Genomic DNA, 64,148 nt, shown 5'->3' with positions numbered 1-64,148 from the left:
GCTGTCAATCAGAGATAATTGACTATTGGAATTATAGAGATACACTTTCGGTTGTAGATGGGTTAATTTTGAAAGGTCAAAAAATAGTCATACCACAAGTCCTCAGGCAGAAAATGCTAGAAACTGTACATTCGGGACATTTAGGTATTGAGAAGTGTCTGAAAAGAGCCAGAGATGTCTTGTTCTGGCCAAGAATCTCAGTTGACATTTCCGATGTAGTGTCAGAATGCTCTATCTGCTTGGAACGCAGAAGTTCTAACCAAAAGGAACCTCTCATCCCCCATGACGTCCCTGAATATCCATGGCAAAAAGTCGCCACAGACCTATTTACATGGGATAATAAAGATTACATTGTTGTAGTAGATTATTTCAGTCGCTACTTTGAAGTTAAGGCACTCGCAAGCTCAAAAAGTTGCACTGTTATTAATCACATGAAAAGCATATTCGCGCGCTTCGGAATACCGGAAGTCGTTGTCAGCGACAATCAAACATGCTATTCTTCCCGAGAGTTCGCAAGCTTCGCGAAAGAATGGGACTTTAAACATGTTACATCGAGTCCCACATACCCTCAGTCGAACGGCCTAGCGGAGAAAACAGTTCAAACTGTAAAGAGAATTCTCTCAAAAGCAAAAGCCGATGGCAGAGAACCGCTTATAGGCATATTAGAATATCGAGCCACTGCTCTTGATATCGGGTTCTCACCAGCACAATTGTTGATGGGGAGACAACTCAGATCAATTCTCCCAACAACCCACGAAAAGCTAATTCCCAAAACACCCATCACCGCTGGGGTCAAAAAGAAAATTACACTTCGCAAGAAGAAAACAAAGAATTATTATGATAAAAGTGCAAAACCACTAAAACCACTTAGGGAAGGGGAATCAGTCAGAGTTCAATTCAAAGGTCAAAACTGGGAACCTGCCGTTATATTAAGAAAACTCGACGAAAGGTCATACTAAGTTCGCACCAAAGATGGTACCATTTATCGTCGCAATAGACGTCAGCTCATGAAAACTAATGAAACACACCCCCTACAATGTAATATAAATGCGCCCTTCTCTCAGATTGAAAACACACTGTGTACAGCAGTAACACTTCCCGCAAATGCCAGTAAACCAATTTCACAATCAGTGGAATCTCAATGTTTCAGCCGAAGTACGCCTGAGCCTGCCGCAAGAAACCCACAAGATTGTCAGCAAAGCGGATACTACACACGTTCTGGTAGGCTAGTAAAACCAAAGATAATAGAGTCAGTGTAATATCAGTTCCTAAAACCTGTACATATCCTGGATAAGAAACAGTTAGGAAATCCTGTACTCACAGATAAGAGAGACTCAGCTAACAGAACAGTCATTAGTGTAGCACAGTGTATGGTTTTGTTGATAAACACAGACGGTGATTCAAGATAAGGACCAGCTGTGTACATTAAATAGCAATCAAACAAGCAGCAGGATATTTAAAAAAAAAATATACAATGCATTCTCAGTCTGTCACAGACTTTTATTCATTAATCATTGTAAGCATTGCTATCAAAGACGAACTTGATTTTGATATATTAGTTATAATGGTTCATGATTCATTTAGACAGTTTATTAAAAGTTAATCAAACCTTTTCTTTTTAAGAAGAGAGATGTAACATTATACATGTGTAACTGACCAATCAGAACCCTCTGTGCATGAGTCATAGCTCCACTGGTACTATCTACAGGCGTCTGCCTCTTTGATAGCACTCTGTATTAAGACCTCACAGTAGTCACTTGTATATATTAAAGTATTGATAGTTAGAACACGACGTCTCATCTTATGTTTTAACACAATAACACAACAATAGAGAATACCAGAACATTTTGTTTAACGTCGGTATGCATTTTATAATTTACGTCGGTATGTATTTTATAAGATATGGCAACGTGAATTCTTAAGAACTGTCGAAAAAACTAAACGAGCACATACAAAACACAAAAGCATTTGCAAGCACAATATTATTACATCGCAAAAAGATTGATTTTCTCCTAAATCTATGATAATAGTAACATAAACGAATATAAAGAAATACAAAGTATTGTGCGTGTTTGTGTGAACGAGATGAAGAATATAACAAAGGAAGAACATGCTGCAAACAAGTGATTGCATCAATTTAAGTCAATGCATGAGAGATCATCCAATGTGTAAGCAGTGGACCAAGGATTTTACTTACCTTTAATAGCCGGAGGCAATACAATAAAGTAAACAGGTGGGTAAAGGTGATATGAGCTTCAGGAAATGTAATGACCATTGGGGTTTTGAATATCGTTTTGTATTCTTGTTTAAATCTTGGCTACCAACTCAGGGTTTTCAATGGATGGCTCAGTTCTCTGGACATTTGCAATACCACAAGCGTTGTTCGAACCGTTATTAAGCGCAGTAAAAAAGGTCCACTCTATTACCTATCTATATACATAGACGTCATTTATGCACCAGAAAATGTTAGTGTAATGGTACAACATGTATATCCATCTTGCTCCCGCCCACGCTCCCTCCCCCGCGTATATTGCATTAATAACATGAGTTTAACGAAAACAGATTTCAATAAACTATTTTTGAAGATTAATCTAGTACAACCATTGTTTTCTTTTTACTTATTAGTGTGTTTTAAAGGCCTTGTATTTCTGTACCTTGATGCGCATATAATGGGTGTGTCAATATGAGGAAAAAACAAAATTAGCTCCAAATTTTCCCAAAAATAATTTTCTATTTTGATACTCGGTAAGGTCGTTTTTCCAAGGAAATTAGAACCGGTCTGTCAATCAGAACAAATGTACACTACCCTCAAGGGAAATATCACTAGTGAAACGTGTGACTAACTTAACGTCTAAGAAATACAAATAAAATTTAAATATAATGAATATTAAATTCCAACATACTCGGTTGCTGCGGATGAAAATAAAATTAATACCCTCTTGGTTAATCTCCAGTAGACATATGCTTGTTGCACATACTCTGTATTTTTACATCCCATTACACAAAGAGAAACATGTAATGGATTACATACAGTATTCCATTCATGCCAGGGAGGAGGGTTATCGCATTGCCCAATTATATCTGAACAAAAACTTTTTCCTGACCGTTTGCGAAAACGGCCAAGCAAAACTAAGAAACTGCTGTTAAATAGATAGCCTTTACGTGTATGCCATCTTGCTACTGGCGATAAACCTCGGTTAAACTCTAATCGGATCAGTGACGGTACTAGACAAAAAGGAAGGTCGAATAAAGGTTGAAAAAATGAGCAAAGCCAAATGTGATTCTGATCAAAACACCGCCGAAGCATTAGCTAGATTTATCTGCCTCTCTCCCATTAAAAGGTTGAATAAAGACGTTAAAAACTAAATGTTCAGCTACCGTTCAAACATCGGTTTAAGCTATATTATTACTCGATTAACCGGAGGCATATCTCAGATACGATCTTAGACGTACCTTTAGAATCCACGCTTCTTCCGAATGGAGGTAGTAAATTTATACATGTAACACACACACACACACACATATATATATATATATATATATATATATATATATATATATATATATATATATATATATATATATATATATATATATATATATATATATATATATATATAAATGACTCAAAAATAGCGAGGTCAAAAATGTTGCCTCTACATTATGTTTAAGGACCATCCAATAATTAAAGTCATGAACTTCTTTCAATTACTTCACAAAATTCGATCAAACTGCAAATGGCTTCTTTAAGCAATCTGTTTTATGACTACACATGTCATATTTATCACGAAGATGAAGCAAAGGAACTTTACAAAATGCTTTCTCAGCCGTAACGGACTCTTCTACTTGCTGAGAAATGATAGTTTACCTCTAAATTTTAAATAAAGTTGCTAGATTTGGTGACAGTTAAGGAAACGGTATGAATGTACATACAAAATGTCTTTCAAATTGCATAACTTTATTTCATTTTGATTTCTTTATTAAGATAAAATTGTATTCATTTTATGTAAGATGAAAGTACGCACTTGTCACAACCTTTAATGAAATAGACTATTCCAAAACCGTCCAAATGAATATGTCTTTTCTTCGATTTCATCAATAGTGTGAGAGTTCAATCTCCGGGTAAACTTTATTTGTCTTACAGGCTCGAACTGGATGTGTGACCTTCTAGTAGTTAATACATTGCATGGACTGGTCCACGTGTAAGTGTGTGTGTGTGTGATTTAGATTTTTAACGTACCTTTAACAATTGTTCAGTCATATCGCTACGATGTCTGCAGCGTGGCAGTTTATAGTGATGTCTAGCACTAGGGCATCGTGCCGCAGACATCTAACATCATGTCAGATTATCCTGACACCAGGCCTACAAGTCCTAACACTAAACTCTTAATTCTGAACACCAAGCGAGGCAACTGCAAGTACCTTTTTAGAAGTCTATAGTATGACTCGACTGGGGTTCGAACCCGCGACCTCCCGCATCTTTAGGAACACATTTTTATGCGGAAGACAAGGTGCTATTCATTTCGTCTAATCTACCAATTACTTAGCTGACATCATTATTTTCTTTTCTAGTCCATTAGTTAAATTGTAAGTTATGATTGACTAAAAATTATTAAATAATAGCATTCCTCCAGTATCCTGTACTGGTTGCCTTTATATGCCATTTTTTCTAGTTGGTATCTATACTGTGTCTCCTAAGTTAGATTTCTCCAGGATGATGCTCTCTCGTTTATTTTCTATATCTGTGTAATTTATTTAATTGAACACGAACATCGCTGATTACGGTAGAAGTCATAACCGCTTTTCTGTAGTTAATTTCTTAATGAAATAGTATCCGCAAATATTGACAGTGGCAATTTACAGAATGTATTTGAAAGAATTCACAATAATCCCAGAACCATATTTTAATCCAAAGTCGATGGGCACTTTGTAATTTCAGTGAATAATCCAGACAAATGATCCATCTGAAATTATAGCTAAACCCACCATTAAATACATATACTGACCGATGTAAAAACAAGACGACGGGAAATAGGAATGAATTAGTTGTCCACTTCTTTCACATTATACACGCCCTACGGCACTACGGTGCAATTTTCCTACTAGATCTATGTCACAATACCTTCCACGTGATATATTTCACTATACATCCCCGAATCTCAATAGAACCCATTTTACGTAGTCATCCAATGGGAAATTACCCCAAACTTGCAAATGGGTTCGTTATTAAGATTGCTTTTAAAACTTAACAACAGCTTATTTATAGCTCATTGCTGTAAACTGCCATGTACCGAAAGTCTAGATAGAATATAAAATAATAAAATAATAATAGATAGAATATAGACATATATGACACTTCTAAAAGTATGAGTATTAAGTTCTTATCAACTAAAATGATACTTTAGGCGATCAGGTTGAATATGCGGCATAATCGTCAGCAAACAAATTTAATTTATTGTCCAAACTTGAATGAAGGTTTTTTTTTCAGTCGATACATGTTTTTCAGACAGCTTTGTCATAAATAACAATAAAAGTTTTCTTAAAATAAATAGTCGGAGGAAACCTTATTAGCACATTTGATGGTAAATCTGTCCAAGCGTTTTCTTGTAATTCCCATAGGAAGTCTGTTTGCTTTTAAAATTAAGGTTCTGCTTTTCTTGAAAGTCGTATGGCTATTATAAAGCTATTACACAAGGCTATTATAAAGCTATTACACAAGGCTATTATAAAGCTATTACACAAGGCTATTATAAAGCTATTACACAAGGCTATTATAAAGCTGTTACACAAGATGAATATCTCGCAATAAAATATGCAAATTCCTTCTTCAATGTATGTACAATACTATCGAGCTCACTTAAAAAATTATGACGGAATACTCATTGCCATCTCAGATTTAGAAGTGTACTCTTTTACGTGCTATTTTGACAGTATATTTTGCATTTACTGTGTGAGAAGTAGTAAGAATATTTCATTAAGTGGTGAGTGTTGCCATTGCAACCGTTAATGATAAACTCAAAACATACATTCTATTCCTTGCGTTATTCGCCATATTCAACCGACAAACTTTGTTAAGCATAATTATGTACGAAAGCTTCGAGAAATTAGATGCATACTATTGATGAAAATTACGTATGACACATCAGTCAGTGACGATAATTAATAAATGCTACAAGCACAAGTGAAAGTCTATTTTCGAGGTACCTTTTCGGTCCAGGATAGTCCAAAACCTGGTTTCTTGAAGATACGTGTAGGGATGAACTTGTATTTCCTTTCTGAAGCATTGTTCTACACGAAACATAATAGGCTCTTCCTGCATATTTAGCGTTTGGGGCAGCATTTGTGACAAAATGTAGGATTCTGACGGCCAATTTCGTTTCCTCGATTTAAAAATGTTTTGGTATACGTTTTGGTTCACTTGATGGTTTTCCTGATCTGAATTGTATTTGTGTCAATTGGCATTACACCAAATTGTGGGTAAGACAACAAACATTACGTGGGCGATGCACAAACAGAGACAAGATACACGTCCACACACCGAGAGAGCATTGATTGACAATAGTGCTAATCCATCATTACCTTTTTTAACCAGAGATGTAATTGGAGAACAAATAAAAATAGAAAAACATACTTTATTACTCTATTTTATCAAAGTAAGTCAATCGTTTTAGCGACGTAACGAACGCAAATATCGCTAAATGATATCGATTCAAACTTAGATCTGTTTATAAAATCAAATATTGTAAATTGTGTTTGCCTAAACAGTACGCAGTCATTTTTTACGTAAATATTTAGACCTACAGTTAGCCTCAGATGGAAGTGTTGACAGACTGGATAGAACTTGTTAGTATGTATGGTTTACGTGAATAGAACAAAAACAATTCTCTGAAACCTTAATGTCTTAAAATGGATATGCAAATAACAAAGCAAATTGTGAGCATGTGAGTGTGTGTATGTCTGTGTGTGTGTGTGCGCGTGCGCACGCGTGTGTGTGTGTGTGTGTGTGTGTGTGTGTGTGTGTGTGACTTAGCTTTGTAATGTACGTTTGACAAATTTTCATTCATATTGCTACGATGTCTGGAGTGTGACCGTTTATAGTGATGTCAAGCACTGAGGCATCACGATGTCCCACCCAGTCACATTATCCTGACACCAGACTGACCAGTCCTAACACTAACATCTTAATGCTGAGCATCTAGCGAAGTAGCTGTTAGTACCATTTGTATAAGTCCTTGGGATGACTCGACCGGGGTACGAATCCGTGACCTCCCGCATCCGAGGCGGAAACTCTAACCATTAGTACACCAGAGCGTTACATGGAGTAATATAAAGCGCAATACTAAAGTGTAAATATCATAACAATTTTCCTTACCACTTTTAGAATATTTATAAATAAGTTTATCCCCCCCCCCTTCATTGCCAACAGCTCAAACATCATCGAAAGCGTCAGCCTCCTTCGCAATAAAAGAAGCAAACATAATAATTGCAATCAGTCGTTTGAACACATTTTCCTTTCTTCGTCACTTATAGATCACACACTCCTCCTCATCAACATAATCCTCATCTTTATTGAATATCGTTTAAAGGAGACTTCAGATCTGCAGATTCACATCTGACCTCAAATTGAATATCGTTTAAAGGAGTATTTAGATATGCACATTCACATCTGACTTCAAATTGAATATCGATTAAGTGAGTATTTAGATCTGCAAAGTCAAATCTGACTTCAAATTGAATATCGTTTAAGGGAGGATTTAGATATGCAAAGTCAAATCTGACTTCAAACTGAATATCGTTTAAGGGAGTATTTAGATCTGCAAAGTCAAATCTGACTTCGAATTGAATATCGTTCAAGGTAGTCTTTAGTTTGTTGCGTGATATGTCTGGAATATATCCCCAACTTCATTCTACACAAACTTTAATGAAACAAAACTTATCATATTTTATTGAACTTTTGATGGCTCCAATATATTTTGACGTTGTTGCGTTGTGAAAATATATGTATTTCTTCGCTGATAATGTTCCCTCTTAAATACATTGTATCAACTCAAAAAAAAACAGAATCGAGAAGTTTAAAAATTATACAATTTCCAAAGCCAGATTCATAACCTTACTTCCTGATAAGCATCTTAACCGTTCCTTTGTGAAATCTGGTAAACTCCTTTACAGTGACAACTTCGCTCGCTAATAAATGTGTCAATTACAATGACTAAATATACAAGCTGAAAGCATTTCGTTTAGTTCGTCCGGAACTAGAATTTTAGAAAACAAAGTTTGAATTTAATCAATAACTGATATGAAGATGACGAATTTAATCAATAACTGATATGAAGATGACGAATTTAATCAATAACTGATATGAAGATGACGAATTTAATCAATAACTGATATGAAGATGACGAATTTAATCAATAACTGATATGAAGATGACGAATCGCAGCAACAAATTCCGATGTTATCACACTTTAGTAGGAACAAACAATCCATCAGAGATGTGTGTATCTCACACAGGAAAACATATTCAGAGAGTTTCAAATCTCGGTTCGTGTGAAATCTACAATCATTTATAAATTTCAAAAATTATTGGCAGAGCGTCTTCATAAAAACAAAGGTTTATGTCTTCTACGCCGACTTATTATTCACGCTAATAGTACTCTCTTCTTCATACTTCTTTTGACACGTTAATTATATTTTCATTGGCTCTTTCTCCTTAGCAGATATAAAGGGTCATATTGCAAAGTAGAACAAATTAAATCACAGAGAAACAAAGGTGAATAGCTTGAGAAGCTGGTAACTCTGTCATCACTAATCTCAGTTACATACATATAACTATATTATTACACTGGCTTTATTTTATTTTTCCCTTTGTTATAGGTATTCTGAAGAAATAAAATCAAGTTCTCACTCGCTACTCTGCCACAGCATTTATTCCTACCCGTCTCACGCCTTTCTCATTTTAGGGTTACATTATAGTGACTGTCTTGTTGTACGCTTAATAAATAATGAGACGGAGAGTTAATCTATTATAACGTATATTTGATTAGTTATACACATTAAATCATTTTGTTTGACCTTGCTATATATTTATAAAACAAGGCAGCATGAATTCTTATGAGTTACTGAAACAATGAAATGTTGAACAAAACTCAACACAAAAGTATTAGCAGCACTATATTAGAAATGTTTTGTCAACACACGATTGTGTGACTATTGTTCCAAACATTGCTATCAGTAACATAAACGAACTTAAGCAACTACAAGTACTACTTAAGTAAATATCAACAAGCAATTTTTCCGTACAATTAAAATTGAAAATACAAAAGAAACTTACGTTATTGTGACTTAAATTCCACTTAACCCTAAGTGTTCTATCACCAATCTAAACTTACTCAATGATCCGAATGAATTTCAATAGTTTTGAATTACTGATATGCCACAATGATGCAACCCAGAATGCCATTTAATGAGTTCATAGGATTCAAATTAATGTGGCATTACAAACTTAAATTAGTACTCTAGTTATTCCAATCAGTAATATAAATAAATAATTCCTTATGCAATATTTTGATGATTTAAGCATCACATCTGTAAATTCTGATTACAATTCTGGCCAGAATTAGACCAAAAACAGGAATGATTTTGTGTATTGATCAACGTCCAATTTATACATCTTTTTATTTCACATACGATGTAAAAGAAAGTGGAACATTCCCACGGAATAGACCAACCTAATTGTAAACACGACTGGCCTCGAACACATGTGCTAGCAAACATCTTGTCTGCAACTTACATTCAGGGACAAAAATGTTACGCATATATATGAATACATACATACATACATACATACATATATATATATATATATATATATATATATATATATATATATATATATATATATATATATATATATATATATATATATATATTACGACTCTGTGGTCTTAAATTAAGCAACAGAAAAGATTTGTAAAATTCAGCAAATACTTTATTTGCCTAGAGTACGTGTAAAATCCAAAATAATATTACAATTTCACGCACGAGTCCTAACGATGAAAATATGTGAATAAACTTTAGTGGTGTCGCAAACTAATCCAAACGCTGGAAGTGTTGATTTGCCTGTGATGGCCTGGGTCGTAATAATGTGACAACATTCTTTTGATGAATAACAGTAATACAATCCAATACTACATCTATATTTGAATTTAAATGTAAATCCAAGTCTATATTTCCAAGAATATTGTTCTGAACACTTTGTATTTCCAGAAACGATAATCTTGAATTAAATAATTTGAAGAAATAATCTCCAGCCCAATGAAATACTGGACACAACAATAATAGAAATGATTCTGCTCCGATCTTACAGCACGAATTAATAATTTCAGGGTAAACAAGATTATATAGTCTTCAACCTGACCACAGGTCACAATTAGCATTTTCTAAACAAAACTATTACGAAATAGCAAATTTCATTCTGGAAGGTTCCACATGTTTACAAGATAAAATCTTAGTTCTAATTAGAAGCTTTGTTACTAAAGTTATAATTTCAAAAATGTGGTAAATAACACGTAGATCCGATATTTCATGCGGAATTTCCAATGTTCGGGACTCAGATTGATATAAATATTGTTTACAAAATCAAAATGATTTATGTCATGTAGAAAATGAACTTGATTTTGGAAATATAATAATAATAATAATGATATGATTGCAAAAACAAACAACATGAAATTAGAAAACATTAAAAAAAAAAACATGCTGAGAATATTTAAGGTAGGAAACATTATTAGGTCTTTAAGTTTGTTCTTGCAGTCAGAATAAGTGAGTTTTACAGAGACCTCTTGAATGTGATCACTGTGTCTTTGTGTCTAAGTTCAGTGGGCAATTCATTCCACGTTGCTGCGCCCTGGTATGCAAAAGAACGCTGTCCATATGACTTTGTTTGCATAGTGGGAATAATGAGTATACGATTGTCAGAAGAGGAGCGTAAGTATCTTGCTGGTCTGTACACATGGGTGAGGTCTAATACGTATGTTGGACTAGAGTCCGACAGTGAAACGTAGCACAGAGAACAAATTTTGTGTTTGATTCTGGATCGAATGGATAGCCAGTGTAAGGTACAGAGCAGCGAGGAGGTGTGCTCTGATCGTGGTACTCTAAGTATGATCCGAGCAGCTGTGTTTTGAACTTTTTGAAGTTGCATGAGAGGTATTAATAACATCAGTTAGTGAAGGCAATACTGGATCTAAGCACTCACGCAGCAGTGATGTTGGAATTAGATCAAGTTCACATGACTTTGGTGCACTCTTCATCACGATTGTACGTACGAAATCCATAGAGACAGGTTAAAATGCTGCTAATGGTTTCCGCTCAAATTCTGTATCCCAACTGTATGGTGACGACAAGTCAATTGAAATTGTGGTACCAAGCTTATCTCTAATGGTTTGTACTTTGTCACGGAAGAAATTTGCAAACATGTCCGGAAGGGCGACTGGATAGAAGGCAGTTGGAAGTGGTGTACACTTGTTCCTTGACATTAGCTTGTTAGTAATCTTGAAGAGCTCTTTGCAGCTGAAACTTTCCATGATCTTAGTAGTGTAGTGGGCTGATTTCGCTGCATGGACTATATCTGTGACATTCTTCTTAGAGGCTTCATAGATTTGCTTATGAATAGTGAGTCTGGTGGAAATCCAAAGCCTCTCAGCTTTACGGCGGTCTCTTTTAGCAGGAGGTAAGCAAATTGTTAAGTTAGCTTGGATGTCGTGCATTAGTTTGGTTCTATTTATCATACGAAGGTTTCTCTTAGTAGCAGATACAGGTGGAGGGTTAGGGACTGATACGTCAAGATGGCATATAATGCAGAGGTTATTTGATGCAAGGTCCAGGGATACCACGGAGAACCGTAGAATGTTATCATCAAGTCTATGACGAATCCAGTCTAAAATGTGACCGTGTTTATTGGTGGGTTGGTTAACTGACTGTTTCAGGTTGAAAACATTAATGGAATCTATGAGTTTTGATGTATTTGGGTTTCCGGGACAGTCAAAGTGAAAGTTGAAATCTCCAAGAATAACCAGGCTACCACCTATCAAATTTCCATAGTCCAGGAGATTCGGAAACTGCTCCAAAAAGAGAGAGTCAGCCAGCTTTATTTATACAAGGAGGAGGGCGGTATAGGAAGAAAAATGGACTGACCTTTCCTCCAGTGTGAGTGTGGTCTGGACTAGTTCAAACGATGTTTGGTCGAAATTGAATGTTGTGGTATGGTTAAGACGTTTTATCATGGTGTTCTTTGTGATGACTAAAGATAGGCTCTTGGAAGCACTTCTGGCACGCTGGATGAACCAGGCAGAAATTAGTAATGTGAATGTAGGTCTCTTGCATGCATTCGAAGTAGAAAAAGATGAAATTGCCTTTCTTCTTCTGGTCATTTTCCTCCTCTTGTTTGGAATGGTATTTTTGAATGAAGCATTCGTGTTACAAGTCCCGGATTTGGTGACAAATATGTCATCGTTTCTTTCCTGGACATAGGTGTGCCTTGGCATTGTTGGTACTTATGACTTATCCACCAGTAGAACCTTTCCGGAGTTGACAAGCAATTTTGCGCTGTGAAGCTTGCTTCTTTAGATGTTGTTGGAAACATGTAGGGCTGACAAACATCCGCTGACAAGCAGGGCTATGCACTCGTTGTCCTTCAACAAGACCAGGTTTATAGGCTAAACGTTTCTCACATTTCGATCCACAACGCTTGTGTTGCTCTCAATTGTTATACCCATAGTCACATTTCTCACAATAATAACCGTTTCAGAGGAATGCGCTGATACTGGTAATGGCATTGAAATGGTCATCGTGATGATAGACGTAAATGTATTTTCCGTCTTTGAAATTTTTGCCTCGAAACAATAGAAGTTCGCGCAGTTCTTGAGGGTGTACTTTCAAGTTTTAGCTTGGAGCGAAGGCGTCTTGCCGGTGTTGCATTTCAGGAATGCAACAGAGCGTGTCTTTGGATAACCCTGCTTGCTGTTCTGTTTTTCTTTGTTGTTTGGCCCGGTTAGAGTTTTGAATAGTTTGGAAGGTCTAAGTTCTGCTGAGCCGCTAAACTCAATCCAAAACGGGAGACTTCAGGATGTCATGATAAATTAAAAGTTTCAAGCAATCGTCTTTTTTTTGGCTTCGCATTGCTGTTTCAGTCTGGTTTACAAAGAATCCTCACACATCGGTGATAAACTCTTCTGATTCTCCAGCGGTACATTGGACTTGAAATCTTTATACTTCACCTGGTATGCGTAGACTGTGGTTCTAAATTTTCTATGTGGTAGTACTTTTTAGGGTTTATTAGTGTGGTGGACTTTTGGTTTGGTGTAGTCTCACTGGGTCTGGATTCTGGCTCACTCAAATCATCTTCAAAATTGCTGACATGGATTTGGGCCAAGACTTCACTTACTGCGCCAGGCGATATGTCATGTTTCTGCCTCTTATTTTCTTCTCCTTTTTCCATGAAATAATGTGATCGTTTTGTCTTATTGCAAGAAGTCAAATGACTACATTTTGAAAGCCATGGACCCTTTCAGGTCTATGTCAGACGCGTGTCTTCCCTCCAAGTATTCACTTCACTCTCAATCCGACCAGAAAGATGGGAGAGCCTACACATATCGAACTTCTGATCAGAGCTTTGCGAGGTGTCACACAAAGGTTTTCTTCAGATAAGTCGACGGACTACTCATCATCCTTTCGTGATAAAAGTCATGCTATATCTGTCAGAAGAAAGGGCATTAGTCTTCAGAGTGTCCAGACCGTCAAAGCAAGACAGGTGTCAGAAAAGACAAAAATCAAGATATCTGTTACCAGTGTCAAGAGAAAGGACAATGGTCTTCAGACTTCAGAAACAACGGGTGCTAGAGGGAGAAAGTGGTTCCGAACAGGAAGAAAAAGAAGAACTCCGACAGGTCCAGAAAGAGAAGGAAGAGAAGAAAAGAAGACGAGACGAAAGCGAGGAAGAAGAGAAAAAACCTGTGACAGTGAAGAAATTCAAAATAGGAGAGATTGCAAAAACACAGAAGAAGCTAATGTATTTTTTAAAGTGTTGTTTTGTGACATTGGTTTGTAAACTTTATACCAGAATATAACAGAAAGTAAACGTAAATGTTTCTTGGTTTTTATTTTTATAATAGTGACATACAGTCACGCACTCATACATTTTCATCATAGGGCAAAAAGGGATTTTGAGTTTTAATTGATTTATGCAAATGAAAACTATCTCTTTTTGAGAGAGGTGAGTGGACCTGAAAAGAACGGTTTTTTTTTTCTTCAATAAAAATAACTCAGAAAGGGAGGCAATGAGTTTTAACTGCCTTTGCCACCGCCAAAGCCTACTTCCGGACCTGCTTCTGTCAATGGTTTGGTAGAAATCACTGGGGGTGGTATCTCAGGCATAGTAGCCTAGTAGGTGTGTGGACAGGGTTTGACTGTTTGTCTCGGAAAGGTCTTTTTCTCTAGGTTCGTAATAAAGAAGTCTGATACATTTCTTTAAGACCCCTTAACTCTGCCAAAATGTCTAAGACGTTTGACTTTCACTGTCCTCCTTCTCTCCTAAACCTTGCTTTTCCTCTGCTCCTTCTTCTTCTTGTGGTTTCCTTCTTGCCTCTTTTTATTCTCGCTGTTGCTGTTGAAGGAAATAAGCATGGTCTGCTTCTTTCTGCTGTTGCAAAGATTTCTCCAGTTCTTCTTTCTATCTCTGCTTAAAATCATCGACGTGTGATAAGGAATGAGAAGGCGGCAAAGGTACTGGTACCGGAACATATTCTTGTGAAGAAAAGAGAAAATACACTAAATCCCAAATAAAATAGGTCTCTTCTGGAAGTAGGATTGTGTTGGTTTTTGTAGCCGCTGCTGTGCCCTTACTTCTCGTCTCCACGGCCGGTGCACCCCAATTCATCGTTTTCTAAGTTTCTGCCATGTTCTAACTCTGTCGCATTGATTCAATGCGCAGAGACGCTAGCGCATCTGTATAGGAAATATGACGTCACAAGCAGTTCTCTCCTGATTGGAAGACAGACTCCGCACTGTGACTGAATTTTGTAACCGTATTAGGATTGGTGAGAAAAAAAAACTCAATCCGTTTCGATCCGCTCTTCCACTATAAATAACTGCGGTTCACTTCATTCCCTTCACTTGTTCTCGTTACAAGATGTGGACTAGCGTATAATCGTCTACCCTTCTATCGTCGATGCAGTTCAACCCCAACTATCCCATGTATGACATATCATAATGTACTATCACCCAGATCTCAGAGATAGCCCTTTGGAAACAAAGAATCTATGTGGCGAGACAAGGTTGTCTGAAGATCCGTGAGACGCCCTCTATTTAACTGAATGATGTTAATAAAAAAGGCCCTTTTACACTCTATTGCCTCGAAAAGATATATATTCTTTTTGCCATATATGTGTATATTTGTTTGGTGTTTGTATTTGTGCTACGTTTGTGTCTGTGTCTTTGTCTATATCTATGTCTATCAAGTTATATGTTCCGCCACGCCAAGCGTTATTATTCGCATAGTTTCACTGCTGAATTAGCTGAACTTACCAGCCACCCGCTACCTGCTACCCAACACCCGCTACCAGCCAATGCCCTGTGCCGTGTCATCACCCACCTGTTCTATTCATATTGTCCCTATACAAATTCAACCGATGTTCAACTTTCCCTTGTCCTTACATAATGCCACCCATGTTAAATTGCCCTTGTCCATATATAGTCCCACCCATGTTAAATTTCCCCTTGTCCGTATGTCGTCCCAAAGGGTCTTGTAATGGTAATCCCAATTGTCCGTATAAATCTTCTCGGTGAATAGTCCCAGGGTGTTTTGTAATGGTAATTCCCATTGTAAGTGAATCGTCCCCATTCACTACTCTCCAGTATGGCCAAATTGGATTCATAGAACTAGCTGATACCTTGAGTGTAACCTGCAGCCACATAAAACTGTAACGCTTTTGCTCACAATTATGGTAGAATTTGAAACTTTAAAAATGACAAAGGCTTCATGTATTTTCTGTATAGTTTCAGACAATGTGTTGGAAGTCACAGTTACATCGACAAGAGTCCAGGCTTCATACGAAATGAGCCGGATTTCAACTGAACGTGAACCACGCCTGGGAGTAAAACCTCTCATTCTATCTCAAGTTCTTCTGTAATGTCACATGTCATTCATTTAATCAAATCATTTGATTTTTCGGCACATGTCTTTCATTTGAGAAACTCATCTAATTTCAGCTCTTCACAATGATCATATATATATATATATATATATATATATATATATATATATATATATATATATATATATATATATATATATATATATATAAATCCAAATACATTGTTACACTGCTCGCTACCTTCTGCAACGCAAGAACATATATCAGTATTTAATCGTTCTGAACTGTTTAAAGTCTTAAGACAACGTTCTCTTAGAATGCTGTATTAATTTTAATTGCTTTCATGGGTGGATGTAGTATCTAGCGATAGCTAAGTATTAGAACTATTTTATTTTGCTTTGAAATGTAAAAGATGAATATGAAAACATATATAAACGTAACAGATTTTTATGATGCTCATATGAACACTGGAACATCAATGATTTACTTCAAGAACTTTTTACCTGTTGCAAATCTGATCTCTTGTCTCTAATAATGTTGCTCTCTTTCTAAAATGTACTACATCTAAACCTAAAAGATGTAAAGAGGGATATAATGTACCTAAGTAAAATTGAAACTTTATCAACAGTTATATAATACATGCACATATTTTAATGTATATACCTGTATATAAGAAAATAAATAAGTCAATAATTAATAAATCAGCTTCTTATGTATATATTGTATATAAGCAACTACTGTCATTTTTCTCAGCATTGTATACACTGTTGACACTCAAGTGCAACACTGCAATATATAGATCCGTATTCAAGCAATCAAATCTCTTCAGGCCATACACGTGAAATCAGATTGCAATACACACACACACACACACACACACACACACACACACACACACATATATATATATATATATATATATATATATATATATATATATATATATATATATATATATATATATATATATATATATATATATATATATATATATAAGTTTTATAAATTGACAGCGTTTTCTACGTTTTGATTGAAAGTAAACGGTCACGTGATACTGATCTGGAATTTTTACACATCGATAAATTCTGCGGACTACTTTTGGTTCCCTGTCTCGAGATCATTTGGTGTGAAGTTTTATCTATATCAACGCCTTACACCCTAATAATAATAACAACAAATGACTTCTTAAATACATGTCTTCTGAAACCAGATGTATGGCCAAGATTTCTAGGTGACACTGTCATTGTATGTAGTCAGTTGCTTGAAGACATCTGCTATTTAATGGACTGATTAAATAAATTGCACACTGCAACTAAATTTACGTTGAATGTGCCTAAAACTAGATAATCAATTTTGGACTTAGATATGGCATCAAATAAAACTAATTATATCACTTCTACGGTACATGTTAAAACCAGAAGTGTTTTTGTTGTTGATGTTGATGTTGTGGTGGTGTTTAACGCCATTTTTCAGCACCGGATAGGCTATATATGGCGACCAGTATTAACGGTGGATGAAGAACTCTGGACAACCCCGGAAAGAACCACCGACCCACGAGAAACTATTGCCAAGCTTTCTCACATACCCACATTGGCTGAATCCGAGACTCGAACCCACGCAGACAGAGGTGGGATGGCAGTGACCCGTACGCCCCCCCCCCCAGAAGTGTTCATAAACATGTTGAATATTCTTCGTTTCATCCCAAATCTTGCAAAGACGGAATACCATACAGTCAAGGGAAATTATACAGAAGAACTATTTTTGATTGTAATGTCTTGAGAATATCTTTGACATAATTATGTCAAAATTGTTTTAAACAGAAATTATCTAACTAATATTGTTACTGGAGCTTCTGAAACGGTGTCTTTCTTTTCAGAACTTGATTCACTAAAATGTAAAATGAGGCACAAAGATAATAATATCATTTCTTTTCTTAACGAGTACAACCCATGTTTACATGATAAAAGTAAGATTATCAACAAATAATAGGACCTTTTGCCAATTATCTTGTAATATAAGAACCAAATCACTTAAGAACAACAGGTGCGCACTTACTTATTAAAGAATTAAGAACTCAAAGATTGTATTGTTAGTTCTGAATTAATAAAGAATTCACGTATGACGGATACATTAGCTAAATGTAACAGAACTGTTTTATCATTACTGAAAACACACAATTCAACAGCAGCAATACTAAAAGAAAAATATAGAATGTGCTAAGTTACTAACTGAGAAACATCCAATGTTGTTTATTTGAAAACCTGTATAAAGTCTGGCATAACATATGTCGAACAAAGCAACCAGCAAGAATCGATACACATTAGCAAAACATAGAGTTTACATAAACAAGCTTTTTAGATCTTTCTCATCTCATGTCGCCACTCACTTTAATGGCGGCTTCAATGCAAGGTTTATTTCATCTAAGCCAGTTGTTATTGTTAATTCGGATATGAAACATTTGATAAAAGAAACATATGGGTGTCACCGTCTAGATATCATCTATCGCATATATTCTGTTACGGATAGATGTATCATATATTAATTTATAATATAGTTTTTTATTTAAATCACTGTGTTATTGAAATTTACATTCTACTTCTTTATTTCTTTAACCGGTTTGTGCAATAAAAATAGTATATGTATGTAATTTCCCAGTTCATAAATCAAGGTCGATTTGCCAAGTTCATATCAGCAACTAATAAGCATTAGTTAAATGTAGGTCATGTCAACACAGAGTGATCTATGTAGTACATTTATACTACAGAGATGTCATGCATACCCTAGTAGTTGATTGACTCAATAATTAAGAAAGATAAAACCACGATTGTTAAGATATGACACAATAAAATAATTTCAGTGTTTGAGAATCTTTTATTGTGATTCAGAATTGTTGATTCGATGCGTATATATTGCCTATATAAATGAATTAAGTACGCAGCTTTTCATTCGTCAAAACATATTCAAGGATATGGATTAATTTCGTTTGATTACATGAAACATTTAAGGACTTAAGTGACATTCAAATTTCACTGGATTACCTTGAAGTAAAGCTTTTATATATTAGAATAGTGATTCTTTAGTGGTGCTAGCAATGGTACATAAACAATTTAGAACCTTCTTTCAGAATACAAGTGGAATATGGTGAAAGTGATGGCACATTTAGGATAATATTCAAGGAATTCGTATAATAATGTAGTGATTGTTCAGACGTTTAATTCGTTTCCGGAATACTTTGAAATTGATAGTAGATTTAAATTAATATCCGAGGAATTCATACAATCCTGCAACTTATTTTTATTTCTTTCATTTTGTTTGATTTTATATTTTAGGCAAATAAATTTATATTTTGGAAAATGTAATGCTTATTGGGTTTAACCTGTCTTGTTAGATAGTTAAAGCCTCTATGACGTAATATCTTCATTAATTTATATATTCATAAATCTGCATAAATTGTACCTATTTAAAGAGACATCTATCTATCTATCTATCTATCTATCTATATATATATATATATATATATATATATATATATATATATATATATATATATATATATATATATATATATATCAACAAGCCAAATATAAACGTCAATGCTTCTAATTTCATTTAATGGTGTATTTATGAAACACAATATATACTGTATACATGTTTACTTTCATAAAGTGAAAAACAAATCTTTTTTGATACTGGTTCAACCGAAAACTAGTACATACGTACTCAAAAAAATTAACTGAATACTTTTTGTTCAAAAAATTGGTATGTGGGAGAGAGGTACTTATCAAGGAAATATTCTTTTTCAGAATGCAATTTATAGCATGACTGTTGTGTTATTTACGTTCAAATACCCGTGTCACAATTTTCCGTTTTGTAATACGTGTGATAACACCTCATGACGTTACAAATGAAACTATACTGCCAAGTAACAGAAAGGCATAATGACCTACGCATCTGAATGGATTTCAAAGGAATTTCAGTAATATGTGTTTTCGGTCAAATTAAATCAAATACGTTTCGTCATATAAAATCTTACATCTGTGCTCATTTCTAATAAAACTTTCATTGAAATTAGCTTAATGTCCTGTATATAGTAACCCTTTAACATCAAATGCAACGCTTGCTGTTTACTACTTGGCTACCTTCTTCAGTGCTAGATTTTTGTTAACAAAATCATGTTTAATGATTCTCCATATCCGAAACCTTAAACCCACCAATGTAAATATATGCAATAGTAATATTTTTAAACATTGTCTATGTGTTCTGTGTTTATATTTTTATATTAGGCGAGTAGGTATAGAAGCGTACAATAGCTAAATTATCTGGAGCTTTAACTTAGGCAAAATTTCTTGAAATGACACTGCTAATTATGCTTTCCGTCGTAGCACATTCTGTGTATTCATTTTATCTGCAAGAGGAAAAAATATCAATTTATGTCGACTCTTTCAATATCACTGCAAATATGCTTGGCAAACGACACCTTTAAATAGATCTTTTCTAGGCAGAGAGTACAACCCAGATCTTTCTAAACTGATTTGGATTATAGAATGTCAAGACCAGGAAAAGTACCATTTTACTATTGAAGTTACATTTGAACATAATTATTTGTACACAACTACCCCAGAAACACAGAGGACTGTCACGCGCCATGTTGTCGGCAGAAATATTATCAAGCACTGTATGGTGGTGGTGGTTCTGCCTTGCTGCCATCTTTGCTGGGAGTGTATGGAGGGGGTGTTGTAGCGAGAACGACCGGTTGCGCGTAAGTGTAAGTTCCGGTCTGTGGAACATTGGAATTGTACACTGGAGCAACGCCTGAAAAAATATATAAATAGAAATTATATATGTAACATAAAAACGAAAGAAACAAACATAACTTCCAAACGATTTATATTTCCACTGTACACTTGAATCAAAGCGGTAAACAGCTCTAATGGTGGTATTTCCTGCTGGTGTATTTTGGGATCATGTTTTATTACTAGCAGTGGGTGCTGTTTTTGTTCTGGTTGTTGTTGCATCGAATGTTGTTACACTATTTCTTATCGATTTTTATTATTTAATATAAAAATGAAAGTCACTTTCAAAACAAATGAGGTACAATTACCTGAACTGCTTGTATGCAGAAAATCGTAGTTATGCTCCTTTCTTATTCCCGACAATTAGTTCTGGATCATAAACATCTGATATATTTTAGGATGGAAACATTTTTGTATCGTATCAATGAAATGTACCAATTCGGTGAAATATGTGTAAATGTATGATATAATGTTGAACATATAATTCAAATTATTAAGATACTCAGAGTAAAGTTATTTTAAACAGAGTACAAAATTACAGGAACATAACTCTTAAATGTGCATCGAAGGTTTTGCTGAGGGAGATTAATCTAGAAAGAGGGGGAAATTACTCAATATGGCAAACAATATTCATTAGTATACATCTCTCAAAACAATGCAGTTCATACTCTTAAATAAAGTGGAGTGTGGTTGTTAGGGCCCAAGTTAAGAAATGGCCACTGGAACAAGTCTGCCATCCGTGTCATAATAGACATTCTAAATGGCTTGATGACGCAAATAGGGTATACTGTGATGTTTGTGACCAGGAATATGTTGTTCGGCCTCAATCACCACAGATGTTTTACTGACCTCGTTGACTCGATTTTCAAAGTGAATCCATTTCTTTGCATTCCAATCAAGTTCATCAACATACTTTAACAAATAATTAAGGTCAAAGAGTTTCCTATTCACATCGCCAAAATACAAACACGTCCTAATCACCAAGTAACGTCCCTCCTTCAATCATAAAATCCTCACCACATAGTTAAAAATCCTTTGTTAGTCAGGGTCATTATTTTTTCAAGGAGAAAAACATTCATTTTAAAGAAAGATCTATCATAATATGTCATGTTTCCCTATCCCGATAGGTCACATGCTCTCAAGGACGAGCGCCGCATCTGTCAATCTACTACCATATAATACACGTTCTAGGAGACCGCATCTGTCAATCAACTACCATATAATACACGTTCTAGGAGACTGCATCTGTCAATCAACTACCATATAATACACGTTCTAGGAGACCGCCGCTGTCAATCAACTACCATATAAGACTCTTTCTATGTAACTGCATTTGTCAATCAACTACCATATAATACACGTTCTAGGAGACCGCATGTGTCATTCAACTACCATATAATACACGTTCTAGGAGACCGCATCTGTCAATCAACTACCATATAAGACTCGTTCTATGTGACTGCATTTGTCAATCAACTACCATATGATACACGTTCTAGGAGACCGCATCTGTCATTCAAATACCATATAATAAACGTTCTAGGAGACCGCATCTGTCAATCAGCTACCATATAATACATGTTCGTGGAGACAGCATCTGTCAATCAACAACCATAGAATACACATTCGTGGAGACCGCTGACAATATACAACTGCAAGCATCAGCTTAAGATATAAATAACTAAACAATCGCATCTGACGGGATGTTTACCTCATTTAAGCAAACAATGAATTGCACACGTGTGTTCTTTAAAAACTATGGCATAATCACTATACAGTAAAATAATTAGACATTCCTACTCTTTCGATACTTAACAACAACAATAATAATAATAATAATAACAACAACAATGATGATGATGATGATGATGATGATAATAGTAATAATAATAATAATAATAATATCCTTTATTTATCCAGAGTTGTATAAAAAGCTAATAACAAGTTTCATTAAAACAAATATTAATAATGCCTTGTGATGAATTCTGCACTTTTACAACAACAATAAAAGATCATAAAGACTGTGTAACGCTAATATGTATTCTTTTTATCTTGTTCGAAACACGTAAGCAAGGAACGAACTCTTTGATCATTATGTTGAAAGGCGTTCACAATGAAAGGTATAGCAAACAAGTTCCTTGTTCAATGAACTTCACAAAATAACGTGTACGCGAAAGTATTTGGTACAAGCAGAGGGTAACATTTTTTTTTTTAAGAAGACAACGGAAGCAACTCCTCAGTACTACAGCATTATAAGCAATCGTCAATCGAAAACTGGGACTGCATTACTATAAAACGGGATTTGTGTAGATACTAATATTACTGAGTACCTGGTGCTGATCTGGCTGTACAAATGGTCCTATTGACGACTACGACTCTGTTTGGCTGCTGTGCAAGTGCCTGGCCTCTAATGATCACACGCCTGCGCCGAATGCAACAGCCAATAAGTAAGGCAACGAAAATCACTGACCCGGTTATACCACAACCAATGTACACGGAGGATCTGTTAAGATAATACAATGAAAACGTAAGAATTGTATAAATATATTTGTTCTGTAGTTAACCTTTTTCTATATGATTTTTCCATTAATTGGTGTTTGGGAATTGTGTCTAACTGGGTATATTTTTTGTGTGTTTTCTTTAGTGTGATTTCTTGTTAGTAGTAATGTGATGTTTTGTTTTTACTTTCATATATACATGCAGCAATAATGTACTCATTTTCAAATTGACAGGCGGGAATTACGGAGCATTTCACAGAGATATTTTTTATTTAAATCCATGACCATTTATTTTTCTTAATTGTTTAATATTATGGTAATAAAATTTCATCTAATTACAAGAAGTAGAATGCAGAAATAATTCGTTCCTGCGTGGGTAAAACTTAACAGCAAAGAAAAATAATAAAGCTGAAATAATCCGTTCTTACCTGTGTAAAAGTTGATAGCTAAGAAAAATATTAACCTCTCGTTCAAAGACATACTATTTGGGTGGGTAGCACACGCTACAATTCACTCTGCACGACATATTCATTATACACGTATAGAGTGTGGGTTTTTAACTTCTGTTGTCCTAATACAACCACAAAAATGTTAAAAATAATCGTTAAAGATGTCTTCCTAATTGATACCAACCTCTTCCTCAAACTGGTGAAAGGGGATAATTAATTTTGGGCACTGTTTTGAAAATTTTATATGTTATGCCTAACAGATCGTAGAAATGATCTTCAAATTATTCCTCTTGTGTTACGCAAATGACAGAATTCAAAATCTACTTTTGTCAGCTCTTGCCTTTAAAAAATGTTATACTCACGTTCCAGTGGAAGTTTCACAGCAGCTGTACTCACAACACGATTCACAATAAAGTGTGCGGCCATCTGTATAAAAACATTCATAATCCGCAGAGACGATTGCTAAAAAAAGACAAACGATGAATTGAATAATAATAATAATAATAATAATAATATGTACAATCGAAGCACAAAACCCCTTCCCAGCCGTGTTTTTTTCTTTGTAAATTTGACTAAGATTAGCATACATGTCAGTAGGGGGAATACTTATAGGTTACGCGGTCACTGTTCACTCTGGATAGTTTAATTTATGAGTTAAGGTGTATATTAGCTGATAAGTATTAATATAGTTATACTTCAGTTTTCATTTTGGTCACATTGATCCACATTGATTCACATTCGATATTACAATCATCACAGAAACGCAGCAATAGATAAAGCGCATCATTATATAAAGTTTCGTGAGTGTAAACCTGACGGTGTTACAAGATATCAAGTAAAATCCATTTTGGCGATGATGCAAAGTAAGCATGCAAGACAGACTACAGTGACCTAGTTGTAGATTCTAGCAGTACAGTAGAATATGCATATAAATGTCATTGAGACCTTGGAAATACGGTCTTAGAAATGTAACTTGAAAATTCATTTTTAGAGACATAGTCATGAAAGATAGAAAAATATATCACAGTGACCTACTTTATATAGCAGGGTGTAATGCTCCAAGCATGAGTCAATGTATAAAGTTTTATATATATCGAGAACTTCGAGTTTCAAATTCTTTTTGGTGCCAAAAATTAATATCAAGTACATAAATATGCCACGCCTAGTTACTTTTACTACGGTTCTGTCTACAAGATAAAGGTGAAATAGGGCATAAGAGTTTGATAGGGTTTCGATAAAATATCATCTGAAAATACAAAAATCGTTCAAGCACAAAAATCGGTCATAGTGGAACAATAAACTGTGATATGCCTTGGATGCATGCAAATGTAAGCATTCGTGAGTGTACGTTAAATAAGGTCCAGGGTATGGAGTGTGCAGTGAATGAAACTGAAATTAAAAAATCTAATTCATGCATGAAATATATCACAATCACCTGTTGTTTTTGTCAATAACGTTCGAGTTATTTTACCTGAGATATGTACACATAACAATTTTGATGTGTAGATATAATAGGATAACAGTTAAGGTGGATGTTACTAAAGAAAGGAACCTTTGAAAATTTAACGACACTGAAGCCTGACTAATAACCCGTGATTCGATTACTTTTGTCTTTTAATTTGCATCAACATATACAATTTTACGAGGCTGAATGAAATAGGATTTAAGATAATGAGGGTGTTATAAAGAACCTTTGAAGTTAAAAAGTAACTAAAACGTGAAATATACATTATAGTGACCACCTTCGGACATGGTTGACTTACTTTTCTAAGATGCATACATGGGAGTTTTAATGAATGTTGGTTAATAGGGTGAACAATATAAAGGGTGTTACAAACAATCCTCTACAAGTACAAAAGTCATTCAAGCATACTTTTGGCATCACTAACTTGAAGTTTCGGTAATGCATATACAGTAATATGTCAAATTTCGATGAGTATTAATACAAGGGCGTTCCAGATATTTAAGTGGTACGAACATGCCACAGTGGAAAGAACGCACGCAGAAAAACGAACAAATGGATAAACGAATAACTGGAAAAGACATTATATCATGCCTTAACTATGTTGGCGTGAAAAATATCATCTCTTAACTCTCTTGGCGTGGGAAATAAGAAGAAAAGAAGTAAATGACACTCATGAGATAAATAGCGTGGTTGTTCCAATCCTTAAAATATATGTGGTACATACATTAAAGTGTCTGTGAGCAATGACAAGTCATGCATCGACGAGAAATTAAAGCAGTACGCAGTGCATACAGTAACCCAGTACTGTCCAACCTTTTTGACACCATGGGCCACTGAAAAATGTTTTTCTTGAAGCCGAGGGCCGCAGCAGAAAACTGAAAAGCAACGAGTATATAGCTGCTAGAGCTCTGGCGGGCCATTTAAAATCAGCCCGCGGGCCGCGGGTTGGCAAGCATTGCATTAACCGGTACACATGGCATAATGCCACAGGCGTCTTTATACAAGATATATATAGATTTGCAGTTCATCGTCAAATCGTTTACAAAGAAAATTGGTTAGTCATAACTGCAGAGTTGGAATAGTGGTTGAAAATATCACTGTGATGGAGAGAATAAAGAACCTCCTGGGTCAGGTGAAGGAGAGGAAGCGTTATCCCCACATGCGGAAATTAAATAATTAGACGACCTCCTTAAGAATAGCTAGCGATAAGTTATACCAGAAGAAGTGGGGAAGATCAATACAACCTTGGCATTAGAGAGGAAAGCAAAGGATCGGAGAGGAGAGAGAGATGGAATTCCAACACCTCAATGCCCACTGCATGGGATCCAGAAGAAAATGAGGAAGAAGGAAGGATAATGACTGGATCCTTGATGAGGAGGTGAAAGACGATTGGAAGAAGGTAGCTCAAAAAAATACTTCCACAAGATATATCCATGCTGTCAAGTCTGATTCGGGATGTGCAGTTATCCTGGATATTGGTAAAGACCCATGATACAGGACAAACCCCAAAAGCTCTTTCTGGTCGACCCAAATCTCTAGAAAAGCGAGATACTGCTAATTGCCAGTCGCTGTGTTTGCATATGTCTATGTTCACAATCCGACTAAAACATCAACTCTCTTGTGTATGTGTGTGATATCAGGTATGCATAGATATATTGTTTATATAAACTCTACTTAGCCTACCTTTGACTGTGTGTGATAGTATGTATGTAAGTAGAGACTGTGTATAAACACTCCTCACCTTATAGTTGGATAATCAGGTGTGGTTGTTGTTGTAGGGTTTAACGCCATTTTACAGCACAGGATAAGCTATACACGGCGGCCAGTATAACTGGTGGAGGAAGAACCCTGGAAAACCCAGCGAAGAACCACCGACCCACGAGATGCTACTGGCAGACTTTCCCACATACTCACGCCAGCCGAGCCTTGGACTCAACCCACGCAGACAGAGGTGAGATGGCAGTGATCCGTAACGGTGAGCGCTTTAGACCACTCGGCCACTCGGGGCCGATAATCGGCTGTCAGTTTGACATTACATTAAAAACTGTCGTTTATAATATATCAAAATTATGTGTTGAATAGTATATCAAAAAGTGGGGATATTTTATTGACATCAAAAGATAGTGTGTTGGATAGTATGTGAAAAATTGGTTTTTGCATATTATCTAACCATTTTAATATTATATTTCCCATAAATGGCCAAACTGCGGTTTAATGTAAATGCCACTCTCGCCTCAACATATTAAGCCTATGAGAATTGCTAAAATTACCATGCCCATTGCCGCTCAGTGTTTCACACACACACACACACACACACACATACACACATATATATATATATATATATATATATATATATATATATATATATATATATATATATATATATATATATATATATATTTCATTGACATTAAGACAGATGATACAGATTTGCAATGAATTAAGTTGATACAGTGTTTCAACCATAAGACAAAATGAATATATTTTTGTCACTTAAATTGAAAGGAAGAAGTTAAGAAAGATGGAGAAAATGTAGAATAGAAAAAGAAATATTGTTTGCATATATATTTTCTAATAATATTTCATTGTATATGGCAAAATTTGTATTTTTACTAAACAAATATGAGAGTATACAAATATCGACATACTCATTCACACAAACATACATATACATACATATATTCACATACACACATCACGTTATATATCAACTGTTTGTACAATGACCATCAATTATCAAACTTGTCCCCATGTACAGTTTATATTAGCTCTATATTTGTTCTACAATGAAGTTAACATCAACAATCATTCTAGCTGAGACAAACCTGGCTTATCTCTGTTAAATATACATTTATAAATACATTGTTCTGCATATATAATTATCCGATTAATTATATCATCAGCCTGAGTATTTAATTTAATTCCAAAGATATTATTTATGTTTGTGAATTCTAAAATTATTTGCCTGACTACCTTCATCCATTACATACTATCGTTGATAAAAAAATCTTACTTGTGAGACAACAGTCAAAGATATGAGAAACTGTCTCTGCATATACCATACAAAGAGAGCAGAGGTCATTTCGGATAATTCAGATTCCTTTTATAAATGTATTCAGCAGCCATCTAAGATTGGGGCATTTGAAGTTTTGTATGGTACAAGAAACATTACTACCAGCCGTCATCTTCTAAACTGTTAATTCAAACTACCTTTTCTCCTAGTAGGTGGTACCTCATTGTTTCCAATCAGTTCTTCATATATACTTTTACATTGTTTATATTTCTTACATTGGTATATACTACAATATTTATGAAAGGTTGTGGCAGATTTGAATCATAACTGACACCAAATTTATTTTTATATGATTTATAGCTTTAAGATTGCCTTGAAAATCTATACAATTTTGATGCTAATAGAAAATCTGGTTTTAAACACAACTTATTCAGAAAACTCATTTAACAAATCATTCATGAATGTAATACCATGTTTGGTAATACATGTACACACTTTTTCCATTTGTCGTAATACAAGGATTAAACCATACTTGTGTCTCTAAAAATGTTCAGAGGTCACTAATTATACCTCAAAAGACGTCTAGCACAAAAGGAATAAGATCGTTTTTCAATGAAGTAAGATCATATGTTCCAGATGAAAGAAATTTGGTATAAAAATTGTATCTAACTTTTCCGTATGAAGTTAAATGAAATGTTCCTAATGAAAAGAAATTTGGTACAAAAATTGTTATGTAACTTTTCCATATGAAGTAAGATGAAATTTTGCAAATGAAATTAAATATGGTATAAAAATTGTATCTAACTTATCCATTTAGAACCATTAGATACAATTCTTCTAATACATGTAATTTTGAACGCTTTTACAATCTTAAATATACCATTAATGACAGTACTTCACGTAAATATTCCTGCTGACTTTGTCATTTGACCTATGCCATACAGACGTGTAAAAGAATGTATTTGGTTCACTAAGAACCCGCTTGGAGGATTTAGTAACGATAATAAAAGATGAATAATTTGTCAAGATAGCTAAACACTGTATCAGAGTTGACCCCCCCCCCCCCGATTAAAAATCTATCAAACCATTAAATTAGCAGGTTCATAATTTTGATGCATAGTTAAGAGTTGTAAATTTTTTCCAAATTAGTTGAAACCATTATGCATGAAATAAAAAATTCAGTACAGCCCTAATTAAATTTAGATTCTAGACATTATTTCTTGTTGCTACGTATTCTACTTCCTATCCAAACTACATTGGTTTTTGTCAATATCTATACTACGACAAGAAAATTTGGAATATTGATATAAAATATGTAAAACAGATATCTAACATTTCTCTGAACCATCAGAAGTGATGTATGATCAGCATATTAAGAGAAAACAAGGGTTGTATTACCCATGTTAATTCCCCTAATACTATCATTTTTCCTCACCCTATGGGCTAATATCTATGTATGCAGGATAAAAATGTATTACCTATGTTAATTCCCCTAATACTGTCATTTTTCCTCACCCTATGGGCTAATATCTATGTATGCAGGATAAAAATGTACTACCTATGTTAATTCCCCTAATACTGTCATTTTTCCTCACCCTATGGGCTAATATCTATACATGCAGGATAAAAATGTATGGGGAGGGTGAATTCCCCTGTCTACATCCTCTTTCTATAGCAAATCACCAGAAAACTGCCCATTAATAATGACACAAGATTTGCTTTTTCGATGAAATTAGTTTATCCCATTTATCGCCGGTACATCCAAATTTAAAAAAAAAATACAAATATCAAGAAATGACAGTATAACTGAGTCGAATGCTTTTTCAAAGTCAATCAAACGAAGCAGTCCAGGAATAGTGTGCTTTTAACAAGTTTCTAATGTTCTTTCCAATGAATCGTCCCATTAGAATTCCTGTTTCATCCATAGGTATAACTGTGGGAAGCACGGTTTTAATCCTAAATGCAAAACGTGCAAAACCAATAATATACCGCTTGGATTATCACCCTTTGTTGTGCATATAATAACCCCTTCTTTCTGAAAGGTAAATAATTAATCAGGTTCATTCATACACACAATTTTTAACAGTATCATTCACAGAAGGGACTAGTATACCGCCTAAAGTAAATATACAACGTAATGTTAAATCCAGTAAGGGGCCCGAGTGCTCCATATCATGACATGTAAAAAAATAAAAAGCAGTGTCTCGCCATTGTAAATCCCAACGATTTTGATTACCAGTTTAGTTTTCTTCAATTGCAATACTCCCTCTATAACGGCTGTTCCCGTTACTTACCTATTACATCGACCCAGACATTAACACACGGGAGGTTGATTTTTATTGTATATATACGTATGTATGTATGTATGTATGTATGTATGTATGTACAGTTTGTTCAGACAATATTTTAATATGTCATTGTATTACACACTTATGTATATTTGGTCTTTGAACCTCTTAGATGGACAGAGCATTTCATGTATATGTATTCTATAGTAAAAACAATACACATTTGTGACCATGTGAATTATGCTTTAAGTCGTTAAAAAGGCTCGGTACAGCATATGTTTTATTGTTTCATATATGAACCGACTTTAAGATGCACCCGACTTTTCCTTGATTGTACCGTTGATTTAATAACGTTTTCTGTTTACAATTCAAGGTTCGAAACTAAAATTTCAAAATTCAAAATTACCAGTTTAGTTTTCTTCAAACTCATTGCCCCCGACTCCTTCAAAGTCTCGAATTCTCCGAAGTGTTACAAAAATGAGATTTTTTTTTGTACAACACGCCCCCTACACAAAAGGATGGTACATCGTCTCAGTCTTTTAGCATTTGTATTTTATAATTACTTACCAAAGCTCCACGCGAAAATAAGAAACAATATCCCCTTAATCATTTTCTTTTTTCAAGGAAAGACTTTCAACTAGTTGTTTTCAACACTCTTTGAAACAAGTGATTTTAACGTCTGCTTATATGACTTGGTTTCGCTTTGAATTGAACATTTCCTGATATAGAGTGACGACAGCGATTACAGTAAATATTGTACAATTCAAATCAATGAATTGTCTCGTTCATCATCATGTAGATCCGGTTCGAATTAAGACGGTAACACGGTGTGGTTGGCTTACCTGGCACGCACATTACGTTTGTGTATGTGTGTGTGTATTGGTGTGTATTGTTGTATGAGAGAAAACATGAATAGTATTCAAACAGCGAGTCTACATCAGACATGTTGGATTGTGATATATTGATATTCAGGCTATGGTATTTGCCTCCGAACATTTATACACCTATAACTTATATAGCAGTAATAATAATAATAATAATAATTGCACAACAGCATTCGCGCCAGCCTTGCCTGAACAGGACTCAAACGCGCACCCTTCTGGTCTCTTGTCAAGCGTGCTAACCACTGAGACACTAATCGATTTCAAAAGCAAAAGAAGTTAAATTTCAACTTCACTTGCTGGACTGACTGTAAATGTATTTTTAGAACATTTACTGTACGCCGCTAAAAATACACCTTTGCACCATAAATGCGATAATGACTCACCGAGTACGATCCTTATTTACTGGAAGAGAGCAGTCTAACTTCTTAGAAGTATTTCAACTTCGTCTTTAATTTATGTTCCTTTGGATTTGTGATTTTTATTGTCTACAACAAATATATTCCAGGACACGTGTTTCCACATCGGTTTCTATTTATAACGGACATTACTGCTTCTGGTGGTGGTAGTGGTGGTCATGGTGACAACAACGACGATGTTGATAATGATGTCCTTATTAAGGGGTTATGCTGTTCATGCTTTAATTCGTTCCTATATTCTTTCTTTCAAAGGTGTTATGTAAGCATATTCTAATACCTCCACTCCCTTCTTAACACGACTGGGATGATCGTATGGTTGCTAGGTATGCAAACATCAAAGTCCACTCCTACCTGATATGACTGATAATACCCTCCTGTCCTATTGTGTACTATCAAATAATAAGGGCGATTTCACAACAACGCTAATATGTAAATGTAAAGCGAGTCCCTCTCAGGTACACGCGTGCCATGATGAGAGAATATATTCTCTTTAAAACAATATTTTCGAAATGGACCAAATTTATTCATTTGAAAGAATCATTTCAGAAAGTTGTGGAATTGTTCAAAACCTGAACACAAAGTCAATACATAATGTGTACCTTAAAATATTTTATAAACAATTTACATGTCATCTTTAACATAACTGTACTAATCTTCTTGATAATGTAGATATTGCGAACCGCTACCTAGATATAGTATATAGTCTATATTTAGTAAAATTCCCTTGGATATATTTGACAGTTAGGTGTGATAAGGAAAATAAAACAACACATCAACACTTTTCCACTAAACACTTGGGAATATTTTCAGGATTCATCCTAAGATTCATTTGTTACCTGTTTGTTGGTCCGTCGATCCCTATTTTCAATTTTTAAAGGAATATTAAGCTTAAAAATTAACTTATGACAATTATCTGATCAAACCCATGAAGATGTGGCATTTAACGTATCTAAAAGTAAATTTTGTCTGGCTTGTGTTTTGAGGACATATAGTGGGACATGGACAAGTTAAACTTATAAATGTTAAGGTCAAGGCTATCTCCGAATTTCCCTGCGCCTATCAGTAAGAGCAACTGATGCTATTTTTAGGTATGACTCGATACTATCGGAACTTATGTTCCATTTGTTCCATGATTGCTGAATCTCTGACAAATTTGTTGAGTAAGAAAACGATGTTTAATTGGTCCGAAAAATGTCAGGTGTCTTTTGATAAGTTAAAGGCCTTACTTACGACAGCACCATTTCTAACAACTCCAAATTTCAAGTAATCATTTAAAATGTCTATTGATGCAAGTGATGCTGGGATTGGTGCAGTATTGATTCAAGAAGACTAAAATGGTGTAGATCATCCAGTGTGTTATTTTTTAACAAGAAATTAATTAAGCACCAGAGAAATTATCCCACTATCGAGAAGAAATGTTTGTTTTTTATATTGGCATTGCAACATTTTGAAGTCTATATTAGTTCAGCTCCTTCTCTGTGGTTATTATGTTGAAACAGTACAACCCTTATTTTCATTGGCAAGATGAATAAAAAAAATCAGCGAATAATAAGCTTGAGTTTGACGTTGCAGTTATACAAATTTAACATAAGGTTCCTTAAAGGGACAATACAATTTATAAGCACTTCACATGTGTGTAAATATTGTATTTTTTCATATATACTTTGTGCAATTCATAAGATTTCATCTTAATTAATTTTTATCACATGTATATTCGAATTACAGTTAAAAAGCTTTATTGCGTAAATCTTTCTTTTTCTTTATGAGCGGAAGTGTTATGTATATTTAATTTGCATTGTTTATCAGGTTTTTTAAAGAACATTTATTTATTTTAATATATGCTATTTTAATGTTGCATATATGTTGGACTTAACCTTGTTCAGAAATGAAGTTTATTTTCTACTTGACCTGACTTATTGATTTCTTTATTTATTTTATTATGCAAACAACTTATACATAGCTAAAATGTTCTCTATTTATATAGGTTTATTATCAGGATTATTATTAATAGAAGTAAACATGGTTATTTGGGTCTGGGTCTAAGTTATTGGGATTCGCCTAAAATTTACCTGGTGTAACTGACATTGGCTAGGTTATATATTACAATCTTAGTAACAGACTTTCTAATAAAAAGTAACGTTTTATTTTGCACACATTAAGAACTTTCTTGATAGGTTTTCCATTACGTAATGGATTTAAAATAAAAAGAAAATGTTACTTGTGACCTGAGGTCAAGTAGAGAACTATATAATCTTGTCACTTGAAAAATTATTCATACGTGCTTAAGATCTAGCAGAATCAATTTTCATTTAATTTTGTTTACTTTTGTCTCTCTATTGCACACAAGTTGCTTAGTTTATGCAGTAGATTTGACAATTTGCAGTAATGTATTACCAGTTATTATCACAACTATTAAACAATAGCTCAGGTTGCAAACATAAACACACAATCTTTCGGGTATCTGTTAATTACGGAATGGACGGAGAAACTGACCAATGGATGGACTGTCTATGCATATATGTATTTATGGATATAATGATCAATATATACGTATTTGAATCAATAAAATAATGGATGGATGAATGAATGGATGGCTTGGCGAGATGATAGATAGTGCTATATTCGTGAATAAAACGGAGTGGGGTTGGACAATATTGTATGATATCAATAGAAAAATATTGTGTGATGTGTATACCTCTAAAAGAAATTATACGCAGGAAATTTTATATGTATTTTATTTCTTCTTACTACTTATTATTATTTCTTTCCCTCATTCTTTGTGGATCTGTAAAAATGAAATTTCAAAAACATTCCTATTTTGTATTCCATGTTATTATATGCTCATTTTTGTCTCCGTTAACTTTACCTTTAAGAATTTTGCATAATTTTACGATACTGAACACATTAATAGCGCACGCACGTGCATCACACGTGTGCCTAATAATAGAATAGTGTATTAGGAACTACATTGTAAACAAACCATGAACACTTATGTAGACGCTTTAGGTTTTGATTGATGAATGAACTATGCAAGCTGTTTTTGTCCATTTGAAAGTATAGATGATACAATTAACGATGTGGGCGAATCCACTGATTCAGAAACGAAATCTTCAAAAAACAAGCCCACGAATGAACGAGATATTCGCAAAGTCAACAACAAACGTCAGAGACGTAGTAATCGGAAAATACCGTTCTGATGATTGAAACAGTTATTTTGAGAAATATTCTTATGTTTTCACAAAAAAGATTATTTCAGACTATGACTTGTGCTCCCTGGAGTCTATAAAAGTATAACATAGAAAAGCATATTGAGGCCATGGGCGATCACATATCTATCAGAGACCTACCATTTTACAAGTCCGTCAAAATACTAAGCAGCAGGGCGGGTGAATTACTTTAGAGGGGATATTTCGCGAGATTAAAGCGTCCTACGAAAGTGAAATCACAAGCGTCAATAACGCCAAACCGAAGCCTCCCACTGACCAAGATCTCTAATTGGGTTAGTACATTTTGTCTTTCTTTTCTTTTGACGTTTGTATTTTGCGTCCTCGTTTACCTACCGGTACACTCACTGTTTGTCGTCACCTTGTCTGCTGCTGTGTGTGTACCGCGAGCGAAATGAAACGGTCCCTTACCTGTACACATAGTATAAATATTTTCCCACGCCAAGTGTGTCTATTGGCTGACACCCTGTGAATCAGGCTAAGTGCGGTCGTGTGTTTGTCAAGCGGCAACAACTCATGCGGCCTTAACAAGTTTTGATTGTTGTTGTGTTGAGGGGAAAGAGATAACAAATGATGACTGTTTCAACTAAAACTTTTATCGAGACCAATGTGATACCTCGACCCGGGGTCGTGTAAATTTATCGTGATAAATCCGTGTGGGGTAGCTTGCGCGGTTGATAAGAAGTTTTTAAACTTAATCATATCCATGTTTCATGACAACAAATCTGATAGCTGTTTCATTGTGTGTGGGTATCAACTCCACTAAATACAACCAGAAGATTGCATTTATCTCTGATCACTTTAGGTATTTGTGTATACCGCTGAGTAACATACACAATATCGGTGTTTTGTGTCTGCCTCGGGAAAATATCCGAGCTAGATTTGATTGTTTGTCGATCATCAAATCATCGTATACTACGAGATTAGTAATACATCCATCGATATCATCTACAGATGGTGGAATAAAAATATTACTTAAATTAGATCGGATCACAGCTGATCCAAATAAATCTTTGACAGAACGTCAACTCAGGCACTTCAGTGACGCCAAATGATACAAGGCCGGCCTAAGACTTAATCTTTCTGCGGGCGCCATTAAAGACATCGCCAAGACGTGTGGTACATTTCCGCTCCTTGCAGCTATGCCAGCGTTGATAGCCGCTGAAGTTCCAGCTGTTACAAAAGCAGCTGCACTTGGTGCTGTTGAAATTGCCACTGGGATGAAATTATAAAAAAGCAACAGGCCAAGGACTAAATACTGAAAAACAATTGAAAAGTCTAAGACTGCCAGGTACCCCTCACTCATGATACAGTCAATCCACAGAAAGTGGTCTAAGACTTCCCAGGACACATCGTTAGACCCAAAGCCTCTCCTTCCCATGTCCAATTTTGATTTACCTGACGCTGCTAAAAAATACCACATCAAAAACTTTAGAGGTGTTTTCATGTGTGATCAGTTACTAAAACAACCAAACCGTATTGAAATGGGTATCATTAGTCTCGATGGAAGTTTTGGTGCAGGTACTCATTGGGTAGCATACGCGATATATCCACGTGGAGTTGTATTTTTCTATTCTTACGAACTGGAACCACTAAATAATTTTTTAAAATATATTGGCGGACTTCAAATTCCAATCTGGTATTCAACATTACCAACACAGACAATAACTGATCCGTCAATATGTGCCCATGAACTAATTGCTGTACTCGACGCTGTGTCATCGTCAACAACACCACCTCATAAAGTCGTGCACGAGTATACCACCAGATGGTATAACCGTGCACCAGACGACACAGTCGTCCACGTTTTAAATAGGTCTTAGTGAATATACGATGGTAGATATTTTCGGAAAATCAGACGATGATGTGGCAGCAAAAGGGTATGTAGACAGCAACAACAAAATGATCAGAACTGAGATCAATGATCGTTTACTATCCGCCGGTGATACAATGACTGCTTCTCTCAATATGACTAATAATAAAGCTACTGGTCTTAGAGAACTAGAATCAAACGATGACGTTGCAACGGATAAATACGTCGACAATAGCAACATCCCGATGATGACATCGCTGATGACAATGAATGATGGATGGGCCACATTTAGATCTGAAAATGCTACTCACGTACAAGTGTTTGTAAATTTTCGTAGAAATATAAACAGAGTTATTAATGAAATGTTTGGAATCCAGCAGCCGTAGACATTAAGCTGCATGATACAAAAAAAGATTACCGATAGTGTAGTAAATACAGTAGCGTCTGGATTAGCATTAGGGGAACCAATCAATGCTAAATACATCAAACATCGCGCTTAGGTTACCGGAATATACAGATTCTCAATAGTCGGTGCTATAGCATTTACAACATTAACCCATATTTTACGGAGTTTTCCAATTGGTGTATCTTCTGGATCTATGTTATTGATATTTGATCAAAACGAAGAGGTAAGGTTTTCGGTGACATCCGAAAAACAAGACTTCGGCTTGATTTACTAATGGTGTCTTGAATTAGTCGCTAAACTTCCACACAGTTCAATTATATAATAAAACCAATCGATTGGCATTCAAGGCGATGTTGCAGCGTAATATTACAGATATAGGCAAGTTTATTTGTTACAGACCCAACTGAAAAATATCATTGATGAGTACACAGTAAAACTAAACAAATATCGTAGACGTGGCTTTGATACTGACACAGTTGTATACTCTGCATCCGAGATAGTCGCTGAGACAGCAACTATAATCGGATCATTATCAGTCACATCCTAATAGCACCAGTAATAGGAATTCGTGTTACAGTTATAACTGGTGTTGTTGGTATTCTTAATATCATCGCAAAAGAGATATATACGTGAGCAGCTGATAAAGTACATGAATATCAAACGTCGCTATAAGCGGCAACACACGTACACGCCAAAGTATCATCGCTGATATCATCAGGGCATAACATCAGATCAGGAATTCGCAGAAATTATTAAGATTTTACCATGAATCTACTGGAAACCAACCCCGTTGACAGAGTCAAGGAAGAAAGATCCCTAATTTAAATCAGGAAGCAAATAATAATATCGCAGTGACTACGTCATCAAAATTACTAGAACAAATCGTCGTTAGTACAACAACACTTACAACCACGATAATATCAGTGAGGTCAACTAATCGTGAATTCGACGTTAACTTTCCTACGGCAATTTAAGCCAAAGAAATAGCGTTAACGCAATCGCACCTGGCCAAATATTAGACCAAAGTCATTCCGTGGGCAGGGCCCTGAGTGGCCGAGTGGTCCAAAGCGCTCTCCATTACGTATCACTGCCATCTCACCTCTGTCTGCGTGAGTTCGAGTCTAGGATTCAGTTAACGTGGGTATGTGAGAAAGCTTGCCAGTAGCTCCTCGTGGGTCGGTGGTTCTTCCCGGGGTTTCTGGGTTCTTCCTCCACCATTAATACGGGTCGCCATTCATAGCCTACCGTGTGCTGAATATGGCGTAAAACCCCACAACAACAACAACAACAACATTCGGTGGGTTGCCCGCAAACAACTCATTAGTGTTTTTGTATAAAAATAAACCCGATGAAACTCTAGACTGGAATGCTGTTATTATTCCTACAGGCATTTATCGAATAGAACAGATCAAAAGTGAATTCCAAAGAAGAATTAAATCAGTTACTGTAAAAGAATCCATAATCTCTATTACAATTCACGACCCCACATTATCACCGCGATAGAAATACCGGTACCAGATTATGCCGTAGATATTTATCAATCGTCGATCCCAACTGTGTTAGGATGGCCAGAAGTACAACCACCAACACCATTAGCGATACCAGAACCTCAAAAATCCGATTACTTTTAAGACAACTAATTGTATTGGAAAAGCATTCCAGATTATAATATTTCTCGTCAGTGGGGGTAAATTAAAGGTAACCCCGACAGTGGTATATTCACTGTCTCTGGGATTGTAATAACTCCGAGTGGCAAAGCTATCCCCACTGAAATAATATGGGAATATGGCGCCTGAGGAAGGTTGTTTTCCGAAGAAGATATCATAGTCATAGTATTATTCAATGAATTTAATCGAGACCACAAAAGAATGAGTAACAAACTACTCCAGTCATTAGCTTGTTATATTAACGAGTATCTTCACATTAGCGATTATTTGAGGGAGGAAATCTTCAGGCAAGTAAAGCACCTAGTCCACTTTGCATCTGAGATCGAGACTGCCCATCAAAGTATTATACAGGCGTTGATTAAAGACAACAGTTGAATTCATAATTATGAAGATAGATACACACACAAACAAGTATTCCTGAATAAAATATTCGACAGAAGCAGATCTGTCAGCATTGAAACTTCATAGATTGCACGAGGACGATTTGAAGTAAAACGTCAATGATATCGTCGATGAGTACTATCCCCAGATTATTGCTGCACGGAGAAAAATAGCCCCAGTTCCAAGTATCCTCAGATATATTATGATCCAGACGGCGGTTATCGTCATATATCACCAGGTATTGTCAATATTGCATCAACGATTGCATTCCATCTTATATGTGATGCAATCGATGATGCTATATAGTAGATCTTGAAGAATCCAGGCAGTCACAACAGGGATATATTATATACACAGATACCTCTGAAGTTCCCCCTGGGTTTTTAATTGTGTCAGTACCTTTTAATCTAGTTTGTCTACGATGTCATAATGCGCTGTTGTCACGGATACATTTGAGACTTACTGACCAGACCGGACACTTACTAGATTTAAGAAATGTAGTTTTGACAATAATTTGTATGTGAGATTCTGTCCTGACTGATTTCTTAAATCTCCTTAAAAAAAACCAGAATAAAAAATGAAAATATTTCTGAAGAATGAAATATTTCAAAAGAACAAAAATAAAAGTTAAACTGAGCCGGAATACAAATAAAAATAACATATTTCTGATAAAGAAAATATTTTTGAAGAATGAAAATAAAAATAAATCTAAGTCGGAAAAATAAAAATCTTTCTGAAGAATAAAATATTTCTGAGTCAGAATAAATACATCTGCTCTTACCGAGCTCTTACAGCTATACAAGTGAAATTTAAATATCACTTGGTGAATTCAGGTCAGCCGCATGAATGAGCGCCTGCTTGATAAATCTCGCTATCACATTCACTGATAACAGAGCTTTCACTTTTATAATCCCAATGACTTCGTCTTCGTCATCGACTTCGTCAATGACTTTGTCACTGTCTTTACAATGGATCATTTCACAATCAGACATAAATGTTTTCAGCTGTTGCACACGTGAACTCAAAATCGTTTCATTTCATATGAGCGTGATAACTCTAACTATGATTTAACTTTCTAAATCGCTTTTACGAGTGACGCGAATTTCCGAAATTCCAGTCATTGACATAAAGGAGAGATTGTTTCATAGATTGCTGGAACAATTTAATAAATATATATTCTACCGCTAGAGTGTATCTCCCATCATAATTCCGTTCATGTAGCGCTTCAAAATCAATTATACTTTTTTTCAGGATCCAATTGGTCAGAAACTTGATATCATCGTTATTCAATTTTTTAATCTCAGAAATAATTACATTACTATTTTTGTAATTCATTATATAAGAAATATTTATTTAAAATAAATAAACTGCATTCCGATATACACGCATATTTACAGCATAGCTGGAAATCTAAAAGTAACTTTTCTTGGATTATAATGCAAGGAAGATGGTGCTTATTCCTCGTGTTTACCCGAATTTTTCAGGGACGAAGTCAAGGGTTGTAATATACAATAGAGAGGGAGAGTCCTGGTGTAACTCACACTGACAAAGTTAGGGACAGAGTGCTTGACGGTGTCAAGCGGGAAATATTGTTTGTAAAACACAGAAAAATAATCCACGTTAGTCATATGGTATTAGGCAGTTACAAGGGAGACTACTGCTTAATTACTCTATCCGAACTTGAGTTAGCTCCCTTGATGTGGAGTGTTTTTGCAGACAACTACAACTGAATTAAAGTGGATGCAGGACTGGCGGTGTCTGTCAGAATATTCTGAAATGTTATTTTTTGTATATAGTTCTTCGAAAATGTAGAATTAATTATACCCTACGCCACACGTTATAATATAGGTGGGAAAGTATCGAAATATTTGCTAGCATCATTCATTTATGGAAATATTTTTTTTCGCCAGTTTCAACGTTCACTGATTTAAAAGCTCTCGGAAATTTATTATATTTCCCGATACCACCAAATTTGCAATTCTGACTTTGTGTAATAGCTTGTAAATTACCCAAAGAATTTTAAAGTTTTTTTGCCGTGGATGTGATCAATCACAAAACCGTCTTTGATCAGTCCCTGGAAACATTCATTTGATAAATTTATGTAAGTAATAATTTTCATTCCCCCTAGTATTGGACACTAGATAACCAGATTTAATAACAGAACCGACTGGTTTTTTCAGTCGACATTTCCTAATTACACCATCACGAAATGTCTTATAATTCTTGATAATGTGATGCTTCAACAATTTATTTTCCTCCATTTAAATAGTAATAGTGTTTGTCTAAATTATTATTTTATTGTCAGCGTGAAAACCTGGCGAGATAGTTTTCGTCGTTTTTATGGGAGATTCATTACCGACGCCATCGGTGTTATTTTTTATTATCATAATATCGTTTCAGCTCTGTATTGTTTTAACACTGCATTCTACACACAGAGGAATTTGCCTCTAACCCCAACACAACATCGTAAACACGGTTTTTGTCCTAAACTTTTGCATCGCACGCTTTGCATTTGAGATGGAAATACTGTCATGTTAAATAAACATTCGAAACCAGGAATACTTTCTGTAATCGATATACCTTATTATGAGCGAGCATATCCCGTGACAGCAGTTGTTTATGCGACATATCCGCTGAATAATAAACCAAGCGTTGATGATCTCAAACCCATGAAAATGTCCCGCTTGAATTGTAAGAGTTACAGATTAATACACAAATACGATACGAGGAAACGGTTTAACGGATCGTTGATGTAAAATAATAAACGATATGCTGAAACAGATAAAAGATACTGGAGCGTCTATCAAAGACGTCACTGAACTGGAAAACAATAAAGATTTCCAATAGGGATGAAGATACTAACCGGAGACATTTTGTACGCATCGAAATATTAAAAACATGTAGACTTCGTACGTAACAATATTTCCACGAAATCGAACTGTTAAATTTTATAACGGTGGTATGTTTGATTTTATCAGAAATATCAGTAAGAGTGACTCTGTATCTGTATGGTTATTTCAAAGTTCTGAGTGTAGCTATTATACGGCCTAATGGAGATATTTATCGTACAGAATCTCTCCACGAGAAAATGAAAAAGTTTGCGTTGAAATACACAATGGATCCTGATGCTATCGAACGATGACTCGGTAATTGTTTTACGTTTCCGTCAGTTGCTGTCCATTTTGCTCAGGAGAAAAATTCATGGAAACCGAAAAAATGGGAATTTCTTGAAGATGTCCAACATAGTTGTATCGAATACGGGCACGGCGGATTGTGGAATGCTAAATACGATTATAGGATGTTATCTCAGTTGATATGGTTGCATGTTATCCTGAATGCTTTCTTGGAGCGTGTGAGTTTAAGTATTTTAAAAGATTCGGAAACCCAACACACGAGATGACAAGAGTTGCGATAAATGGACCCTCGTCATACTTTGTTCTAACTGGATTTGCATGCATTAAGTCATTCGAATTTGCATCGAAATCCCTTCATCCGATTGCTTAAGTTTGGTTTGGAAAACATTTTAGCGAATAGTTTTATTATTACGTTTTAGTACACCCTCAGGAAGTGTGCGGACCTCTATTGGTTTGAGGCAAAAATTTCAAAGACGGAAAATACATTCTCGTCTATCATCACGATGTACATTTCGAAGCCATTAACAGTATCACTGCATGCCTGTGAAATGGTTATTATTATTAGAAATGTGACTAAGGCTATAACAATCAAGTACAACACAAGCAGTGTGGGTCGAAATGTGAGGAATGTTTAGCCTCTAAACCCTGTCTGGACGAAGGACAAGAACAAGTGCATTGCCCTGCTTGTCAGCACATTTTTGTAACCAAGATTCACAACGGAAAAGTGCTTGTCAACTCCGGAAACGTGGTTCTGCTTGTGGACAAGGCATACAAGGAAAGAAACGATGTCAAATTTGTCGCCAAATCGTGGACTTGGAACACAAATGCTACATTCAAAAATACCATTCCAAAAAAGAGGAGGAAGGTAACCAAAGGTAACCATAGGAAAGGAAATTTCATCTTTTTCGATTTCGAATGCATTCAAGAGACCGGCATAAATATTCTTAATTTCTGTGTGGCTCATCGAGCGTGCGAGAAGTGCATCCAAGAGTCTATCTTTAGTCATTGCACAAACTTCAGCAAGATTCTTGGAGGAAGGGAAAATATCTTTCGGGGACCGAACACGCTAGCCGATTTCGCCCAGTGGATCTTATATCCCATCGACGAGACGTGGAGCCAAGAGGACATCGATCGTTACAGAGATTGTCATCGCCATGCCACGGTGATGGCTCACAATTACTTGGGAAACGATGGACAATTTCTTCTCAGATACTATACGGAACGAAGAACCGAACGTCCTAAAGTGAATTTGGACGGAGTCAAACTCATCTACAAGAAAGTGGAACAAGTACAGTATAAAGATTCGATGGTTTACTTGGCCATGCCTTTGAGTCGAATACCTAAAACATATGGAATGACAGAAATGGCCAAAGGCTTTTTTGACGCACTTTTTAAATCCCAAAGCCAATCAACACGCCGTTCTACCCCATTTGCCTGGGTCTCACTAGTACGACCCAGGCATCATTTGCACCGAACAACGAGAAGCTTACTACGCTTGGTACCAGACTCACGCATCGTAACCCTTTGACTTTCAAGAAGAAATGCTAAGGTATTTTCGGTCTGACGTGGACATTTTACAGCGTTTCTGTGGAAAATTTCGAGAACTGTTCATGGAGCATGGAGAGATCCATCTTTTTACAGAAGCCTGCACCATTGCCTTACAGTACCGCCCACGATTCATGCACGAAACACCATGGCTGTCATCACCCGTCCATGGCTGTCATCAGCCCTCAAACGATGAACTTTGTCAAACGTCAATACTCGGTCAAAGCCGTACGCTGGCTACATTACTTGTGCGACAAGGAAGACAAATTGATTCAACACGCCCGCAACGGAGGAGGCGAAAAGACAATCGGAACGAATTCGGTGGTTGACTGCGACTTAAAAAAACCCAAGATCGTGTACGAGTTATAAGGGTGTTTATTTTATAGATGTCCCCTCTGTAACCCTTAACGTGACACTAAAAGTCAGTTTTTACAACGGGTATGGAAGATTTTTAACAGGCACTTCTCAGCGACGCTTGAAGTTAGAACAGCAAGGATACCAAGTGGTGAAAATGTAGGAACACGAGGACGATCACCGTTTGAAAAGTGATCCCGAGGTTGAACGCATTGTGGAAGGTTGTAAGCAGCTGGACCGCTTAACCGAAGGGACAGTTTGTACGGAGGATGGACAGATGCCACCTGTTTGCTGTACCAAGCCGACGAAGAGAAAGAAGAAATCAAATACTTGATCGTGTGTTCGCTGTATCCTTACGTGTACAAATAGTGTCACGTTCTCGCAGGGAACCCACAATTGCTGACGGAACACATCGACCTGGACAACATTTGACAATACAACGGATTGTTTAAATATAAAGTCTTGCCTCCCATCCTGTTTTATCTCACCATTTCCAAGGAAACTGATGTTTGCCTTGTGCCGTATTTCTGCTGAAAGGTGCAACCAAGACCGATCTTGTCAGCACATCCAGGAAGAACGCGCCTTGACAGGAACGTGGGTCAGCGTGGAATTGTTTAAAGCTCTGAACCTGGGATACCAACTGTTAGAATTGTACGAAATGTACCATTTTCCCAAGACAGAAAAATACCACTATGGCGATGAGTCTCAGAAAGGCATTTTCGCAGACTAATTGGATACCTTTTTGAAACTGGAACAAGATGGCAGCGGTTATCCTTACTGGGAGCAGGAAGGCATTACTTTAGACTGTCGGATTGTTTGAGGAAAACTCTCGTATGAAAAACGAAGGAAGGCGATCGTTTGCCAGTGTGATGTTAAATTGCTTGTGGGTAAAATGGCACAACGACCGTGTTTAACCAAGACAGAGTATTTGACAGAACCTTCCCGTTACGTCCAGATGATTCACCACAAAAACAAATACATAAAAACGTGGACGTCGTTCGTAGCAAATTACGAAGAAGAACTAGACTCTGAAGAAGCTGACGAATTCAGAAATGTCATCATTGCGGCTTATCTGAGAGCCCATGCTCGCTTAAAATTGTACGAAGCGTTCCGCCAGTTAGGAGATCCCGTCCTGTATTTTCACACGGACAGTTGAATCAACATTGATCGCCTGGGTCAACGCTACCCTGACATCGAGGGAGACCGTTTAGGAGCCTGGACGGACGAACACCTCGGCGACACGATTTTAAGTTTTGCTAGTGACGATCCCAAAATTACGCGAACGAATAACGGGACAAATAAGGAAATCTACACGAAATGTGTCAAGTGAAAGGATTGGCTCTCAATTATCGCACCAGTCGAATGGTGAACTTTTGCGTATTGAAAGAAGCCATGCAGTCTGGACAGGATGGAAACTTTAAAGTGACCACCTACGAAATGCACAAGATTCTACATTTACCGATACAAGAAATCGTCAGTCGACCTTTGGAAAAAGTGTATCAAATCGTGTACCAGAAGGGAGTGCGGCTTCCCAACCACTTCACTTTGCCGTACGGACACATCGATAATGGTGAGCAAATAGAAAGGTACCGATAGTTCATTGCAACTACTAACACCAAGCGAGAAAGATGAATACTTCTAAACAGACATCATTCAAGTTCGTTGATTCTCACGTGGAGAGCGATGCTGTACCTTGCGATGAGAGCGATGCCATACACTGTGACTTCAACGATTCAGTACCACATCATGTGCGTATCAAACCTGACGAATGCGAAAGCGATGCCACTCGTTACGGAACACCTTATCACTTTACTGATTTTCATTGTCAATGCCATCCTCCACGTGAAACTATGCAGCTCCCACCCTACGGATGTCATGCAACCCTAAGTAAACTCCTGCGGATTTCATCGTGTCCTCATCGAAATGAGCCTTTGAGCGAGGAATATTCGTTCCATGTGCGTTTGCCTGAATACTTCAGCTCTGAAAGTCGTTTTCAAACCCTCCAAGGAAAATGGCATAAATAACTGGTAATGCCTATCCCCGAAGAATTAGTCAGAGCCGGATTTATCTACTTGGGCGAAGGGGATAAAGTCAAGTGCTTCAGTTGCGGTGTGTCACTAGACCAGTGGGAGCAGAAAGATTCGGCTTACCTGGAACATGATCGATGGTCCCCATATTGTCACTATCTACCTTTAGTGAAACCATAGTCATTGAAGTTGCATACCATGTCGTTTAAGAAACCAGCTTGGCTAGGAGTCAAACGTTGGACAACACCTAGAAGTATTTAAACTCCATTTCAAAATAATATTCAAGGATTATCAAAAACATTGCAACAGAAGATCTACAATGAAGTTTGGCAGGGACTTGCCAGATCAAAATCTCAGTTAGTGAATGAGGAACTTTTTTGTCCAGTAATTCACAGGAGGAAAGTGAAAAATATCAACAGGATCATTCAATTTCTGTGGATAAAGTCCGCGTTCATCTGAGTATTCCGCTCTGGACAGTTTATATCCGAAGATTTTATTACCATTCTTGACAGTTAAACTGAATGGCAGTGGTCAGAAAATACTCACTATGTTCAATACTTTCGCTTTATACGTTTTTAAATAAATGAAAAACAATTAGGCGTGACCCAACATGGGTATAAATACTGATTGACATGATCATGAGTACTTTACAAGAGAACATTCGTCGTTTGCCTCTAGAGTTGAGAGAACGCATTTACTGAAAGTTGGTAAAAAGTTCAACGCAGAGAACAATTGCATCGGTTACGTCAACGATGTTTAACAACTGGTACCTAAATAATAATAATAATGAGGACTTTGTGTAGCCTTAACATTTAGAACCTCTAAGAGCTTTACAACATTAGACAACACTTATAACATCAAAAACATATAATGATATGATTTAAAAAAAAACACCATTAAATTCGATAACATAAAAAACATTCTGTTCTTGCAGTCAAAATATGTTGAGTTTTATGAGCACTCTTGACTGTGTTTTGTATCTAAGTTCAGTGGGCAATTCATTCCACGTTGCTGGGCCCTGGTAAGCAAAAGAACGTTGTCCATATGACTTTGTTTTCATAGTTGGAATAATGAGTATACAATTGTCAGAAGACGAGCGTAAGTATCTTGATGGTGTCTACACATGGGTGAGGTCAGATAGATATGTTGGACTGGAGTCCGTCAGTGAAACTTAGTACAGAAAAAAAAAATTGTGTTTGATTCTAGATCCAATGGATATACAGTGTAGGATACAGAGCAGCGGGGAGGTTTGCACTGATCGTGGTACTCTAAGTATGATCCGAGCAGCAGTGTTTTAAACATTTTGAAATTTCTGGAGTAGACATTGAGATGAATCAGACAGAATTAAGTTACAATAGTCAAGTCTTGAAAATACTAATGAACACACGGGTGTTTTGCTGACATCAATTGAAGGATATTCGCGAATGGAGCTGATGCGTCTCAGCTCAAGATATGCAGCCTTGCATATGTTCATGACATGCTGTTGCAATGTGAGAGTACTGTCGAGAGTAACACGTAGGTTTCGTACTGACTGTGTGAATTTAAGTTGGTGTTGCTGATAATTACTGTTATAAGCAAAGGATTTGAATGAGAAAGTATTTGTGTTATGATCAGATCTGCCTCAGTTTTATCATCATTCATCTGCAGCTTCCTACATGTCACCCATGATCAGCAATGCACCTCTCTACACCTTGGATGGTAGCATCAACTTCAGTTGGGTGGCTAGATTTGTATATTTGGGTGTCGCCAGTGTACAATTGGTGAGACACTGGATTATGATATATGACACTTGAGAGCGGTTGAGTGTATAGAATGAAGAGTACATCTCCAAGAACAGACTCTTGTGGAACATCACAACATCGTTCAACTGGGCTGGAATATATTCCATAGGCGGACACAATTTGTTGTGTCCTGTTGACCAAGTAAGACTTGAACCACAGTAAGGCTTTATCATGAATGTCAAATACATGCTGGAGACGGTGAAGTAATATATCATGGTCTATTCTGTCAAATGCTGCAGACAAATCAAGGAGGGTGAGGACTGTAATCTTTCCGCTATCCAAAGCAGATAGAATGTCATTAACTGCTTTTAGAAGAGTAGTTTAAGTACTGTGGCAAGGGCGATATGCAGATTGTACATTGCTAAAATGACTGTTTCAATTCAGATGAGATACAAGTTGAGATAAAACAACTTATTCTAAGTTGTTTTATAAGAATGGGAGATTAGAAATTGGGCGGTAGTTCTTTAAATCGTTATGGTCTAGTGTTGGTTTCTTCAGCAAAGGCTTTACAGCGGCAGTGTTGAAAAATGATGGGAATTCCCCGGATGAGATAGAGGTATTAATAACATCAGTTAGTGAAGGCAATACTAGATTTAAGCACTCAAGCAGCAGTGATGTTGGAATTGGATCAAGTTCACATGACTTTGGTACACTCTTCATCATGATTGTACATACTAAATCCATAGAGACAGGTTCAAATGCTGCTAATGGTTGCCACTGAAATTCCGTATCCCAACTGTAGGCCTATGGTGGTGACTGACGAGTCAATTGAAATTGTGTTGTCAAGTTTATCTCTAATGGTTTGTACTTTGTTACAGAATAAATTTGCAAACAGGTCCGTAAGTCGACTGGAGTGAATGTAGTTGGAAGTGGTGTACATTTGTTCCTTGACATTAGCTTGTTAGTAATCTTGAAGAGCTCTTTGCAGCTGAAACTTTCCATGATATTAGTAGTGTAGTTGGCTGATTTCACTGCATGGACTATGTGACATTCTTCTTAGGGGCTTCATAGATTTGCTTATGAATAGTGAGTCTGGTGGAAAGCCAAAGCCTCTCAGCTTTACGGCGGTCTCTTTTAGCAGTGGGAGCCTTGTCCCTAACACTGTTCTACCATGGAGAACACTTTTGAAATGATACTCTGCGCTTGGTGGCTGGGGCATGTTTCTCGAGCAATGAACTCATGCAGCTATTTAGGTTTTCTGCTATACGAGGACTGATTCAGATGAAAGTGTTCCATTACGTACGATGATTATGCAGAAGGTTACACTTGGTGTGCCTTTGATTTCGCTCACCACCAAGGCAGCGACGAGGAACATTTCCGACATATAAAATCCGGCCAAATTCGTGTGGAACTTCAGTTTGCAAAGCCAATACCCGTAAACAATACGGCGTACTTCATCCTGTATGCCAATTCGACATTACCATAGAAATCAGCAATTCATGAGAAGTCATTCTAGACTATTAGAAACTACAGAAGTCTCTTATCCTTCTTTGAATAGTGGAGAATCTTTGGAAATTAAATGGGAGGATACCGTGGAAGTAGAAACCAAAGACAAAGACGATGAGGACATAGTGATGAAGTCCAATTAGCCAGAACAAGAACAATATTTAGTCTCCTGTTTTGTCAAATACCTGGCAGAACAAGTTACGGAATTAATCAAGAAAGATGTAAAAACGGTCATCCCAGTAAAATTCAACACGATAAACATCTGATGCTGAGTGAAAAGAAAAATTGGACGAGTATCTGGACGAAGCTTGAAGTCCAATCTCGGAGGAAGCCGTGTTGCATCAGTGATATAAAGACTTGCACGATCAATCCTATCCTCTACTGACTGATCTAGAGATCCATCATATCGAAGCTCTCTTGGCTCACAGTGTGGAGACGGTTAGTTATTTGCATTTAAAAAAAAAAAATGTGTTTTGAAACAATTGTGTCTGTCGTTTGTTTTCAGTTTATTATCTTAATACATACTATTTGACTTTACTCTATCCTTCAATCTAAAATCAACTATCATAGCGTTCCGACCCTAAACATTGTAGTTATATTTTCTATCGCGTCCGCGCTTGGACAATATAAAGTGGGGCAGTCTCCAGGCTGACCATCTATTGTTGACTAGTCAACCTCTGAAGATGCTTTCTAATTTATCTACACTAAACGAAGCCCACGTGCATTTGCACCTTGTCAGGCAAAGCCTGATACCTAAGCCTGAAGAGATAGAGGATGTGGCAGAAGACTTGATAGGAGAGGTATTCAGAGAGGAAATCAAGAAAGAGTAAGAAGAGTGAACGGAGAAGTACAGACTTCAGAAACAGAGATAGCAGAGAGAGCAGCACCAGCAACAGCAACAACAGGAACCAGACAGATGATTTGTTGACTGTCATGTAGACACGAAAGACGTTACCATCTCATTCCAAAGAAGCAGATTTTATCCTGTTGGAAAGATTGTCGCCAGACGGGGACACAATCTTAGACGATACAAGATTGCTTTAACTACCCATCCACAAAAAGTAGCCCTTTCTAATACTCTAGAAAAGAAATACTAATTGCCAATTGTACGTTAGTAAGTTAAACAAATTGAAGTGTGTCTATAAGCACTTAGTTTCTTCGACATTGTTAGAAGTGTGTCTATAAGCTTTTCGTTTCCGTGGCTTGTCAAAATATAATCTGCGTGTTTGTATTTGAAATTAGTGTTTGTAGATAATATGTGAGTGGGCGTTATGGGCTTGTTTTCCCTACCTTCTGTGACCTAGCCTAAACACAAACAAAGAATAACCCAGCTACCACTAATTACCCCGAATGAAGAAAATATAAACAAAGTACATTCCTACACACAAAAAAACAACATCTAAAGCCAAAAATGAGGTCATACACAATAGTCACAAACCTGGCCCATCATGGATAAATACCAAGAAGGAAAACAATTTCCAACATACCCCTAAAACTATCACCGAACCAGATCACCCTGAATACCAAAAAATCCACACACAAAAACAGCCCCCACCACTATGGAGAAAAACAAAACTACTAACCCAATTAGACAGAGTGAAACTTCAAAAGCCAAACAACAGGAAACCCAAAATAAACAAACATATATAGGAAAAGGTAAGGGCCCAATGAAACCCAAACTTCAACCAACATAAACCACCACCAAGCATATCTGACCTCAAAAAGCAAATATAAACAAGCAGCAACAACATTACCAAATTGTGAACCATAAATACCACTCAATTAAAATAGACAGGCACCACAAATCACAAAACAGAACGAAATCCTCTACTACCCCTAACGTAGCACCTCCAAGTCTCAATCAAACTCTAACTTAAATAAAGAACAGCTCAAGTCAACCCCAACAACGATCTTTAAGAAGGTACTAACATTAAAAGGTCATAACAAGGAATTAAAAATGAAACACTATTCAAAGAATCCAAACAAATGGTACCAAGTCGTTAAAACTTACCGGCTAAAAAAGCACAAAGAGCAGAAAACCTCCAAAGTAGTACTAGAAGCAACCGAACCACTACCGGCATTAATCAAGCTAGGCCCATCCGGAGTGCGACACTGACTCGAACCGTATATAAACAAACCCGGATTCTGCACACATTGCCAACACTGAGACACTTTGCTCTCAGGTGTCGCTTACAACCATGATGTCAACACTGTGGTTGTCAACACAGAGGCACGTGTCATGCACATAAACCTAAATGCCCAAATTGCAGGGAACCACCCCTCCACAGAGCAGCAGGATGTTGATATACAATAAAAGAGAACCTAGCCATACTTGACATACAAGGCAGCAAAAATGTAGCAAACAAGACCAATCAACCAACTAAACAACATGAAATCAATAAAACAATAAAGCACCCGATCACCCAAACAACCCCAGCACCGAAAATACTAGTCCACAAAAATACCCTCCCCATACTAAAAATAAAACCACAACATCAACAGTCACCACACAAACAGAACCGTCGCAGGAGAATAAAGCATTTCATAATATATCCAGAAGTAAGATGAGTACAAAACAAACAATTCAAGATACACAACTAATAACATAAAGGATTAAGGAAATAAGTAATAGTTATGAGCCACACGACCCACAAGCCATACTAATTACGTTAATGACCATCCTCACCCAGATAGGTCACTGTGCGTCTAACATAGTAGATAATTACAACACCCACCATAGATAGCACAAGTAGAAAAGAACTCATCATGTGGCAATGGGACTGCAGGGGGCTACTTGAAAATCTCAAAAAGTTACAACTTTAGCTCAATAACCTAAAATAAAGGGATACTCCAAAGGAATATTTAAATACCGCCCCAATGGTCAAAAGGGAGGCGGCCTAGCAATGTATACAATAGAAACTATAAGCTGTTCGGAAACACTAATAGTTCCAATTGCCCTAAATAACCAAACTATTATAGAAGCACAGTCAATATTAGTAAGTGCAGGAAAAATAAACATACAAATTACAAACATATACAATCCAGGAGGCAATAACTTTACCAGTCAATTTAACCACCTTTCGCCAAATTACAAACAACAATACCAACAACTTAATAATCTGTGGGGATTTCACTGCACAGTGAATTATGTGGGGAGAAATAAAAGAAAATCGATCGAAGAATGGATAACTGAATGTACTCTAGTCATCCTTAATGATGGGTCAAGTACAAGATTACACCCTGTGGATGGCTCCCTCTCAGCCATAGGTCTCACCATAAGCACCTCTAAAACAGCACAAAGTACTAACTGGGGTGTAGATTAAGGAGATACACTAGTTAGCGATCATTTCCCAATGATCATAACCCTCCAAATAAAAACTCAACATAACCCCATTGAAGTCCCTCCCAAATGGAAATATGACCAAGCAGACTGAGACCAGTTTAAAAATATACTAGCTAAAAAAACACAGAAGACTTTAAAAAACCCAGATATTAACATTTATCATGATAATATAATAAGCACAACCATCGATGCAGCAAAATTAAGTATACCAAAAGCCACAAACCCCAAAAATAAACAGACAGTACCGTGGTGGAGTGAGCAATGCAGAATAGCACTTAAGGACAAAAAAGAGCCCTAAATAATTTAAACGAACCAACAACTCAATAGACGTCTCCCAATACAAAGATAACGAAAAATTACAAAAACAAACTATAAAAACAGCTAAAGATTATTCATGGTAATCCTTCTACTCCAAACTAAATCTAAAATCAAACTCCAAACAAGGCCGGGAGTAAAATTTGAGCCATTAAAGGGAAAACAACCTACTCAGCCTCCAAACTAAGAGGTGCTACCACCAATAAAGAAAAAGCTGACACACTACCCAATCATTTTGCCAACATGATCAGCAATAGTAACCATACTAAAAAAAAATCAAAAACAATGGCAGTAAAATAGCAAAAAACACAACCCCACCTTTTTCAAGACTTAGGAATCCATGATTCGAACTTAAATAGCGAGATGACTCTACATGAATGGGATATAGCAACTGGCTCCAAAGAAGAAACATCCCCAGGTAAAGACCAAATAGGATACATAATCTATAAAAAAAAATCCTATCCAGCAATATAACAACAGCCATTATAAAGCTATTAAACACAGTTTGGAACAATGATCAACTACCTAATAGCTGTAAACATGCCATTGTTATTCCCATCCCTAAACTGGATAAAGACCCCAATAGCATAAGTTCATTTCCATAGACTCATATCCCTTACCAATAATATCTGTAAACTAAAACAACACCTTGAAAACATCAACCTGTTATCTGAAAACCAATGTGGCTTTCGAAACAAGCGCTCCACCATCGACCAATTATTCTAACTAGAAGCGCATATAAAAATAGCACTCAACTCCATGAGAAAAAGCGAGAGAAATCTCATATTGGTTTTCTTGAAAAAGCTTTTGACCTGGGCTGGACTAAATGATTGGTTCCCAAGTTAATCCATTTCGGTATTACGGGGCGATTATTTAACCGAATTGACAACTTTCTAACAGTTAGCACGATTAGAACAAGAGTAGGCAACACCCACTCCGGAGAACTTTCACTTGAAAATGGTACCCCACCAAGGGAGTGTACTCAGCCCTACGCTCTTTAATCTTATGATTAATGACCTAGACCATAACATAGTCACCACTAAAGTTAACCTATTGCAATTTTCCGACGATAGCGGAATCTGGAGGGCGGGTAACCCGCCAGAAAACCAGTTATTAAAAAAATCCATCAAAGCTTAGATAACATAGGGACATGGGCAGATAAATGGGGGTTTAAAATCTCGCACACAAATTCCAGTAGCCTTCATCTTCCCCCCAAACGAAACTATAAATTAGAGTACCCAAACCTATATATTCAGGATCATTTAATTCAAAATATAAAGGTGGCAAGGTTCCTAGATATGTATTTTGACAATCACTTAACACTGAACCACCACATTGACTAACTTATACAAAATGTCAGCAAGAATATAAACTTATTAAGAAATCTTAAAGGAACAACATGGGGATCCAACCAAGAAACATTGCTAACAATCATTAAATCACTTGTAAGATCCTAACTGGACTATGGTTGTCAAATTTACAACTCGGCTATACAACCACTCTTACATAAACTTGAAACTATTCAAAGGAAAGCACTAATCGTGTGCACTGGCGCTCTTCCCTCTACCTCACTAGACGAGCTTCAAGTTCTCACGGGGGAAATGCCGCTAAATCTGAGAAGACAAGAAATGCTCCTCAGATACTCAATCCGATTAGCTAACTATCCAAATACACACCCCACTAAAATAGTCATAAGCAGATGCAATGTTACTTTCAAACAAAACTAGTTCCAAATATACCAAGCGGCAAACTAGTGCTAGAGCTAAGAGAAAATTTTCCAATCCTTGAGCAATATGAACAGTACACCAAACCACCTGACCAAGCCCCTTAGTTACAAACTAACCCAAGGACAAACACCTAGACCACCGAATACGGAAACAAATTGAAAGAAAAAACAAACTAAACACACTTATCATAAATGACATTCAAACAACCTACCTTGGATTCACTAAAGTCTACACAGACGGATCCAAAACAATTAAACCACCAAGAATGGCAGCTGCAATAGTTATCCATGAATATAACATACAAATAGGGACCAGACTACCAGACCATTGCTCTATTTACATCACAGAGTTCTGGGCAATCAACGAATCACTCAAACGGATCACTGACAATAACATCTCAAAAGCTGTCACTATTAGCGACTCTCTAAGTGTAATAAACTCAATCAAAAATCGCAACACTAGATCAAGAGAGCTCTTTCTTGCCAGGGCCTACCATATGCTCAAAGAATTATCCACAAGTAACCAAATAGTAGAGTTTATGTGGGTACCATCTCATATAGGAATCCCTGGCAATGAACAAGCAGACAAATTTGTTAAAGTCAAATTAGAGGATCCCAATCCAGCCACATTTAGATATAACTCTACAGAAGCACAATGTTTCGTTAAAGCCTATGTTAACCAAAAATGGCAGGAACACTGGAATTCCGCCCCTAAATGTAGGAAACTCCACTCAATCCTAAAAACAGTAGATCGATCCATCAAACCACCCAAAGGTAAAAGTGTAGACCAAAATATCATTAACCGCATAATTAAATATATAAAAAAAACAAGATTAGCAGGTAGTTTTGGTAAATACTTAAGCCCAAAACCATCAAACATAAACTGTTACAATTGTCACATTGTAGAAGACCTAAATCATGTATTCAATGCTTGCATTAAACTCCAGACAGCAAGAAACAACTTTCAAAGAGCTCAAAAATAAATTGGATCCCCCTACAAATACCCAGACTTCCTATACCCAACAAATCCTAACAAAAAACTAACAAATCTTAAAATATTAAAATACCTTGAAACAACAGGGCTCAAAATTAGGATTTAACAAACCAAAAATAAACTAGTCAGATAACCAATTAAGACGGGCGATTTTGACCCGTCTAAGTGACCTGAGTATTCAGAAAAGAAACCCGTCATACCCCCAAAATACCTGTATCTCCCCCCCCCCAAAAAAAAATCTAAACAAACCGTTAGGCAATACAGTTAGGATGGGCGACTTTGACCCGTCTAAGTGACCTGATTAATTCAGCAAAGAAACCCGCCTAACACAAATTAGTGCCCCTTCCCTCAATTAAAACCCCACTTAATCACCAAATATCCCTTTAATTATTAAATGTATTAAAAATATATTTTAATATAGATTCCGCTTCTCTCCTCTTTTCTCTTACCCATTCAAAATTAACAGTTAATAAACAGCACAGAATACTCTACTTTTCTCTTTTGGCGATAATAAAAACAATTCAAAATTTACCTTCGGACACCTAACTGGATCCAGCGGACGCATACTGCGGACAGACAACAGCCTTTCCCCGAATTTGTCCTCCCTTGCCTCGGTCGGACACCAATCCAAGCGTGCAATGCTCGCATAACAATGTTCCAACAAAACACACATCATAAGAGTAAGTATACGTACCATTCCCACTCATCCAATCAAGTTAAACATAAATATTATATATAAGTGCGTGCTAGATCTATTCCCACTTGTGTCAGCCTTCCATTCACCTAGCATGAAACAACATGTTTCGCTAGCTAATGGCTAAATGAGCAGCACTCTTTGAGGGCATAAAAGCCTGAGGGATGAGGCACTGTTTCCTTCCATCAGGATCAATAATCATCCTGTGGTGCAGGAATAAACCAGAGGCACATGCACGTCTGTGTGCAAGCCTCTTTAATTAAATTAACTAACTCACTCCCTTACGTGTGGATAGTAGATTCTGTGTTTGTCTTTTCTCATTCCCGTGTGTGGATAGTAGATTTTGGACTTGTATCCCTCCAATCTGTCTGCATAGTAGAATTTGTGGTTTTTTTCTCCTTCCTGTGTGTGGATAGTATATTTTGGGTTTGTGGATAGTATATAATATTTTTTATTCTTCCCCTGTGTGAATAGTAGATTTTGTTGTTTGTGGATAGTACATAATAGTGTTTTCTTCTTCCCGTGTATGGATAGTAGATTTATTTGTTTGTGGATAATATATAATATATTTTCTTCTTCCCATGTGTGGATAGTGTATTGTGGGGTTTGTACGTTTGTGTGAATAGTAAATAATATGTGAAGTGCGTGTAAGGGATGTTTCCCTTCACATCCGGTAGGAAACTTAAGGCCTTAGAGCGAATAAGCAGAGACGGCGCCGAATTCTTATTTCCGCTGGCTTATAAGACTGTCACAAACAGCTTCTTTGCCATTTTGCCCGTGTAACTATTCCAATACAATGTTAGTTTGCAATAGAAAACACACACTGTATGATATATATCCGAGCTAAGATCCCTCCAACAACAACAACGAAATGTAAGTGACAGGTGTTATGTATATTTGATTTAATTATATCTGAATTAATATATTTTTTTATTTAATTTTTTGTTTGTCAGTTTTAATACATTTTTTAAATTTTTCATTACATGCTATTGTAATGTAAATTTATTGACTGGAGATGATATTTTTCCAGAAAATCAGTTGATCTGAAACATTCTTTCGTAAACAGCAAATGTTGACCTAGATCTTGACCTTGATTCAAAATTAGTAGCAGCCACGTTAAATAAGTTCTATTTTTATTTTAAAATGATTTGTTGTGGGACTACGTGACTTAAGATGTCAATAATTCTTTATAATTTTATTTCTTAGAGTAAAATGATTGGTTTTCGTCGGGTTCATGTTAGGCGTACGTGATATAAACACGATCATGTGACCCCCTTTCAATTTCGCAACTTGGTAATTTTCGAAACTGTGTTTTAGAATACCATATAAAACTTTTTAGGAGAATATTCTCCATTGGCCTTTTTTTCTTTACACTGGAAGGTGTCTGTTGTGTCGTTTGGAGTTTATTCAAATTATTTGGATTCAAAATGATTATTTTTTTTTCTGGAGATATACGTGTGCTCATACGAAAATCCTGAACAAAGACATTTCTTATAAAAATGTATTTGGATTTCCAATACCGGAGTGATGTTTCTTGTTTAAACTGTAGACTTCAACACGCTGAAGTTACAGCATACGTCATCGTCTTCCATCTTGGGTACTTCGTCGGGACTCGAACTTGCAATCATTAGAACTTTTTATTATTATTTTATTTTATTCGTGGATTATTGTTGGACTATTTTTGGATTATTCTTAAAACCGTAAGTTTATATTTTTTCATTTGCACAGATTTTTTCCAAGAAAATAAATTATTATATTTTTCAAAGCTTGTTGTTTTCACCCTTTCTTGTGTTACTGTTTATTCGAGCCTAAACACGTAACATAAGACAGGCTATAAACATTTGTCTTCTTTAGCTGCACTCCCAAGGGTAGGAAACTGGGGGGGGGGGTCAAACCTCGATAATAATTTATCCAATACGTAACATGTTCGACTGGGTTCAGTTGGCGTTTGAGCTTTAACGGACACTAGACAAACTTTTTAAAGTTACGCAGCTTATTTCTTTGATGCAGCCATACATTCAACGTCGGTGGACTATCTGTTTTATTACACACGTTAATATTATTAATCCTTGATCGTTTCTGCGTGGATTAAATATAGGACGTTCATATAAGCGTGGGGGGCGTCAAGCGTACATACATACACAGGTGGGGAAATTAGTAAATAAAAGTACGTATATGTACGGGTGAGGGGGCAAGCCTTGCCAGAATTTTGCGTACGTACTAAATGGATGGCCCCTAACCTATAAATACTATTATAATGATATAGTGATATTGTTCTTGTATTCATGATATACGTATTATACTTTTATATGGTTTCACTTAAATCTTCATATGTCCAATCGCACCTTGGATTACAATGTGCGCCTCCTCGTTAGAGACGTGGTCTAAGTATGCAATTTTCAAGATCCTTCGATAATATCTCATCTCTAAGGCATAAACTCTTCCCTCTAGTTCTGCTGTCAGGGTCTATGGTTCACGTGCATACAGGAATATGGACATGACGGTTGAGCTCGTAAGCTTGATCTTAGACCAAAGCATAATGTAGCTGTCCTTCCAAATAGGCTTCATCCTAGCCAGTGCAGTTGTTATCTGTGCAAACTGGAAAGAACCTCAGGTTTTGAACCTTCATCGGAGGCTAAAGAACCAACCATGACACTTGAAGCTTGTCACTGTATCCAGAGTCTGTCAATTCACTCTTATTTCATTTTGGATCCACTCGGGATGTTTTCATTAGTTTGGTCTTGTCAGCGCTGATTCCATTCCATACCTTAATGATGCTTGGTTGATACTATTCACTAAGATTTCCAGTTCTTGTTCGACTCCTGCAAAGCCACCTATATCATCAGCGAAGCGCAGATTGGTTATTTTTCTGCCTTCAACACTGACACTGCCCTCATGGTCATCCAAGGCAATCGACATGATCCTTTCCATGTAGATGATAAAGAGGGTGGTTGAGAGAAGGCACTCCTAACAGACTCCCACTTTAGTTCTGAACTATATTACCACTGACGAAGACTTGGCTAGTTGCCTTGCTATTTAGGTTTTCTATAGTGCTGAGTAGTTTTGAGTTTATGTTAAATATCTGCATGGTGACCCACAAAGTTGTATGCCATACTTTGTCGAAAGCCTTCTTGAAGTCACTGGCGACATGATAGAGGCCCTGCTGATGCTGCAGATACATTTTACAGAGGATTCTAAGGTCAAGGGAGCACATGGTGGTCAAAATATCACTTGGACAGATCCCTCTCCTTTCTAACGTTAAAACTGTGTTGACTTCACTAGATAAATGCGATTATTATTTTCGAACGGTTAACGAATGGGACATGGTTGTATATTGTTTGTCGTTTCATCGAGCTATCGTGAAAGCCCTAAGACATATGATACAGTTTGATTTATTAGCCCTTGAAAGGTCAAAGCTCCGATAACGGGAGCAAGTACAGTCTCAAGTTTTGGTGTGGTTCAAACTTGCTTTTCGTCCGCTTCTGGATGCTATCAGGATCAAGTATGTTAGACACTACTAGGTCGTTCAAAGGAGGCCAAACTGTGACTGGTTGGGACCAATGGTCCAAGACACGCTCAAATGGCTGGCAATCGTCATGGCTTGAGGTATCTGGTAACCAATTAACTTCAATTCTACGGCTCAGATAGTTTTAGCTGATTTCTGAAAATTGCAACACTGGTTTGTTTGTTCTTAAATTTACTTCGTGTGAGTCTATACAGGCAAGTAAGAAAATTAAATGCCATAAAGGTTGGCTACTTAATTTCTCGTCGGTCGTAAGCGAGCAAGTGCCGCCACTAGTCACCTTACTGCATGAGAAGCTTGCTACTTAATTAGTCGCCAGGAAGGAAAAGTACCAAACACCTGACGACACTCCTACTCCGTGCAACCACGCACATTGGAGATTTTGGTGAATTGGAAGAGTGGAAATCGAACCACGCACTTATCATTGTCTGTTTGTGTGTATCGCGTGCAACTCGGGACGCATGCCCAGAAGCGGCAAATAAGAAGCCCGGCCGTATTCCTTAAACGTCACAGGAGCCATCGGAGAAGCCAAGTGTACCCTACAAATCAAGTTATCTAGTCCTGCTGTTCCACAAAACCAATTTGTGTAAGCTACGTATTGTAATTATGATATCGATATATAGTTGCAATGTTCACACACCGCTTAATGTAGGAATTTAGTGTACAACGCGACTTTTATTTTCCACAAACAAGCTAAATATCTGGTCTAATTGTCCCATTTAATTTGTTCATCCTTGGTTGGGTATACTTGAAATAATTTGTTGAAACAAGAATCAAATTTGAATAATATCAGATATTATCAAACAGTGTTCGCTATCCAAAATGAGAACCCTTAACTATTAGATACAAGTTTGGATAATAACCCATGAAAGGGCTAAGGTCAAACCCATCGTGGTAACAGGAATGGTATTCAGGCAGCATAAACTTCTATCTAACCAGCCGCTGGGTCTTGGTTACGGTGATAATATCTGATATCACCTTATTCTCCCACTTTCGCCTGTAAGGGATCTTTTGTGCCTAGATGCCAGGGAAATTAAACAGTTCATTGGTGATCAAGATCACTAGTTCAACTGGACGCTTGCATCTTTTCTTCAATAGCTAACTGATCTTCCATGTTGTTGAGTTGGCGCTCGCTTTGTTTTCTCTTAGCTGCATCCGGAACAGTCATCTGGTCCTCTGTGTTTGATGAGTCGCTACGTGGTTACTGTGGATGAAATTCATTTATCGCACTTTAATTTGATCAGTGATGTGGTCCAATATTCTCGCTCCTTGTCTAATAGTTGACTGCTACAGTTGTCTCGCCGGTTGAGTTACTACCACCTTATATAACTAAGTTGGAGCCTTAGTTAGCGTATGTCCTATTTAAGCGCTCTTTCAGTTAGTGACAACTTGTGTGGACGCGACTGATGGCTGTAGTTATAGCAACTTCATATTATCTACTTTGCGGTCAGTTTTATTTTGTTAGAATAGACCAACACAGACCGTTTAATGGTGGATAGTAGTGAGAGTAGTTAGCATGAGGTAAACCTACGTTGTTACGTACTGTTGTCATTTTATAATGATATAAATTGCCGTGAAATGTGAACCGCATGAACCTGGCGAATTGATAAACCTGTTATCCATTAGCATTGCTAGCTTTATCGACCTGTTTCAATATTGCATAGATGTCCAACTGTGGTATATTGATGAGACATTTTGTAGACCTGCATTGTCTTTCAATCAAATGGACGTATCGCTGCGGCGTTGTAGGAGCAGGGTGTATTTTCACAGCTGCCATAGGTTTCGCCTCATAAACAGGCGATCTCAGGTCCGAACGGCACGCACTAACTTTCCCCGCCTCAGTCGTGCCAGTCATACTGCCTCCAATCTTTGACGGCTACATTGTTATTAATTATATTTGGTTTGTTCGCAGGAATTTCCGTTGTTTATACTTTACTGTATTTGGCAATGCTTTTTAGGAATGTAATGATGTTATTGTAATATGTATGATCTTGTGTTGGTCGAGGATGTCTGGGTATATAAACAGTGATCCAGGTTTTGTTTGTTTGTTCTAGAAGATGGTCCTTTGTTTCTGACATACTGGGCAGATGTTGAATGCATGGTTAAGATCTTCTGGTGTAGAGCACTATGTGCAATTGTTGCCTCTGGTTTTACTCTTGCATATCTGTTTTTTCAAAGCAATTAGCTAGCAAAGTTATACCTGTTATAATTATATTGATGGATTTATGGTCATTGTGTTTTTGTTATATCATTGGCTCCTTTTGGATATTGAAAAGTTTCCGCCCATTGTTAAAATCTTCCCATTCCTGTTGCCACTTGATATAAATTTTGTTCCGGATAGGGCTGTAGATCTCGATTATACGTAGTGTATATTATTTGGTTGTGGATTATTTTCTTTTTCCTTTACTTAATCTGCCATTTCGTTGCATCATAAACTGATATGAGATGGGACCGATAAAAACTCGACTGTTTGTTTATTGCTTTCAAAACTTTACACCGACTCAATGGATCTAAGGAGGCTTAAGAGTCCCTGAAGATTACATTCAGTTTGGTGTTTTGAGTTTTGATTCAATGAAGGGCTTCAATAATCGCCCAAAATTCCGCTGTACACATGAAACACCCATTTGGTAGTTGTTCTCCTAATTCGACGTTTCTATTCGATTTAAATATTGCTGCTGATGTTCTATTCAATTCTGTGAATCTGAATCCATCCTTAGACATTCTGATTCAATGAAGGGCTTCAATAATCGCCCAAATTCTGCTGTATATAGGAAACCATTCGGTAGTCGTTCTCCTATTTCGACGTTTCTATCCTGTATAATTGTTGCTGCTGCTGTTCTATTCAATTCTGTGGATTTGGATCCTGCCTTATACATTTTGATATGATATGGATATTTTTCCCGTATTGTCTTAATCTCCATCAGTAGTTTTGTTGGTTTCTGGTGTTTAGATCCAAGCGTTAGTACATGAAGCTTGATGCTGTCGACCTTATTCTCAATTGTGACTGATCTGGTCATCTTGATGGTTCAGCTTGTAGAGTGGCGAGTTTCAATTCTTTATTTCCTGAAATATTATCTCCTGTTGGATTGGGTACTTGTTTGAATGTTTTGTTTTGCGTTTGTCAGTCGTCACTCTAGTTGGGTGAGATGTATCATGAATGGATATCATTGTAGCGTATCTTAGTTTTTGTCCTTTTCTGCGAACATACAGTGGTAATTTTCGTGTTTGTATTTGCAATTCTTCTCTGGCGTTTTTCAAGGGTTCCGATACATATTCTGAAGGCTTGGTATTGGATGGTATCAAGTTTTTCAGATGAGTTTATTTTGCTGATGCGTAAACTTGACATCCGTCAATCAAATTTTGATCTAATTAAGGCTCTGTATAAGATAAGCAGGGTGTCTTGGTCTGCTACCCAGTACGTTTCTTTGATATTTCTGAGTACATTCAAGTTTTGATTACATCTTCTTGATAGTTTCTTAATGTGTGGCTTCCACGTTAGCTGTTCATCTAGCAACATTCGGCAAAATATTGTTTCTTAGACAAATACGATGAGGGTGTTTGAAGAAGAAAAGCTGGGTAATTGCTTCCCTTATATTATGTAGAGAAAACAACATTCCTACTGCCTTGTTGCAGACGTAGTTCTCAGGCAGAGGTGTGCTTGCTACAGCCTTGCCTTTTTACGCACTGCAACGAAGTTCACCTCAGTAATGTTGGTAACAAAGAGCTTTATAGTTCATTTTAAAGTGGAAAAAAATTCAAATAATAATATTGTAAACTTCGTTTATACGCAAGATCGTGGATGTAGTTAAATGGGG

The 64,148-nt window shown here is 36.5% G+C and overlaps 1 protein-coding gene across 1 annotated transcript; it reads right to left on the bottom strand.

Moving 5' to 3' along the window:
- Positions 1 to 19,002: 19,002 nt before the first annotated feature.
- On the bottom strand, positions 19,003 to 31,387 carry LOC149787935 (uncharacterized). Its single transcript, XM_089974194.1, has 4 exons — positions 31,228 to 31,387; positions 24,254 to 24,353; positions 23,275 to 23,447; positions 19,003 to 20,963 (listed from the first exon to the last, which is right to left on the bottom strand). The coding sequence occupies exons 1-4, from the start codon at positions 31,268 to 31,270 to the stop codon at positions 20,818 to 20,820; spliced, it is 462 nt and encodes a 153-aa protein (XP_089830320.1). The 5' UTR covers positions 31,271 to 31,387; the 3' UTR covers positions 19,003 to 20,817.
- Positions 31,388 to 64,148: the final 32,761 nt, after the last annotated feature.

This window comes from Sinohyriopsis cumingii, chromosome 11, assembly GCF_028554795.1.
Source record: "Sinohyriopsis cumingii isolate HCF-2022 chromosome 11, ASM2855479v2, whole genome shotgun sequence".
In the NCBI taxonomy this organism is placed as follows: Eukaryota; Metazoa; Mollusca; class Bivalvia; order Unionida; family Unionidae; genus Sinohyriopsis; species Sinohyriopsis cumingii.
This window is presented reverse-complemented; position numbering and strand designations above follow the sequence as displayed.

Excerpts from the sequence above, each read along its gene's own strand:
- LOC149787935 (XM_089974194.1), bottom strand. The coding sequence starts at position 31,270 with ATGATTAAGGGGATATTGTTTCTTATTTTCGCGTGGAGCTTTG. Across the intron at positions 24,354-31,227 it reads TATTTTCGCGTGGAGCTTTG|CAATCGTCTCTGCGGATTAT; the intron begins GTAAGTAATTAT and ends GTCTTTTTTTAG. Across the intron at positions 23,448-24,253 it reads TGTGAAACTTCCACTGGAAC|ATCCTCCGTGTACATTGGTT; the intron begins GTGAGTATAACA and ends TTATCTTAACAG.